The 72,089-nt window shown below is 38.1% G+C and overlaps 2 protein-coding genes across 2 annotated transcripts in view; both read right to left on the bottom strand.

Annotated features, from left to right (window-relative positions):
* The window catches only part of LOC110712100, a 21,588-nt gene extending 11,947 nt beyond the window's left edge, over positions 1-9,641 (bottom strand). Inside the window, exon 1 of the mRNA XM_021890519.1 lies at positions 9,608-9,641. Coding sequence (XP_021746211.1) covers positions 9,608-9,641 — 34 coding nt within the window. The remainder of the gene's footprint in view (positions 1-9,607) is intronic.
* Positions 9,642-33,404: 23,763 nt separating this feature from the next.
* On the bottom strand, positions 33,405-48,162 carry LOC110711865 (uncharacterized protein C57A10.07). The gene is made up of 3 exons (XM_021890307.1): positions 47,052-48,162; positions 36,485-36,606; positions 33,405-33,942 (listed from the first exon to the last, which is right to left on the bottom strand). Exons 1-3 carry the CDS (start codon positions 47,644-47,646, stop codon positions 33,625-33,627), a joined length of 1,035 nt encoding a protein of 344 aa, XP_021745999.1. The 5' UTR covers positions 47,647-48,162; the 3' UTR covers positions 33,405-33,624.
* Positions 48,163-72,089: the final 23,927 nt, after the last annotated feature.

Here is a 72,089-nt window from a genome sequence, read left to right as displayed (position 1 = left end):
ACTTCTACAATAAATTCGAGAACAAAGTGTTTGTTGCTCGTGATGGTGTCTTTTTGGAGAAGGATCACCTTTCCAAAATGACAAGTGGGAGGAAAATCGAACTCGACGAAGTTCGAGAGGACGAGCAACAATGTCAACCTGACAAAACTGACAATCTAGATACTTTGGAAGCATCTGAGAAGATTGGTCAGAGTCAAACAGACAATGTAAATGCTCAACCGATTACCCTACGTAGGTCGCAACGACAAAGATCTCAACCAAACAGATACCTCGGTATCGTCTTAGCTGATGATCAGGACATCCTAGTTATGGATGGTGATGAGCCGGCGACATACAAGCAAGCTATGACGAGCCCCAACTCTGCAAAATGGCAAGAGGCCATGAAATCTGAGATGGACTCCATGTCTGAAAATCAAGTCTGGAACTTAGTGAATTTGCCCGAGGGTTATACACCCATTGGATGCAAATGGATCTTCAAAGTGAAGACAGACAAGGATGGAAATGTATCGATATACAAAGCTAGACTGATGGAAAAAGGTTATAGACAAGTCCACGGGATTGACTATGATGAAACTTTTTCACCAGTTGCAATGCTAAAGTCCATCCAGATTATCCTAGCGATTGCTGCATATTACGATTACGAAATATGGCAAATGGATGTCAAAACCGCGTTCCTTAATGAGATTTTGGAAGAAACTGTGTATATTACACAGCCAGAAGGTTTTGTCGATCCAGGCAACGCTGGAAAGGTTTGCAAGCTGAAGAAGTCCATTTATGGACTAAAGCAAGCCAGCAGGAGTTGGAATCTGCGATTTGATGAAGCCATCAACAAGTTTGGTTTTATCAAGAATCCAGATGAGTCTTGTGTATACAAGAAGGTCAGTGGGAGTGATATTGCATTCCTAGTTCTGTATGTCGATGACATACTGCTCATTGGTAACAGCACAAAATTGTTGGAGTCCGTAAAGGGCTGGTTGGGAAAGTGCTTTTCAATGAAGGACTTAGGAGAGGCACAATACATATTGGGCATCAAGATCTACAGGGATAGATCTAAGAGGATGATTGGATTAAGCCAGAGTACTTACATTGATAAGGTACTGGCTCGATTCAACATGGAAAATGCCAAAAGAGGGCATTTACCCATGTCCTATGGCATAACTCTCAGCAAGAAACAGTGTCCGCAGACACCTGTTGAGCGAGAAAGAATGAATCAGATCCCATATGCTTCGCTAATCGGATTGATCATGTATGCCATGATATGTACAAGGCCGGATGTATCGTATGCCCTGAGTGCAACGAGTCGATACCAATCGAACCCAGGAGAGGCGCATTGGACTGCGGCCAAAAACAACCTTAAGTACCTAAAAAGGAACAAGGATAAATTCCTGGTGTATGGAGGCCACAAAGAACTGGTTGTTGAAGGTTACACCGACGCTAGCTTCCAGATTGACAAAGACGACTTCAAGTCACAGTCAGGGTATATATTCTGTCTGAATGGAAGAGCGTTCAGCTGGAAGAGTGCCAAGCAGAGCACCACTGCAGACTCTACAACTGAAGCCGAGTACTTGGCCGCTTCGGAAGCAGCCAAGGAAGCTATTTGGATTCGCAAGTTCATCAGTGAACTTGGTGTTGTACCCACAATCAAGGGACCGATAGACCTCTATTGTGATAATAATGGAGCTATCGCTCAGGCCAGGGAGCCGAGAGAACACCAGAAGGTCAAACACGTGCAAAGGCGATTTCACATGATAAGGGAATGGAAATCCGAAGGTGAAATCAGAATTTGTAAGATCGGCACGGATGATAATGTAGCCGATCCTTTGACTAAACCTTTGCCTCAAGTGAAACACAACAAACACGTTGAGGCAATGGGAATCAAGCACATAGGAGACTGGCTTTGATATTCCCTGTACAAGTGTTTTAATTAAACAGGGTTGATTTAATGTAAGACACTGTACTAAAACCATTCATTAATGGAGTAATTAATTTTTGTGCAAAATTATCATTCACTCCATTACTATTTAATTGTGGTTTAGAATTAAATAATGAGTCCATTCGATTTACGGAAATATTCAAAACAGGGTATCAAGACCATGTCTTGGATAAAGAAACACCTGTTAAGTGAACATTGAATATTAAATCGAAAAGTATCCCTAATCGAGGTCATCTAACAGATGGACGATTGATGACCGCCATAGATTAGTGTGTAGTATGATTTACAGCACCGTTTCTTATGCTGCAAGGACGTGACAGTCATAAATCATTTGCACAGGTATAATTTAGAACTGTACTGGATAAGACCTATGAGAGTACTTTAAGAAAATTTAAATTTTGTCATAAGTACATTTCTCATTATGGCTATCGGAACTTATTTCCTCAGACCATGAGTACTGTGAAGTTTTCTTGTTTGAGTACTAGGCTCTTTGATGTTTCCAAACGTCTGCCGTAACTGGGGATCATAACGGGAACACTCGGGAGTCTATGTCCTCTTAGTAAGAAGAACTTACAATACAAGACTGGGATTGTCCCCCTACTAACAATAGGGAAAATGTTTTGTTGTTTACAAGGCCGCTCGAAGAGCGAGACTGTGAAAATGCATGGCCGTGCTCAGATGGATTTTAGAAATCATCTGTTTATTGACAGTCAAACTCGGAGATCGAGAAACACTTCTGAACGTAATAAGGATAACAAAGAATCTTACCTTACAGTTCACGAAGAAACATTAAGTGACAAAGGAAATGAGTTATACACAATATGCACACTTGTCCTGAAAGACAAGTGGGAGATTGAAAGGAATGGTGTCCTTCCAACAAGTGTATTATTCCGATAGAGGGTTCAGAATTATTACAGAGCTAATTCTTCAGTAAGGTCAAGTGATCGGAATGCCTAGGTGGAGGCCGCTTCCGATCAGTAATATCGAGGTATAATTGATATTACAGCTTGATCTTAAATGAACCCTTCGGGTCGAACCCAATCGAATCTCCGATCCGAGACGTCGAATTAATCCAAAAGGATTTAATGAGTCGACAGAGTTTTACGAATACAGACGTCAGAAATAGAGCCTAGGGCGTCGATACCGATCGTCGCAAAATCACAAGCAACAAGTATGAGCGTAGTCGTAGCTAGGCTAGGCTAGCTCATAGCAAGCCTAGGCGCGCCATGTATGTGTTAGGCGCACCATGGTGTTCTAGACACCACCACAGCCTAGGCGCACCATGGAAACCCATCGCAAGCTAGCAGGATGCTAGCATGGGTGCCTAGGTGCGCATGGCAGCTATCGTAAGCCACACAGGCACCAGGCAGCCCATAGCAGCTAGCATCATTCTAGCGTGGTGCCTGGGTGCATATGGTGCCCTATCGCAGCGCACAGCCCTTGCTAGGCACCATCGTAAGACCTGGCACCATGCACAAGCACCATCGCAATGCCAAGGGCATGCGTGTGTGTGCCTCGCAGCCTCTCACAGCAGCCGCACTGATGCGTGTGGGCTGGTACGTGTGCGTGGGATGGCTGGCTAGGTTGCTAGGCAGCAGCACCACGCATGCATGTGCGTGTGCGTGTGTGCATGCCTCGCACCAAGCACAAGCAATGCTAGGCACTGGCTAGTGCGAGCATAGGGTGGTGCATGATGCGTGTGGGCTAGCAATGTGTGTGCGTAGGTGCGTGGCGCATGGCTGGTGCGTGATGAATGTGCAACCAGCCAATGCGTGCGATGCGAGGGCCAGCGCCAGCGATGCCCAACTAGCACTGGCTGTGCTAGCGATGCGATGCGAGAGAGTGCTAGGCAGCAGCAGCGCTAGGCTAGCAGCATCAGCGCCCAGCAGCTCGCAGCGTGCTAGGGCTGATGCGTGCTAGGCCAGTGCATGCTAGCACTGCCTGCTAGCATACCAAGCTGGCTGGCTGCCCAGCCTTGGTGCTAGGCGCCAGCTGGCAGCCAAGGCAGGCTGCCAGCCCAGCTGCCATGAGGTGGCAGTTTAGGTGAGGGGTGGGGACCAAGCTTGGGCAAGGCCTTGAGGAGCAAGGCAATGGTCCCCCCCACCCATTCATGGTCCTCACCTAACCTTCTCTCTCTATTTGACACTTGTTGCATTGTGTTTAGTTTTTGTTTAATAATTTATTTTAGAAATAAATTAATTATCAAAAATACATTCTCTCACATTGGTGGAGGATGAAAAATCAAGGGATCATTTCCCTATAAATACCAAGCTTGGTATTGGGATTTGATACAACCTTGAGTGGAATTAAAAAGGCAACTCTAAGAAAAAAGTAAACCTTTGATTCGTAAAACTCATAGTTATTTTGTCCGGGTCCTGACTAACCTTTAAGACTTAGGACGCTCGGGTCGGGTCGAGGGTACGATCCGTCGGAGATCTCGTCTTTTCGGGATTTTGAAGTAAGAGCTCTTTGGGAGCGAAGCACGCGTCAAAGGTATAATTCTTGTTCTTAATCTTGTTTGATTAAGTTTATTATGGTTGTTTAATTGCTTTAATTAAGGGGCGGGTCTTGGTGGGTTTCCTTCCGCGTAGTGTCGGGTCACTACGAAACCCTACAGAAAGGGATAGAGAGAAATAAGTTTGAGGGACCAAAAGAAATCTGGAATCTATGAAGAAGAAGAAGAAGAAGAAGAAGAAGAAGAAGAAGAAGAAGAAGAAGAAAGATTTCCAACTCAGTAAGAGAGGAAGAGGACCAACATTCAGAAGAGAAAGGGCAAAGAAGAAATAAATGCTATTGAGATTTAGGGTGATTAATAAAAAAAGGCGCATAATTTAATGAAAGTGCAGCTAGTACTGAAGAAGGGAGGGTTAGATTGAGTAAGATAACAATTAGTGTCCTTTTAAAATTAATAATTTGAATTATTAACGGCGAACCAGTAGGAAAAAGCAAAACAATTAAAGTAATATAATAAGAACACAAAGATTTACCGAGGTTCAGCTTAACTTAAAGCCTACTTCCTCCCTACCCTAATTACTTTATTAATCTCCTTTGAAAAACAAAAGCAATTACAATTTATTGTTTGTCTACTCGAGTCAAATAATTTCCCACACATAAATCTAGATGTGCAATGTGAACATGATCTCACAAGCAGGCGTACTTGACCTCACAAATTCTATCCAATCACTAATCCCTTAAGGATTCAATTACAAATACACAAGCTCTCTCATAAAGCTAAGGTAAGAGACAATGAAAACCGTAACAATGTGTGCACTACAAGTTTATAAACTAGCGATTTGTTTCCAAAGAGTGTTGAGCTTTTCAAATGAATCTCTAAGCTCAACCTAGAAATGTAATTATGTTAAAAGGGCCTTGGGGGATGAATCATTCTGTGACCAAAAAAGATCATGTATGTCTTAGTCAAAGATAGTTTCCACAATACATCACATACATAAATGAAAACATCTCTATACTATTATATTTCCATAAATAGCAATAGAATATTCATCCCTCTATTTTATTAAATGCATCACTTGAGTTATCACGCTTGTCAAGCATAATTTTGACAATAAATATCTTTAATTAAATATATATTAGTAAAAACTATATTATGAAAGTAGACATTGTAAAAATCCAACAATATATTACATGACCAGGTTTATAAATTATATAGTATTAAAAAAATTAAGTCAAAGGTAACGTATGAATAGTGCAAAATCTAAAGTGATACATTTAAAAAAACGGAGGGAGTATATCCTAAGACATATGCATAATAATTCATCTCTCTAAACATCACAACTACAACTTCCCTTAGTCAGCGAATATTCCCATGCTAAAAATATGTTAAAGGAATAAATGAGACCTTCAGAAATAGTAAACGGATAGCCAACTAACGGACCATATTTATCAAGTAGACTTTTTGTTCAATTTACTGAACTGGTAGTGATGCGGGTGCATGAAACTTGGTGGAGGAAGTTGAAGAAGTGCTTGACACGTTGTGAGGAGAGAAGGGTAGCCCGTCATTGGGGATCCCACTTCCTCTATGCCCATGGCCCTTTAAAAGCCTTGGACATTACACTTTTTAAGGTGTGTTAGGATTTGAATTCATGACTGTTTGGGGGACCTTGAATTAAAAGTGATTGTATCATTACTCTTTTTTATAAGAAACCGATAGAGAATCGCCAATGAGTTTTAGGAAAACTCATAAACCTCCTTCATGCCTTTCACCAAAGTAGAGTTCAAGGGATATTTGGCACGAATCCAAAGTTTGCCCATGCCCGAATTGGTCTACTTGTATGAGAAATGAGTTCGGGAGCGAGGGTACTAAGATAACATTCCCATTAGGGGGGAATCTCCATCCTAGCCCTAGTGCGGCCTCTACTAGCTCTTGCTTTTCACAATTTCATTGCCAAACAATATATGCAACGTGATATCTAAAACTAAGTTAGTTGATTTTATTTACACGCGTCAATCACATAGAGATTTTATTACAATGAATGTCGTTATTCTTATTTAATTCAAATTCATGAAAGAACAATAATAAACAAGATTCGCCTTGGCTTAAGTGATAAAACAGTCAATTAATTTATTCAATTCTAGTCTTATTTAACTAAAGTTCACTATGTCAAAAATGATGAATTAAATATTTATTTAATGTGATAAAGCAACACTAATTAATCGTTTTAGGTGATTTAAGACAAGAAAAGTAGAGTGATTTATCTAAGTGCTTGGGAATTACCACTCTTCCTTGCTAGATCTTCGTTTAGAAAGCAAATGGACACCTTCTTGTCGGGGAACCTCCACCGTAAGAACAAAACAATTAAAAAGGTGATTGTTTAGGGTAAGAGGGTTGATTATTACGTAAGTTCACAAAGATGTTATTGCTGACTTTTAGGCTATTTTTCTGTGTGTTTAGAGCTCGTATTAAACCTCTATTTATAGGGAATGGGTTAGATTACGGTTTCTGAGATTCTGTCGCAGCAGGTGGCGCGCGCAACTGTGAAGGTTGCGCGTGGCTTCCGCACGCAAGTGAAGGAGTTGCGCTGCCTAGAACAACGTGACTTCTAGTCTTGCGAGTAGCTGTATGGTAAGATTCGATTTAGTATCTTTTTAAAATTCTGAATCTTCCGCAAGCGCTTCTCTGAAGGTTGCGCGGGTTGTTGTGCGCGCCAGGCCAGCGCGACTTCATGAGTTGTGCGTGGATTTTCCTGCGGCAGCCCTAGATTTTAACCTAGGCGCTTTAAATCCGTCTGAAATTAGGTTTAGTCTTTGGATAAGGCCTAATTTCTGGTCGGGCTTAGTGTTAATAAGATTTTAGTTCATTTTGTTTTGGTCAAGCTAGCTAGGTTTATGTGTTTAGGCTTTAATCAGTAGTCCATAAGCATTCGCTACACCAATCTAGCACAAAGACAAAATTATTTATCGTCATAGCACTTCCGGTCGAGACAGGGGACCAAAAGTAGATGTCTACACACATAGTCGCTCTAAACTCCTTGGTGGTCACCTCTCGGGGTTGACCATCATCAAACTTGAGTAACTTTTGTTTGCTTAGAATAAAACTCCAAGGATTCCATGTGTTAGCCAAGAAAGAAAACTTATCAATGTATTACTCAACTAATTTAATCAGCTATATCTTCTTTGTCATAAAGAATTTTTAGGTGATTCAAATTAGCGATGAAAGTAGAGTCCAAGAGCTTTCCAACGACAGGTCACATGCCTTATTTGAGCAAGAAATGAAGAAGTTATGAGCGTTTGAAATCGAGTTGTCCAGGCAGAGCCGCTAGAGTGCCGACTATTGGAGCGCCTGCTCCTCTTTTCAGAGCGCTCGTTCCATCCGAAATTGGGATTTTTGACAGAATTTTTGGAGCAACTGCTCCCCTCTATGGAGTGACCCCTCTATTTGAGCGGAGCGACCACTCCAACCTTCTAGAGCGACCGCTCTAGAACCCCTATTTTGTAGCGGCTTTTGTTCTTTCTTTTTGTTTTCTTTGTTTGCTTTTATTCTTGGACTTTCATTTGTTATCCAAGGGTGTAATGTAAGAACTTTAGGTTTTTTTTGGAAAGACTTTAAATAGGGCTAAGCTTGCCTTTTTAGGCTTTGATTAAACCCTTATTGCATCAAAATTGGTGATTGATGTGATAAGAATTTATCTTTGTTATTTGTTCTCTCCAAAATTACATCTTGAATATTGAAGTTTGGATTGAAAATTTGTTTTTGTTGGTTATTTTATATCAATTTGATTCAAGAGCCCAGGTTATTAGCCTAGAAAGATCCTACCTTTTTTAATCTCTCTTTTCCCCTCTCAAAAGATTTCATCTTTTTTCCCCACAAAATTTTAACTCTTCACTCTCAAAAGATACAAACTTTCCTTCTTGAAACATGGATGATATATACTTTATGAAGATGAAGAAAGTCACAATGAGCACTCTAGATTGGATGCTCTAGAAAGGAAGTTTGATAGACTTCTTGAAATCTTGGAGAATAGAAGAAGTCCTAGAAGAAGGAGAAGTCCAAGTGCAGAAGATGGTTCTGACTCTCTTCACCGGAGAAGGGAACACCACCAACGGCACCATGAGGACAACCGTGACGTAGGGAAAACTAGGTCGTTGAGTAATCCTCCCTAAGGGAAAAAAATTATAATCACTTAACAAATCTAAATACAAGTATAGAGCTAAGTTAAGGGTCGAACCACTAGGAACGGTTATGCTCAAGTATCCAATTAACGCCTAAGCTAGGTCAAAGTCAAGAGTGAAGAATTGAGTAACTAATACTAATCAACTACTAAGAATCAAACAAATGGAACACTAGGGAATGGGGATCAACATGTAATCATGAAAATTGCAACAACTTGGGAAGGTTAAGCCAATCAATGGTTGTGAAGAGTAATGGAAAGAGCTATCAATTGCATCAAAGAGCTATCGCCTAGTCGTCAAGCTAGGTCTCCACTATGAATGACAAATTAGGAGAATCACAATTCAAACCAATCAACAACTGCAAATCCTAAATTGAGTGGTCATGTCATTAGGATCTACAATGCAATCTAGCATAGTTCTCAAAGCCTAATCAAACTAAGCACATGCAAACTTCCATTAATCAATTTCATCTCAATAATTAATCAACATAATTCCCAAATTAATCACAATCAATTAATCATACAAGCTTTACCCAAAACCTAGCAAGCAACTACTCGCTAAAATTCATCATCAAATCAAGGCAAGTAAATGAAATCAAGAATCAACAAATATTGTTATTTTTTTGAAGCAAAACGCAATTAATTAAGTACAACGTTCTTAAAATTAAAAAGCACTCTCCAAACGGTTACTTTTTGTTTCTTTTCGACCGAATGATATGTTCCCTTGTAGCTATTACCCAAAATTATAGCATTTATCTGAGGGTTTAAATTTAATTAGATCACACACACACACACACATATATGTATATATATTTATAGCTAGTTTTTCTACCATTTCATTATTAATATGAGGGAATAGTTTTATTTCAACTGCATAGGGCCTTCATAATCATTGGGATGACCCTGATTGAGAAGCAGGAGACTTTTTGCCAAGTTAGAAAAATGTACTTTTATGGTGGATAGCTGTTTTTCTTGGCTATGTGATATCTAATGTAGGGATCTAAATAGACCCTAGTAAGGTGAAAGTCATTCAATCTTGGCTTACTCCTACCACTCTCACCCATATTAGGAGTTTCCATGTCTTAGCTTCTTTCTATCGAAGATTTATGAAGAATTTTAGTGCTATTTTAGCTCCGGTTACCGAATGCATGAAGAAGGGAACTTTTGAGTGGACACCGTGTGCTCAAGAGGCTTTTGAGGCTCTAAAGATGAAATTGTGTGAAGATCCAATCTTGGCTCTTCAAGATTTTGATCAACCCTTTGGGGTTGAATGTGATGCTAGTGGAGTTGGAGTTGGGGCAGTACTTGTTAGGGCTGGCAAAAGCTAACCCGACCCGACAACCCAACCCGAACCTAACCCGGAATAAACGGGTTTTGTGGGAGATTTTCAACCCGTTTATGTTATTGTGTCAACTGAACCTGACCTGAAGTTAAAAGGATCGGGTTTAGGTTAATTGTAAATCCCAACCTGCCTAAACCCGTTTGATTAATTGGGTCAGTTTCAGGTCGGGTCAACCCGAACCCAACCCGCATAAACCTGTTTACCAGCCCTATTTTTACACAGTAATTTTTAAATATGGGCCAAGCCCAAACTATCTAGTGACAAAAATGAAAAACCCTACAACTCTTTCTTACCTAACGCACGACGCTTTCACTCCTTCAACATTCCATTTTCATTTACTCTTTACTCATTCTCTTGATCTCTCCTCTCTCTTCTCTCTTCTTTCTCTTGTTTTCATTTTTTTTCATTAAATTGATGATTGAAGCTCGTGAATCTTAATCTTAACATGAAAGGAATGATGTCCTTCCAACAAGTGTATTATTCTGATAGAGGGTTCAGAATTATCAGAGAGCTAATTCTTCAGTAAGGTCAAGTGATTGGAATGCCTAGGTGGAGGCCGCTTCCGATCAGTAATATTAATGTACAATTAATATTACAACTTAATCTTGACTGAACCCTTCGGGTCGAACCCAATCGAAAAACCGATCCGAGACGACAAATCAATTTGAAAGATTTGATGAGTCGTCGGAGTTTTACGAACAAAGACGTCGGATATCGAGCTTAGAGCGTCGAGATTGAGTGTCGCAAGTCGAGTCGAATTTAGAATTCGAAGAGACGCAAAATCAATCGAGTTACAAGTACGAACCTAGCCGTAGCCTCGCATTGGCCTAGCCATGTGTGTAACACCCCCAAATCTCCCTCTACCGAATATGTAGAAAAAACGTATAAATACTGTAGAGATAGCTTGGGCGTATTACCGCCGCGTGATAACGCAAGGCTTATACTTTAAAATACTTTTGCAGCGGAAATTCTTTATTCTTATTAATAAAACTTTAAATAAAACTTGTTCATAATTTGTGACACAAAAACGACTCCAACTTTTCCTAAGCTAGGTGAAATTCCCGTGGACTCCCATATGCATCAATCAACTTCCACCTGAAACATTCACCTGCTTACCATAAATGGTAAACAGGGCAAAGCCAAAACAAAAGCACGTATTAGCAAATTATGCTAAGTAGATTATGTGTAGAATAAGTAAAACATAATTTAAATCATTTCGATTTAATTCATAAGAATTCCAATGTCGTACTCAAGTAAGAGTTTTTCCAATTCAATTCTTTCAAGACAAATTTAAAAACTCAATCGATTACGTTCCAAAACCAATTTCTTATTAAGTGTGCACACCCCCCAAGTGGTTTACTTTATGAACAAAGGCCAATCTTGAGGAAAGGCTAGGTCATGCAAAGTCCATAGACTTTTCTAATCCATTCCCTAAGTGGGATTCATAACCAGATCGATTGATTGCTTAAAAACACTTTTTAAAATCCGTTATACTTGAACAACAATAAACTTGTAAATCGTTTTTAATCCAATCCTTTTTGATAATTTCAATCATGATTCTAAGTCTCTTTTGTTTTAATCAAAATCATTAATTTCAATCCATCATACAACATAATTTCATAAAACATAATTTCGTAATAACAAAATTTCATACGGAAAATATAATTTCATACGGAACAATATAATATAATTTCATAAAACATAATAAATCATAATTTCATAAGAAATATATATAAACATAATTTCATAGACAACTTTCGAAGGTATCAAACCACATAACGTACCTTAATTCCGAATATCAATCAACACTTCGCACTTTCAAAGTTCAATCACGAATACACCTTGCAATTAACATAACCATACGGTTATCACAACATCTTTAGACATAAACCCAAATCTAATGCGCATGGACTATAAAACACTTTTAATAATAATACTTTAATATAAAATTATAACTGTGAAATAGGTAATTATATTTTAGAAAACCAACCATGAAGAAAATAAAGGAATAGGATTAAAGGAAATTGAATTTGTGTTGGAAAGGATAGGCAGAACTTGCAGAGGTCATAACTCCTTTGATATAACTCCGAATTGGGTGATTCTTGAGCCTAACGTCAAGGATTTTTTGAGAGGAATAATATTTTGTGAAATAGAAAAATCCAAAAACTGAACAAAAATTCCCGAAAATTGGCTCCAAAGATATACGGGCAGATTTTCTTTTAGAAAAGAGGAAAAGAAAAATAGGAAAAGTTTGAGGGAAAAGAAGAGTAAAAGAAAAGAACAGAATTGAGTTTTTGGTGTGAAGAATATGAAAGTTATGAGGGGGTATTTATAGGTGTTTAGGTGATGAGTTTATAGAAATTTAGGGTTGTATAATTTATGGAAATTTTAAAGAATAGAACTTAGGGTTTTAAATGTATGGAAGGATATTAGATTTTATTTGGTCATAAAATATTATTTAGTAGGTTTTGATCTTGGAGTGCAAGTATAGAATAACATCAAGAGATTTTAGATTTAAGAATAGAAATAAGGAATTTTAAAGGATTTTTATTTTTAATAAAATAAATTAAAACCATTTAGAAAGTTCATGAGTAGCCGAAAATATTGAGCTTAATATTGCTCAATATTTTCGGTCCTTCTATGTTAATTTATGGATTTTGTAAAATAATTTATTTACCTAAAATTAATAATCCCATAAAATTTATTTGTGAAAATTAATAATTGAAGAATAAAAATCAAATTTGTATTAACTAATTAGGGTGGCCGAAAATATTGACAAATAAAAATTAATTAAATCAGATTTTTATTGTATAAAATCCGAAAATTAATATATTTCATGAAAATAATTAATTTAGAAAAATATTAAGACAATTTAGATTTTTATTCTATGAAAACCGAAAATACATTTTAATTAATCTACCGAATTAATATAATTTCGGTTTAGCTATTTAAATTTTGAGAAATCAAAAATACTATTTATAACATAAGTATAAAATAGTTTCATTTATTGGATTATCCAATTTAATTAGTTTTGTAAGATAATGATTTAGGCGCCAAAATTTAAATATCATTTTGGCTCCAAAACTAAAATACTCTTTAGAAAATAATTAATTTAGAAAAATACATCAAAATACGAGACTAAAATACCTTTCAAAAATACGGGGTATTACAATGTGAGAGCTAGGCTAGGCGAGATCCATCGCAAGCCTAGCATGCTAGGCGTGCTAGGGCATTGCGTGCTAGCAGGCCATGCGCCCAAGTACCATCGCACTGTCGCACCATCGCAGCATTGCATGTGCGTGTGGATGTGCTAGGCGTTGGCGCTAGGCAAGGCCTAGCACTGCTCATCGCACCATAGCAGCATGTGCGTGTGTGTGTGTGTGTGTTGCTAGCACAGCACCATGCACCATCGCTAGTTGCATGTGCGTCGGCGTGTGCATCGCTACACTACTAGAAATAGGCCGTTTTCCAACGGAATCGTTCCGACGGACCTTTATTCCGTTGGAAAATTTGTCCTTTCTGACGGAATTAGGATCTGTCAGAAAATTCTGTCGGAAAAGGTACGTTACGGCGGAAAATCCATCGGAATACTTGCGACGGAAATTAATTCCCTCGGAAAAATAGGCTTCCAACGGAATATTCCGTCTGAACGTTAAGTTATCGACTGAATTAAATTTCGTCGAAAATTTCCGGCGGAATATTCCCTCGGAAATCCCAATCTTGCCGACGGAATAAAATTCCGTCGGAAAATACCAAGCATACCGACGGATTAAAATTCCGTCGAAAATTTCCGACGAAATTTCCGTCGGAATCTTATTTTAAACAATGAAACCCTAATCTCCTTCCTTGTAAATTCTGCCTGTTTTCTCCTTCCTTCCTTCTTTTTTCCCTTTTTCTTTCTCCCTCCTTATCTCCTTCCTTCCTTCTCTGTCTTTCCCCTTTTCTCTTTCCTGCATCTTCCCCTTCTCCTTCTCTTTCCCTTCTTCTTATCTCCTTTTCTTTCCCGCATCTTCCCCTTTTTCTTTCTCTCTCCTTATCTCCTTCCTTCCTTTTCTTTCCTTTCTCAATAACATCAAGAACAGCGACATCACAACGGCGCAACAACACGGTTGCCACCACATCAACGACATCAACAACATCTTCGTCTTCTTCGACCGACATGAACGACAACCAGCAGCAACGACCGACATCAAGATCTAGGTTTTTTTTTCGGATCTTCATTAATTTCAGAAGATAATTTAAATGTATATATAGTTGTTTTGTTTGATTTCATTTTTTTATTTGTATTTTTTTTGGATCTCAATTTGTATTTTTTTGATTTGTATTTTTCGATTTGTATTTTTCGAATAGATTTGTATGAATCGATTTCAATTTTTAGATTTGTATTTTTCGATTTCATTTTTTCGATTTTTATTTTTCGAATTATTTTTATTAGTTTTTAATTTGGGTTAGGCTGTTGGTGGTGGCTAGACAGGGTGGGTGGGTGGCGTTGGGGAGGTTTGGACTGGTGGATGTGGGAGGTTTGGAAGGGGGTTCTAGGTGGTGTAGGGTCCGTGGGGTGTGGGTGGGGTGGGGTGTCTGGGTGGGGAGATGGGTCTGGGTTTGGTTTGGTGGGTCTGGGTGGGGTGGGGTGTATGGGTGGGGTGGGGTGTCTGGGTGTGGGAAAATGGGTAGTGGGTGGTGTGGGCTGGTGGCGGGGTGGATCTGGGTGGGGAAAGTGGTGGTTTTTTTAAAAAAAAATTATTTACTTTTCCGACGGAAAATTCCGTCGAAACATCTCCCCCACCGACGGAAATTTCCGTCGGAACATATCCTACTCCGACGGAAATTTCCGTCGGAACCTTGCGACGGATTTTCACTTAAAGTCAACAAAAGCGCCGACAGAACATAATCCGTCGGAATAGACCTTTCCAACGGAATATCGCGAAATTCCTACAAAGTGTATTCCGACGACGCTTTATGACGGAATTCCGTCGGAAGAGGGCATTTCCGACGGATTTTTTCCGTCGTTGATTAACTGTTTTCTAGTAGTGCTAGCACAGCATCTAGCAGCAGCGTGCTTATGCGTGTGCCTGGCATTGCAGCGCCCAGCATCCGTGGCTCGCTAGCAGCACACATGCTGGCAGTGGGTGGGATGCTTGCTACCTGGCTGCGCTATGCTGGCTTGCAAGCACAGCCAAGGCGCCAGGCGCCAACAAGGCTGCCTTGGCTGCCAAGGCTAGCTGGCAGCCAGCTGTCCCAGCCACATGGAGGATCCGGTTTTGTGTGGGGACCAAGGGTTGCTCCCCCCTCTTGGAATGGTCCTCACCTAATCACTCTTCCTCCATTTGCACCTTGTAACTCATTGATTGCATTGCAATTTTATTTTGTTTTAATTAAAATAAAATGGGAAAATTGCAAATCTCCCACATTGATCAAGAGTGGGAGTTCAAGGGTTCATTTCCCTATAAATACCAAGGTATTGGCATTTGGGAAGAACACTTGAGTAAAAATCAATGAGGCATCTCCCATTAGGTGAGAAAACCTCTAAGTTCGTTAAACTCCAGTTTTTATTGGTCGGGTCCCGACTAACCTTCGAGACTTGGACCGTTCGGGTCGAGTTCTTGGGTACGAGCTGTTAGAGGCGATCAAGATTGTGACACTCAAGCTTTCGATGTAAGAGCTCGATTTGCGAGCGAAGCACGCTACGAGGGTATAACTTCTTTCTCCCTTTCTCTTAATTATTGCTTAATTATGTTTATGCTTGCTTTAATTGCTTTAATTATTGGGGAGGGTCATGGGCAGGTTTCTCTTCCGCGTAGCGTTGGACGCTACGAAACCCAACAGCGGTATCGGAGCCGCGCTCTTTTTAATTATTGCAATTTGTAATTAATTAAGGTGATTTAAAATGGATTTAAATTTCTGGTTGTGCTTTCTAATTGGATTAGAAGCTCGTTTTAATTAATTTTAAAACTCGTATTTTTCTCGTTTTAACTGTCGAGCCCAGATTTCGACTCAAAAATAGTGATTTTTGGGTGGAATCGATGTTCTAAATCGTTTCTGACCCTTTTAGGATGGTCCAAAAGCCAAAATCCACCCTGAAATATGTTTTTCGAGGGATTTTTTGTTTTTGACGAAAAATTTTAAATCTTTATGCCTTGATTAATTTATGCATTTTAAGGGTAGATTAAATGTATGGTTGCATCCCTAATCTACTGCAATTATAAACCCTTTTAAGCATGGTTATGAAGTCATAATGTGTGCTTAAGCTGATATGTTCAATTTTTCACATAAACTTGTTATTTCACAATCATGCAAATCAATTGCATTAAAGTGTGAATGTTTGTTGTGAATGTGAAATTCAAAGTTCCTTGTATATTAAAGATCCAATCTTTAAGTGTTTAAATGGTTGGAACTTTGATTCTAAATTCCATGGTTGAACTAATTTTGGATTTATTCATTTTGGTTGATTAAAGTCCTTAAAGTTCAAGAACTTGTGATTAAATTTTGATAATCTTCATATTGGAAGATGTAATTTTATTATTTTACAAAAGTTAAAAGTTGAAAAAATTTTCATTGGATGATTGGTTTTATTTTCTAACTCCCTATTTTGTACAAACTCATCATTAATTTACATTTGGGTTAAATTAATTTTGGGTGTAGCCCTTCAATTTTAAAGCATAAAGAAAGACCTAAATTATTTCAAAAGGGTAATTTTGGATGATTTAGGCTTGTGCACCATCAAAATTGAATTTAATTAAGTTGGACTTATTTTAATTTCATTTTGCCCTAAATTGATTCTAAAATAAATTTTTGATTAATTTTATGTCACACGTAAATCGAGATTAAAATCCCGATAAACGGCTCGCAAATCGAGGCAAAAACACCCAAGCGTCACCAAAGCTAGCTGGGCTGCCTAGAAGCCCGCATGTGGCTGCCTTAGGTGCGCACAAGGGGTGCTTAAGCCTCGAGATGCTGCTGAGCAGTGTGGCGAGGTATGTTGTTGCGTACTGCCGTAGGGCTAGGTGCGTGGCTGGGCTGCTGGAGTTGCTTGTGCGTGCTGCTGGGTAGTGACGCAGCAAGCCCCAGCTTGCCTGCCATGCGCTGCCAGGCACCAGCTAGCACTACTAGAAATAGGCTTATTTCCGAGGGAAATGTTCCGACGGAAATTAATTCCGTCGAAAAATTCAATATTTCCGGCGGAAAATGAATCTGTAGGAAAAATCCGTCGGAAAAAGTCTCTACCGATGGAATATTCCGTCGGAAACGTTCCGATGGATTTTATTTCCCTCGGAATATTCCGGTACCGACGGAATATTCTGTCGGTAGAGACCTTTCCGATGGATTTTTCCGTCGGAACAGGAATATTTCGAGGGAATTATTTCCGTCGGAACGCAACAACAATTAAAAAAAAAAAGAAGCCGAGTTTCAGAAACAGAACAGCAAGAAAAACAAAACGTAGAGAGAGAAAGGAGAGCAAGAAAGAGGAAGAGAGAGAAAGGGAGAAGGAGGAAGAGGAAGAGAGAGAGGGAGAAGCAGACCGTCGCCGGACCACCCCTCCGCTGCTGTACCGCCGCCGGTAAGTGAGCTATTTTGGTGTAATTTTTTTTTTCCGGAAAACCCTCCACCATGTCACATAGGGCTTACCGGAGTTGTTACTAAACAACCATCAACCCCCCGCCGGTCTGCAACCACCACGCCCACCAGCCGCCGCTGCCAGCAGGTATTGTTCGGGTTTTGTAATTTTATTTTATTTTGTTTATTTTTTAATATAAGTTCACATTTATCATTTATTCATTATTTTATACAAAATGAAAGCATAAACTTAAAAGCTGAAATTATAAATTTAGTTTATACTTTAATTTTTTGTTTATTTTTTGTTTGGAATTTGAATATTTGTAGGATTTGTAGATTGAATTGGTTCTTTGGCAACAACAACTTCAGATCTACAGGTTAGAGAGTATTTAAAAGCTAAATTTATATATGTAGCTTATACTTGGCATGTTATATCCTAATGGTGTGTATATATATGTTAGTTTATTATTGTTTTTAGTTATTGTATTTACAATTTGTTGTATTTATATTTTAATTTGTTGAAATATTTGAAATGAATGTGTTTGTGTTAAGATATGTTAGATTAGTTTAGTTTATTTAAGTTTAGTTCGTAATTATTGTATTATAACATGTTAGTTTAGTTTGGTTTGGTTTAGGGTAATAATGTATGTTAGTTTAGTCTATTTTAGTTTTGTTTAGTTTAGTTTATTTTAATAAAGTTTAGTTTAGTTAAATTTGGTTTAGTTTAGTTTAATAAAGTGTATGTTAGTGTATTTATTTTAATATTTTTGTTTAATATAATGTTTAATATAATATTTAATAAGCGTGCTTATTTATTTGCTTAGTTTAGTTTAATTATGATATATCTCTGTTTAGTAAAATGCATGTGTTCTTCACTTTATATATATATATAATAAATGAATCATTTGCATAATCATATGCCTAGATACCCGTTCAAGGCATACACATTAGGAGTATGTCTTGAATAGTCCCCGGTTGGGACTGTCCTTGTACGCTTATTCTCACTTAGGTGGTGAATGTAAGCCTTGTTTTTTATTCTAGGGAAAATCCTGCCTTTTCATGCATTTCCCTACCGTGATCTCTGGGTACATATGTAGGTGTGTTTAATCCCCTACATCGTGTACTTGGAGAACTGTAGGGAAATGCTGGTGGATTTTCCATAGAATTGAAAACCTGGGTTACATTCACTAGTGAGAATAAACGTACAAGGTTGGGTTAGGTTGGAGTGATAAGGACCCTTTGGAAGCATTTCAAATCTCATTTGCATTTCCATAATGCTTTGGTGGATAATGACTGTGAAATACGGTTTATGACTAATGTGATTGTACATATGCGTGAGTTGTGTAGAAGTTGTAATCATGAAACGAAGAGAACGTAGCTGGATGTATGAAAGGATGATTGGGCAAAGTATTAATCCAAATTTCGTGAAAGGAGTTGATGAATTCATTCAGTACGTCACAGATCATCCCGAGAGTAGTAACCCGAATGAGGTTAGGTGTCCATGTGTTAGATGTAAGAACAAACGCCTTTGGAATGCAGATACGGTTAAAATTCATCTGTATGGCAAGGGTTTCATACCTAACTACTATAAGTGGATGTGTTACGGGGAAGGGTATCCGGGAGTTCCCGAACGGCTAGTGTTTCATCAGAGGAGGAGCCTAATGCAACAGTTAAGCATTTCCTGGATTTGTTGAAGGCTTCTGAAAGGCCATTATACGAAGGGAGTTATTTGTCTGTGTTAGAGATGGCCGCTAGAATCACTAGTCTAAAGTGTGAGTATAATTTGCCTCACAAATGCGTTGATGGGTTTGCTTCTTTGCTAAGTGAGGCGATCCCGAACAACAGTCATATGGCCGACACTTTCTACGAGGTGAAGAAGATTGTGAAGGGGTTAGAAGTGTCCCATCAAAAGATTCATGCATGCCCGAAAGAGTGTATGTTGTTTTGGAAGGATGATGCTCAGTTGTCTGCATGTAGGGTGTGTGGCAGCGACCGATATAAGCAGACTTCCAAAGGTAGCCTAGTGCCTTTGAATGTTCTGTTTTATTTCCCGATCACACCCAGGTTGCAAAGACTGTTTGCCACCAAGAACATTTCGGAGGAAATGACATGGCATTCGAAAAATCCCCGAGTTCAAGGCACAATGGCACACCCTAGTGACAGTGAAGCTTGGAAACACCTTGATAGTTGGTTTCCAAAGTTTTCTTCCGAGCCTCGTAATGTGAGACTTGGCTTGTGTACATATGGTTTTGCTCCTCATGGTAAGTTTGGGGGACAATATTCTTGTTGACCTGTCATTTTGACCCCTTATAACTTGCCTCCCTCAATGTGTATGAAAAGACAATTCATGTTCCTTTCGTTACTCGTTCCTGGTCCTAAAAACCCTAAGGGAAACTTGGATGTTTACATGCAACCGTTGATAGAGGAGTTGAAACTGTTAAGGGAAGTTGGCGCGGAAACTTATGATATTTCGAAGAAACAGAATTTCAATCTTCGAGCAGCCATCCTATGGACGGTTAGTGACTTCCCGGCTTATGGCATGTTGTCTGCTTGGGCCACAGCTGGTAAGAAATCTTGTCCACATTACATGGAGAAGAGAAAAGCATTTTGGCTCGAACATGGTGGTAACGTTTCTTGGTTTGATTGCCACCGGCAATTCCTTCCGACAGATCACCCTTTTCGGAACAGTAAAACCGCATTCTGTAAAAACAAAGTACAGAAAGGTGCCCCTCCACACATCATGTCAGGAGAGGAGCTGTGGGAATGTGTGAAGGACCTCCCGAAGGCTACAAATAGACCCGATTCAATTAAAAGGCTGAAAAATGAAAAGAAGGGGTGGTTCAAGCAAAGCACCTTGTGGGAGCTCCCATATTGGAAGCATCTCCTCATTCGTCACAACTTAGATGTCATGCACATTGAGAAGAACTTCTTTGATTAGTTAATTCACACTGTAATGGATGTGAAAAAGCATACGTGTGACACGCCATCAGCTCAGAATGACATTGCCAGATATTGTAAATGTCCCCAGATTCATCTTCAAGAGGATGATAAAGGAAAAGAGGTCATGCCAAAGGCTTCATTCGCTCTTGACAAGGCTCAGAGAAAAGTTTTGTGTGAGTGGGTTAAGCAGCTGCGGTTCCCTGATGGTTACGCCTCCAATTTGAGCAGATGCGTAGATTTGCAAGCGTGTAAGCTCCATGGAATGAAAAGCCATGAATGTCACGTGTTCATGGAGAGGATGTTGCCCACAGCTTTAAGGGTATTTCTCCCTGGCCATATTTGGAATTCAATTACAGAGATCAGCCAATTCTTCCGTGACTTGTGTTGCTATACAACATCAATTAGTGATATGGAGCGATTGGAGAAAAACATACCTGAGATCCTCTACAAGCTTGAGAAGATCTTCCCTCCTGCATTCTTTAACTCCATGCAGCATTTTCCTATACATTTTTCGTACGAGGGGAAGTTATGTGGTCCTGTACAATACAGATGGATGTATCCCTTCGAAAGGTGAATTAAATACCCTTATTTCACATCCTTTGTTTTACATCCTAATCACTTGTTCATACAGTTACATAAAAACTGTAATTGTAGGTTCCTCGATCATTTGAAACGGAAAATTAGGAACAAGGCTCGAGTTGAAGGGTCCTTATGTAATGCTTATCTCACTGAAAAGATAGCAAACTTCTGCTCCAATTACTTTCAGTCGACAGTTCACACTAAAACTCAAGATCTTGGTCGAAATGTGAATGCCGACGTTGAGTCCACATTGGACGACGCTGAAATACCAGAGTTGTTCAAAGAGGACAGTGATTGTGTGTCAAATGAGGGTAGAACTCGGTTCTTATATGACAAAGAACTCGAGTGTGCACATTTGTTCGTGTTACGAAACACCGGCATTCTTGGAGAATACGAAAGGTGTATTAGGCCCAAGAATTCAGTGTATTTGTATTTACGATCATTTAAAATGATGACTTTGTAGATTTACATTGTGTGTTTGGCCTCGTAGGAAGTTTGAGGACTACATTCTTATTCCTCGACCTTTCCTGCGTAGAGAAGAAGTCATGGAGAATTTCGAAGCTGAATTCTCTGATTGGTTTCATCACAAGGTGATATACGCGGTGTAACCGTGAAATAATTATGAATTTTACATCTTGCATTTCAATTCATTGAATTCAGGAACCGTGATGGTTATATTCAACCACTTTATAGGTGGTCGAAGAGAAGCCAAATTTAAATGTCCTGTAAGCGTTGTGTATGCGTCTCTTCAGGCGAGTTCGTACTTGGGGCCAGATTTTTGTAGGTGGATTTAATTTCCATACACATGCCCATGGCAAGCACAAATCCACCATGAATTATGGTGTGTGTGTATCAAGTGAGGATGGCGGAGAGTATTTCGGCATTTTAGACGACATAATTGAACTTGTCTACACGGGACCCAAGAGACTGTTGATCGGGGGACAATAGGTCGTTGGTCTACTATCCTAGATCAAGTTTACAATTTATATTCCTAACCTAACTCTATCAAGTTCACACTAGATAGTGGCAAGCTAGGGTCAAACCATAAGGACTAAGTGTATTAATTTGAGGTAATTAGACTAGTAGGAAGGTTTTGGGATAGGGAGAGAAACATCTAAAACACTACTTAAAGCAATTAACAAGATATTAGGAAAAGGGGAATCCAATTACATTAATGAATTCAATAACAAGTTGCAACTAGATGATCATTATCTCAATTAGGAACGTTTAACACACTCAACTCACTCCCGTGCAATTAAGCATGCTACTTATCCTACTAAGCTAATTCACTCCCGCGCAACTAGCCTAGCAAAGGTATGGAAGAATCTATACTCTCAATCAACTCACTTCCGCACAATTGATTGAAAGCACAATTAAGAACCAAGAATCAATTAGCTAAAAAGATTCTAGTCAATTTAAGCATCATCCAAACACAATAATCAAGAATCAATTGCATACTAATCACAACCAATCACTCAATTCATCAATATAATCTTCATCCGTTTCCCTAGAACAAAATTTAAGCAAATATAATGAAGATGAATATGGAAAACAAGATAAAACTAGAATTAAAGAAAGAATCAAACAACCAAACTAATTAACTACTCTAATCAACAATGAAATAAGAAAAAACAAGAATTAAACAAAGCAATAAAGGTGAGAGAAAGTTAGAAAAGCTCATTGAATAGATGAGAAGAGAATCAACAAAGTTGCTTCTTCAACCTCCCAAATCTCCATTGAAATCCAAGCTTTCTCTCTCTAAAACTACTCCTAAACTAGAGAGAGAAAATCCTAATCTAACCCTAATCCTAATTAGAGGAGAGAGAACATGTAAAAATCCCCCCCTAGGAAGTCTAAGAAGTCCTCTATTTATATTACAAGAAGAGAAATAAAGAAATCCGGAAATTAAGCTCGAAAACACCCAGAAACCCACGCCCACAACAGGCATGGCCGCGCCCGCGGTAAGGAATCTCCGAGGCATCTCCAAAAATTGGAAAGTTGGGAAGAACAGAGGGCCGCGCCCACGGCGGCTACGCAGCCTGACAGCTTCTTGTAGATTCAAACAGCCATAACTTCTGTTCTATGACGCCTCTTGGGGTTTGCAACCTATATTTCGAAAGCTCTTCAATTCTAGTTTCCAACGCAATTTGAATCGCCTCAATCCAATGTGTAGATCAAAACTTATGGTTGAAAGAGTGAACAAGACTCGGTTTAAGGCCTTCTACGAGCTTCAAGCTTTCTTGCCTCAAGCTTCTTAGCTTCTTTCTTAGCTTCAAGCTTCTTCTATTGAACTTTTTTGCCTTTTCTCGAGTCATAAGCATTGAAGAAAGCATCAAGAACCTACACAAATAGACCAAGAGAGAAAAGAGTGAAAGAACACATAGAAAAACACGCAAATCAAGCTAGAAACCGAGCAAAAAGCATATTATTCACAACTAAGTCCTAAAACCATAAACTAAGACAAAGATAACTAAAATAAGACTAAAAGGAATAGAAATAACAAAGAAACACCGAAATAAACCTAAAACTAAGGGAGAAAAAGGCCCTAAAATGTGTTATAAATGATACTTATCAACAGTAGAAGACAATTTTGTTTAAGTGCAATTGGATGGATTGTGGTAGGGGAATGAACATACACGAACAATACAAGCTAATCGAAGTAAGTCATACTAATAAATACCCCAAATATGATCCATTTGTCTTTTCTTACCAAGTGGCTCAGGTGTACTACGCATCATACCCTAGCCTGAAACGGGACCGAGTTCAATGGTGGTCTGTGTTTAAAACACAAGCAAGGTCAGTGGTTGATGCTCCGGTGGACTTAAGGTTTCTGCAATCACCATCCCCAACATTACATGCAACGCTTTGCCCACCAAATGACATTCCAGACTACCGCCAGGGATGATGATGATGAAGACGATGACGATGGCTTTGTGATATCAAGCGATGAAGACGATGAATCTAGTATCGGCTCTAGTGATAGTGACGATGATGATGACATTGATGTAGTATTAGATGATAGTAGTGATGACTCTAGTAGTGAAAGTAGTGATGAGAGTACTGAGTATGAGAATATGTTAATCTCCTTTACAAGTATGCTTCTTATTGTAAAATCAAAATATTAATTAGGCTTATGTAAAACTTTTTAGTGTTTGTATAAAATCCATATTACGTTGCACTGCACTTGTTATTTTTAATATCTTGACATTTTACTAACATCTAATTCAGGTAGTCATGGCGGGTGGAAAAAGTGGGCAATCGTCGAAGAAAGTAAAGGGGAAAGAGAAAATGACCGCCCGCGCCCTTTTCAACGACGACCAGGATGAGGAGATGTTCGATGCAAAGGCACACGATTTGGGTGTGGATCAGACGACCCCATCCACTCCTCCAGAAGATGGGCCACGGGATGAGTCACAACTCCCGTTTTTGGACCCTACTACGCTGTGGTACGTACATATCATGATATGGATGATGAGATACAAGGCTTATATTACTACTTTCGAACTTGTTTAACATTGTTGTTTCCCGTTTGTTATAGGTTTGATGATCCTAAGGTTCGGAGTGTGGTATCCGGTACGATTGCTGGATACTACCGAGCCCCTTGGAGGAACTTTGGAGAAGTTCCTGCAGCTACGAAGGAACACTGGTGGAACTTGTTCAGCGTATGATATTTTTGGGTCTTGGTTAATACATGTTTTAGCTATTGTATTGATTTAGTTTTGTGTATAACTTTTGTATTTTATCATTTGCAGGCACAATTCAGATGGGCACCCCAGATGAACGAGCTAGTGAAGCTCACATTTCTTAGCTTGAGATGCAAGGATGAATGGTTCCGCACTATCATGCAAGTGGCCAAAATCTACAAGAGTAAAGTCATCATATTTGACCTTACGCCTGATATTATCAACCCACTTACACTGGAAAATAGCAACCATGAAGTTACAGTACTCAAGCTCCCATATTTCTTGAATTCGACCGTAGTATGACAATTCTTCATCAACCATGAAGTTACAATCCTTAGCACTTGGAAACTCCCTTGATGATGCCACAAGCATTACACCACTGTTTTGGGTCGAGGAAGATTTCAAATCCTAACGGTCAATCCAAAAAGTGTACCCATTTATGTCATATCCCTCAAATGAGCGAACATCATCTCTAGGACCATAAGCAAGCCATCTTACTGTATCAGAGACACTCTCATCCAATCGACCCATCACTCGATCATGAAACCAACTCACAAACCTCTTATTATGCAACTGCATTAGTGCCCTTTCACCTTTTGATGGAAATTCATCACGCAAACTAGCCATGTGCTCGTCTAAATATCGGTGAACATCTGTAACATGGTGCAACACATATAGGTGTGCTTGTAAGAACTTATCTTGGTCAGGTGAGATTCGTTTCGACCCGATTGTGCCATGACCATCAAGTCTCCCTTCATGTTGAGAAGTAGGAAGAGAAATAGGTTCAGCAATGGCTATATAGTCGGCCACAAAATTACCAATCTCCTCACCCACAGTCCCTTGAATCATACTTCCTTCCCGGTGAGTTGGATTCCTTACTTTATATTGCAATGTACCCATGTGTCTTTCAAAAGAATAGCACCACCTCATGAACACTGGACCGCACAACTTAATCTCATGAACCAAATGAAGAATCAGATTCACCATTATGTCAAAAAATGAGGGTGGGAAATACATCTCAAATTTGAACAAAGTCATAACCACATCTGCCTGCAGAGCATTAAGTGTACAAGGATCAAGCACTTTGCTGCATATTGTATTACAAAACGAACAAAGGCTTGTAATAGCTTCCCTCACGTGCTCTGGTAAAATACCACGTATTGCAATCGGTAGGAATACTTGCATCATAATGTGACAATCATGGGATTTCATACTTGTCAACTTCAATTCTCCATTTAAGAATACAAATCTTTTCATGTTAGATGCGTACCCTGATGGAACCTTAATGTCGTATAGACATGCACAAAACATCCGTTTTTCTACCCTAGACAATGTGTAGCAAACCGGAGGTAAATGAGCCTTTTCATCCTTGCTTTTTCCCTCATCTTTCTTCTATGACGCATCTGTGGCCTTTCCCTTTCCCTTTCTCTTCCTCTTTCCTTTTTTCAAAACAATTTCATTTTCCTTTTCCTTTTCATTTCCCTTTCTAACCCTTTCCTCAGCCTACAATTCTGGATAAACCCCCATCTTTTCCAAATCTAATCGTGTACCCTTTTCATCCTTTGTTTTGCCTTGAATATTCATCAGTGTTCCCACAAGAGAATCACCCACATTCTTCTCTATATGCATCACATCAAGACAATTCCTAACGTCATGTTCTTTCCAGTACGGAAGCTTCCAAAAGATTTATTCTTTTTTAAAGAGAGCAGTTGAGTCCACAGCTTTTTCTGTTTTTCCAAATATCGTTCGTATACCCTTAACTCGAGCATAAACCTCCTCACTAGTCAATGGCCTAGGCGCAGTCTCCTCTTCCACTATCCTATCAAAAGCCTTTTTCTGCCTACGGTATGGGTGATCGCACCTGAGCAACCTTCGGGTCAGCACGTACACCTCTTAGTGACAATTATCAAGGTGTATGCTTGGTGTGTCATCAATACAAATGGGGCATGCTTTTTTCCCTTTTTTCTTGTACCTAGGCAAGTTGCCTTATGTAGGAAAATCATTAATAGTCCACATAAGAGCTGCACGCAATGTGAACATCTCATTCTTATGAGCATCAAAAACGGAAATCCCTTCGTCCCACATCTTTCTCAAATCGTCAACAAGTGGTGCAAGATAAACATCTATGTCGTTATCAGGTTGCCTTGGCCCCGTTATTAGCAGTGAAAGCATTACATACTTACGTTTCATGCATAACCAAGGAGGCAAGTTGTAGATCACTAAAAGTAACGGCTATGTGTTGTGTTGGGTACTGAGAGTGCCAAATGGATTCATCCCGTCCGTGCACAACCTAAGCCTTAAATTTCTGACTTCATCACGAAATTTACCAAACTTCATATTAATGTTCTTCCATTGCGGGGAGTCAGCTGGTGCGATATAACTTCGTGCTTTTTACCTCATCTATGCCATTTATTGCTTAGTTTGCATGATTTTACTCATTGTTGCATAATATTATTGTGTTTGCATGCTATTAAAGTGTGTAAACTTTGGCCAAGTACGATTTTGTTGAGTATAAGTATGAATTTGTTAAGTATATATGTGTTAAGAAGCAAGCAATTTACAACAATACAAATCAAAAGTTTTTGAATAATTTTGAGAAATTATGATTCGGGGACAAAACATCTCTTAAGAGGGGTAGATTGTAATCCCCCGTAATTTAAATATTTTATAAATGAAATTTTATTTTATTTATAATATTTATTTGTATTTTTCCAGAATTTAGTTTTAAAATTTTCAAATTATTAATTAGGTCAAAAATTATTTTAGGCTAAATTATTTTATGAACCTATATCCTACAACCCATTATCATAAAAACAAAGCCTAACCCATTTGTTTATTTAATTGGTCGATTATTTTCATGAGTCTCAATTCTACCCAACAATTCTCTCCTATAAATACCCCATGAATCCCCAAATTTTCCCCCACGCAAAAAGGTTAGTCTTTATTTCTTTTCCCTTTATTTTCTTTATTTTATTTTCCCTTCATTTTTCTTTTTTTTTATTATTTTCCTTTTCTTTTTCTTTTTTTTTCTTCTTTCTTTTTCTTTCTTTTTCTTTCCTCCTTTCCTTTTCTTTCTTTTTCTTTCCTCCTTTCCTTCTTCTCTTCTCTTTTTTCCTTCTTCCTTCCTTCTTATTTTTTCCCTAATCCTTCATTGTTTTGATAATTATTTTTATGATATTGTTAATTGATTTTAATGGTTTAATCATGTGATAATTTATCTCAAATTATGAGTTTTATGAATCTTATTATACAATATAAATTTCAGAAATTTTGTTCATAAAAAGGTCTTAAAAATGTTAGTTTTCATGTTTTGGGGTTTTAAAATGTGTTCTACCAGTTATTTAATTAAAGCATGATTATATTGTAATTCTACTGTGATCATGGTGATGTTAATTCAAAAACAAATTTTCAATTTTCCGTAATCAACTTCTAATCTTCGTTCTTAATTTTTTTTTAATCACGTTTTAATCACGTTTAGATTATAACTCGGCCGATTTTTACAATAAAATAGTGTTTTTTCATGTGTAAACAACGTTTTAATCAAAACTCACTTCCTTTGGTAGTGAGCACTACTCTCTTGTGGCCAAATTCAGCCTCTAAATATGGTTTTCATGCAGTTAATGATTTTTAACGAAGGTTTAATGTTTAAAATAAATTTTCAAAAGTTTTAGTCTTGGGTTTAAATTGTATTGATTTCATGTGTTTCAAGTCTCTAATTTCATTCAACAAAGGTTGTGGTTATTTTATGATTATAAAGTTTGGAACTTTAAAGTTTAATTGCAAGAATAATTTTCAGATTTTTGGTTATTGTTTTTGGAGTCTTTAATTACATTGAATTGAGAAATTTTTGGGTTTAAAGTCTACTAACTTTCTATATAATGTATGTAGTGATAAAGATTTCAAGATTTCTTGTGTAAAATAAATTTTCAGATTTTTATAAATCTCTAAACTAGCTGTAAGTTCATGAATAAGTATGTATTTTAAGGTTTTTATGTAGGAAACTTAAAAAACTATATATAAGCTTTTAATTTTAATTAAAGGGAAGGTTTTAAAGTGTTGTTTAATTGAATTTTGAAGGTTTTAAAGTAAGTTAGTATTGCTGTAAATTATATTGCTTGGGTATTGATTGAATTATTATTATTTGGTTTAGGAGAGGACTTTGTAGAAGGCGATTTCTAGTTCCTAAAGTGGCCAACCAACTCGTTTACTCAAGGTACGTACAAGGATACGAAAACCTTGACTTTAGGAGAATGTTTAAGGACTTGTAAGATTTAGAATCATGTTAGGGTAACTTGTAGATTGGTTGAAATTGTATGGTAGTGAGTTTGATTGATGATTAATGTGATGATTGGTTTGATTCATGTATGAGAAATGCGTATTGATTTTTCTTGTAAGTGTTATTTATGCAATAACTTGCAAGATGAGCGAAGAGGCTAAGATGCATAAATATGTGGAATAAATTATCTAAATACTCATTCATGTTTATGAATTGGAATGAGTAAAGAGAGAATTAAAGTCTTGTGAGACGAGATTAATGATTTGAGGTGCCTTATGCACTTAAGGTGTTTATACACCGAGGTAGCTAAAGGATTCAATACTAAATGTTGTTTGTCACTAATAAATCAAGAATTGAATTGGAAATTTTGAATCGTTTGAATGATTGATGTATGGTTGGTTGTGTTGTTTTCCATTTGAGTCATCACGAAGTTTAAACATGTAAATCACGTAAAGTGCAAGATGGATGAGCAATAAAACTCTGGATTTGTGCACATCTAGAGTATTGACAATCAAGGGTTGGGGTTCACGAGGTATTAGCCGTGTACTTTCTAGAGGCCGTCTAATCTACGAGTCTCTTGTTTACAAATGCTTTTTAAAACTATGAGTTAGATGAGATCTCATACTAGCTATGGCCACAGAGTCGCGCCCGTCTGCCATTGGATGTTTATTGATGTTTCCGAAAGGAGGCATGGGGTTTTTTCTTTTATTGATGTTCTGAAATTGATCATGGGGAGACAACCTTGTCTATTGCTTAATCCAATCAATGAATGTAATGAAATGAATTATTGTTAGTAATTAGTGAAGTCTTAGTAATGTTAACAGTTGAGGCATGTGTTTGGGTCAATAATTAAATTGTATGTGCTGATTGATTTTTAGTAACATGCTAGGGATTCTTTGTTTTATTTTGTAGCTTGTATGTACTCTGCGTTGCTGATTGCGTGCTTTTGTGTGTCTTTTTCTTGGTCATGGTCTTCGCCCTTCAATGACCCTGCAATGATCCAATTTTAACACTTGTAATATTGGGGAGCAAATTAATCACAGGTTTTTACATAATCAGAACTTGCATCAAGGTGGTGGGATTTTGAGTGGAGTGTTGGATATTTCCACGGTTTATTTCACTTCATAAGTTTGGATTTATTTAAACTCTAGTTTGATTCATTTACTACTTTTGTTAGGTTTTGAATAAGGGTCTTAATGGTTTCAACTTGTAAGACTAAATTTGGTTTTGATTATTGGTTTTGAAAGTTATTGATAACTGAGTTAGTTTTTCCGCTGCTAAATTCTGAATTTGCCTTAACGTTTGAACACGTGGCGGTAACACGTCAGTAATTCTCTTGCATTTTATTAAAGGTATCTACAGGTTTTGGGGTGTTACAGCTAGAGGCATCAGCAACCTGTTTTTTTTTTTCTTCCCTCTGCATACCACCTCAAGTTTTTAGCGTCTTTTGGTGTTGAGAATAGACGCTTGAACCTTGGAATAATGGGAAGATACCACAACACCTTAGCATGAGGTCCCTTCTTACCAGCATTGCAACTCATGCGCTTGTAGCGCGACTTCTTGCATCGTGAACACTCCTCCAATTGTTCATATTCATTACGATAAAGAATACAATCATTAGGGCATGCATGTATCTTCTTATACACCAAACCAAATGGACATATGAGATTCTTTGCATAATAGTAAGACTTAGGAATTCCCGTCAAGCAACATCTCACTTAACGCGATCAACAAAGAAGTAAAACTAGTGTCCATCCAACCATGCTTCGACTTAATGTTAAAAAGTGTTAGCACGGCTAAGAGTTTGGAGTATTTTTTGCACCAAGGATACAAAGGCTTTGTGGAAGCCTCTGATAATGACTCAAATACATCACCTTTAACACTATGCATCATCTCATCCACCTGTTCATCCTCGACCTCATCCACCTGATCATCCTCGGCCTCATCCTCAACTCCATCCTCACCGTTATCAATAATATATTCATCATTCCTATATTCCTCGTCCACACGAATCTCATCGCTTCTGTCATGCACATCATTCCCATCAACAGCCCCACTGTATACTCCTTTCTCACCGTGCCAAATTCACACATGGTATTTAAGCCTAAACCCACGACAAATTACATGATCTCTAATGATTTCAACACTATTGAACACCTTCACCTTATTACAATCAACAAAAGGACAATAGAGGCAATCGATACCCATTCTACGCTGACAAGATGAAGCCCTCTCACAAAACTCTTGAACCCCATGAAAGAATTCCAATGTATCACATCTACCTTATACATCCAACCAAGATCCTTCTCCATTTAGTAAATCGTCTCTAAACATAGAAACGTATTATGAATAATGTATAATTGCTACATATATTATGTTAATCAAATTTAAGTACACACCATGCATATACCATTCATATAGTGAAAAAATGCATGCTTCCAAAGGATCCTTATCACTTCAACCTAACCTATCCTTGAATGTCTAATCTCACTAGTGAATGTATGTCGACTTTCCAATTTTAAGGAAAATCCGGCAGCATTTCCCCCTAGTTCTCCAAGTACACGATGTAGGTAATTACTTACCCACATATATGTACCTAGAGAACATGGTGAGGAAATGGTAAGCCAAGATGTTCCTTGATATAAAAAATTAAAAATTAAAAAAAAAATAAAAATAAAACATACATTCACCACATTAGTGAACGTTCAAGAACAGTCCCAACCAGGGACTATTCAAGACTTTCTCCTAATGAGAAAGCCTTGAACGGGTATCTAGGCATATGATGATGTAAGAATTCTATAGTTGCATTTATTTGTCATTAAACAATACACAAGTTGTAATAGCATGAAATTTTTTTTATTAAATAGATAAAGAGAAAGAAATATATAGAGCTTAGTAAAATTTATAATTCACACCAATATATTAGGTACAATGAATGTACACTTTCTAACTTCCCACTTGAGCTAGATATGTAGTCTTCAAACTAACTTGGGCTATGTGAATCTATAAAAATAAATAAAAAATTAAAAATTAAAAAAAATACAAAAGTTAATAATTAATTAGTTCCTACATACATTGCTAAACTATAACACACCATCCATCAAGAGAAACCGAAAATAAAAGCATAAAAATTCAAACAATGTAGAAACATATTGCTAATTAGACTACCAAAACTCACAAACTTATCAATTAGTTCATGCATATATTACATATTCAATTATTTTTATTGTAAATTACTTGATTCAATATCAAAAATATTAAAATTATTCCACTACATTATATTTTAAATAATCAATTCAATAAACTAACAAGGTTACTAATAAATAATTTGTTTATTGAATAAAATGAAGATTAATTAAAACAAAAAACTTTCTAAACACATAACATTGACTATTAAAGTAAGAATTAATAGTGGGAAGACTTAATTGAAATAATACAAATTAATTAAATAATTGATAGAAAATAAAGACACAAATTAATTAAACCCTAACTCTATTTTGCTCAAAAGCCCAATTGTTGATAGTGGAAGAGGGAAGTAGTTGAAAATGAACTAACCCTAACTTTAAGGAGGTAAAAAGTGGCGTGCTTGGAGACGGAAATGGAGAATGTGGTTGGAGCCAGGCCACTAGACCGTTGGAGGGGGCGGCTATGGTGAAAGTCTTCTAATTAAATACCACGAAGAAGGGGGCGACTGCGATGGAGATCTTCGTGGTGGCCGTTGGAGGGGGCGGCTGGGATGGTGGATGGGATTTCAGTGCAGTGGCCGGTAGTGGTGGAGGGGATGCGTGCGAGCGGTCGCTGAAGAGGAGAAGAACGAGCGGCGGGTGCAATGGATGCCTTTGTGGTAGCCGGTGGAGGAGGGTGTTGTGGTGGAGGGGGTTCTGATGCAGGTGGCGACAGTGGTGGAGGGGGCTGCTGAGCATTTTCAAAAGAGGGAGATTGAAGAGGAGGGAACAAACAGTGTAGCTCGAAAATGAAAAAAGAAAGGGGAAAGAGAAGGAATAGGGGAAAAAAGGGGCAGGTGTTTTTCTAACAAAAAATTCGCACCGGTTTTTAAGAATCAGTGTGCATTCCTCGGTGTGCATTTGTGTTTTTCTACTAGTAAGCTAATCAAGCTGTTAATTAATTGGTGAATATGGAGTTAACTCTGCACAAAGTAGAAAAGTGATTTTTAATACAGACCCGAGAAATTTTTACGTCGTTTAATGAGTAAATACAAGTGGATTGGCTTGCTCTAAATTTGTTTTTATTTCTATGGAGTAATTTTTGGTTTTTGTTACCAGTTTGCTTTTCATTTGTTTTTTTTTTTGTATGTGGCTTGTTTCTTCCACCAGTTATTTTTCCAGTACACTTTTTTACAACATTCATTTTCCTTGTGGCTTTTCCTTTTTATTTTTATTTTACTTAAAAATACGTTTTCATTATCTTCAATTTCAATTCAAATATTGCTTAAATTATAGATTATATATGGAGTATGAATATTGCATCTCAAATTAACCCATAGGAGAGGTCGAAACCATGGGAAAAAATGCCCCACTATTCCTTGGTAGTTCTTAATCCTTCACGGCAAAGTCGATTAATGCCTGATTAGGAATTTTATCTTCTACATCTGCAACAAATCTGGAATAGAACATTTGGACGCTCATTGTGTGAATGGTCATAAAAAGTACATAGCCACAAAGTATACATTAACCCCATGGAAGAGGGCCTCCGTAAAGTGATGTTCCACAATGTTTGAACAAGCCTTCAATTTCGGGACATCCATTAGGATAAGGTATTGACCGATGAAAAGGATCTCGCCTCAATTTCTTGTGATGGAGCGAACTGAGGCAGCCATATGGGTCTTTTTCAAACTGAGATCTCACTAAGGATTCACCTTTCTTAGCTGCTGCTTCAGAAGTCGCCGATGCAGGTGTGCCCACATAGGAAAACCTTGATGCAGGGAAGCCAATTGCCAACCTGTGAAGTTGTGCAAACCTCTCCTTTTTAAAATCATAACTTACAACCTGATAGTACAAAAAATTAAGCAGGTTCTGTTAGAATAAACTCTCAACTATGACAACCAAAGAACTCAACTGTATCTAGATAGATTCAGAATCTGAGCAATGTAAGTTACAACTATGAGTACTACTACATATTCCAGTTACAGTAAAAAGATGAATCAAATCTCATCTTCTAAGGCTTCAAATAAAAGGATAAGATTTTCTCAAGGCTCAAATGACACATTGTCAGAAGAATGTCGTGACTCAATATGCTTTGCTAGTGTGAAGTTTTATGCCTCAAAGATATATATCCACAGACCACAGTCATCTTATGTTTTTTGAGTCAAAATTCATTGATGTGTATCATGTCCTTGCAAGTTGCAACAAAACATAATTAGCAGGAAAAACAAAATTCAAACATTTTAGAGGAAGTTAAACAAAATGCAATAAATTTACTACGGAGTACTAAGAGAATAGTCCCAATATGTATCTGAGGAAGGTGTAGTATGCTGGAGGATGTTGTGACTTTATATACAGAACTAGAGAGGAACAAATTACGGCCACTAGACAAAGTTCTGATGAATGAAATAAAAATTAAAAAAAAAATAGCTAGGCAAATAATTACACCACAGTTGCCTGACCTCAGTCATCATAGCCATGTCCAGCAAAGCAGCAATAGCGCTTTGATAAGTGCACAGCAAGGTTAGTTTCACGGCCCCAAAGTTTTCCCAACCCTTACCTGTTGCTTTTCCCCTCCCTTCTCTTCTATAAGGTGCCAAGGTCCATCAATCCCAAATAACACCACCAAGTACCAATATATCTGCCCATGGCCATGAATTCTGATTCTCTCTCCTGCCTCCATCAGCAATTCCCCTGGCAAGAAAATGACACATAGGGAGGCTGGGAGGGGTATATTGGAAGCAAACTTTAATTTAGTTATGAGAAGCTTGTGAAGGAAGGTGAGAGTTCAGCATAATTTATGAGAGAATCAAGCCTCGGAAGCTTGTAGATTGTAACAGATTTTTCTGCTCAATCACAGCTTCACCTTACTTGCTAATAAATCAGTGCATAGCAACCTCCTCTTCCCAAGATTATTCTGACTTCAAGACGAGGCTTCCAGTAATCACCCACATTGTCCCTGCAGACTTTATGTCAACCTCAGCATGTAATTACTGTATGATGCGGACTATCATGCATCAGCAGCAGCTCATAGGGGTAGGTTATCAGCGTCTAAGGAAGCATCTTTGCAGGTTACGGAGAGAAGGAATTATGAAAAAAGATCATTGGCTATAGAGAATTTTAATATCCAACTACTTTACCTCTTAGCAGGGTTGTCATCATCAAATCATCAGCAGCGATTATAGAAATTATTTTAATGTCCAATTACTTACTTCACCTCTTATCAGTTATCACTATGAAGCAACATCCATAAATCCTGATGCAACAAAGAGATTGCTGGGGGAGTGCCAAAATGGCAGTTCTACCCCCCCCCCCCCTCCCTCCTCCTTCTCCCGCGGTTTCTTTATTGTGAAACAGATTAAAATCACTCTTAGTTTTAGTCAGATTGGATCATGATCTCATATCTCATATGACAAGTGCAGTGTGTAGCGTTAGATTTCATTTTCCCCATAGTATGAAAAAAAAAAAAAAAAAAATGATCAAAGGCCACAAATTCATCCTCCCATCTTGAACCTAAATTACCCTTCTCATTACACGCATAAACAATTACACATATATGCTATACACCTTAGTATAACAAATCACTGGAATACAATTTACACTTTCCATGTTAGATTCTTTGAAGACATTAATAGCATGTAGCATAAGCATGCCAAATCTTAGGCAGCTCGACTAAAAATAGGCATACCAAAAACCTTGCAGCTCAATTGACAGACAATAAGGTTAAAATATTTATATCCAAAGTATCACTTGGGATGATAGTGAATGGTGATGATAGAAAAGCATATGTTCGGAAAATCGGAATTGGAGTTGCATAATTATAAACATTGGCATGATATTTTCTTACATATTTCAAATAGTGTTAATACCATTACCACAATGCACAAACAGCTAAGCAAAAGAAGCATGAATTTGTGAGTCAAAAAAAAAAAAAAAAAAAAAAAAATCATGAATTTCCAAATTTATATTATTACATTCATGAATGTTTGCAGAGCTTCCAGTATATAAGTATATTAAACACCATTTAGAAATGACTTATTTAAAAAACAATGTAGATGTAAGCTAGGCATACTAATGTAAAACTAATGGGATAACATAATAACAATGCATTTTTAACAAGTTTTAATGTAATCTTAATTTTAACCATAATTGCATGACCATGTGTTTCTAAACATATTTGTATGAGACTAGTTTTTAATTTTCTGTGCATAATGAACATGGAGCACATATTGATATAGAGTAAATCCAAGAGCAGGCTTGTCATATTAAGCATCCTATAGAGAATTAGAGACTCAAGCAATAGTGTAAAAGAACAAGCTTTACACAGTTTGCTTTCATATATATCTTGTATATGTCCTTTTTTATGAACACAAATATAAAAACTTACTGTTATGTTTAGAGGATATGTGCCTGTGAGCTCCCGGAATCGACAAACACTAAAGAGAAGGTTTTCAAAACTGTCCCTTGCATGCTCTTCTGTAAGTGCTCTCTCCCTGACATTTCCTTCCCCTGTACAAATTATAACAGTAACAATAATCAGTGAAGGGCGCCACACAGATACAAGTGAAGAAAATTAATGCAAAAACATTTTGAGCTCTATCCCTTGCTCTATTTGTGAAGTGGTGGGCCTACCCATCCCAACCAGGGTGGTGCCAAATATAATTCATTTGAAGATAAGCCATAAAGGTAATGTAAACATACAGGAAGAGGGAAGAAGCAAGCGAAACAAGTTTTAGATAGGACTTTTCAAAGATTAAGAAGCTTATCATGAAATGTTACTAATCTCAGTTGCTATGACAGAACAGCAGTTTAATGGTAATTCAGATGCTGAAGGTTTTCTTTCTTTCAGATAATTTATGGCCTTTGAGATAAGAAGGAACGCCAAATATTACAAAGTATTAAGATCAGATTCCAAAAATTTATAATAAAAACACAGCAAAAAATCTGAAACTATTAGCCAGCCATTCCTTACATAATATACGTACCACTAGCCCCAACACCTTAAAATACCAACCAATGGCAGGTTGGGAGGGTAAAATTCGTGCAAATATAACCATGCAGCATTGCAGATACAAAAAAGATGTTTGCACCTTAAACATGATCTAAGACATTATGAATTCTTGATCTTCAAAAGGCTAAATTTATTAGGCCCTTGATCTGATAGGCAACTGAGTGTATTAGTAGAAACAGTTCATTGATAACTTTTATTTAGTTGACATATACACTCTAAAATAAATTAACTGGTATTACAGCAACCTATCAGGTCAAAAGATCAGGCAATGACCCATTAGTCCAAGGACCAAGCAATATATTGTCACTGTACAGCCTACTGTTGTGCACTCAAGCATCTTTATACCAAACAAAAAACAATTTCAACTAGCCTGAATGAAGAAATTAACTATGGTCCAAAACGAAATGCTATCTCCAACATTTTAAATATCAAGTATGAAACTATTCAGTCCCTAGATCACAAGATAAGCTGATGATAGAAGTTTTCAAATTCATTTCACTCTTTAGGTTGACAGCAGGTTGAAAAGAAAACATTGGCAAATTCGCATACGATTTAACGCAAAAAGATTTATATCATTATATGAACTATTTCAGTTCCCCTTACTTATGCTAGAAACAAACCAACCGAACTCGATTGCAAAAACCATATTACTCAAACTAAGACTTAATTTGAAACTAAATACAACCAATCCCATGTCCTGAAATAACCCAAAGACGATTAAAACAAATAAGTGTTATATAATTTAATATCCCATATCCAAACGGACATAAATATACGTTGACTGATCAAAAGTGACCAAAAGTGAACATGGGTTAAATTTATATGATATCTTCTTTTATCTCTTCTAATCCTTTGGTCCTTCGCTGAAATGCATTTCCTGAATTTCATAGCTACCACATTAACTTTCTTCTCTCTCTCGCACCATTTCGAAAATATGAAGTCAATCAAGACGTTCATGCTTCCCAATATACTCAACTTCTCTATCTTGGTCCTCTGATTCATACTTAGAAAAGTACCTTCAGCCATACACTGAGCTTCTTTCTGAATTTTGGAATCTCTAGAGGACTGCTTCCTCAATCTTCTTTCCTGTTAGCTTAATTATTAATTAAACTGCTTTCATGATAGTTCATTTTCCCCTGCAAAGTCTCCCTCTAAGGTTGAACTTGATGCCATGGCTCCTCCACTTACTAGCTTCAGATTTCCCCTTTTAGTGATTCGAAGCCTTGTGCTTTGGTATACTGTTTTATATCTTTTTCCTAACTCCTAATCTATAAGCGACTAAGACATTTTTAAGATAACTGGGCAAAGCTCAATACAGATTGTTTGTTTAAATAGGTTTCCAAACAAAGCTTTGATTAATGAGGCATTAAGAAACATCAGTTAAAATTTTAGGACAAAGCTTTGATTAATTGAGCATTTGAGCTATAAGGGAGTCGCAAAGATAGGAAAATAAAATATGGGTCATCAAAGGAAAGTTACTACAGCTTCATCAATATTCATACCCTAAACGCTTCGTCTATATTTATACCCAAAACATGCTCGTCAATTGACTCAATTAGGCCATTTTTCCAAAGAAAACACAAATAAGCTAACCCTAAATTAAGGTTACCCCTAACCTTGATCCTTAAATCTAGATTGATTGTTCTTCAGTGTGCTACTGTATCCATTCCATTAGAGTATAAGACAAGGTCCAACCATACTGTTAGAGCTCTCGCAGCGGAAATGTGGCTTCTACTAGATAATATGAAATGGATACCTCACAAAATTAAATAATATTTTGGGATAAACTAACAACCACTATGAAGGAAATTATATTGTAAGAAAATAAGATTTTTCTTAAACTAAAACTTTTGATGTGAATTTTAATTGATTCGAATTAACAATAACTGCATTACAACCTAAACAATTTATAAGGTCTTACATGCTCTAAAAAGAATGGCTTAGATTCTATTACTAAAGAAAACAACGAAACATTTGCTTCCATCCTACCATTCTGCCATCATTTCCTCTCCTCTTAAATTAATGCTTCCCTACTAATTAGGGAGAATTAATCTCATAACCAATATCACTTATTCTTTAATTCTCCACCTCGTTCATAATTTGAAGACATTCAAAATACTAAAGGAACAAATTGCGTATTTCGTATCCGGTTGCACCATTTTCACAATGACTGCCTACGTACCCTTCACCGGGATCAAACCAATCTTAGTTCCATTTATTTCTCCATGTAATGCCTAACATGGGACAATATTCAGCAAGTCCAAACAATGTTGGAACTTGCTTCCTGAGACAACTTTGGTTAACGTGTCTGAAGGGTTCTCATTTGTATGCACCTTCATTAGAGAAATACTACCTTCCTCTATGACATCCCGTGCAAAATGATATCTCACATCTATATGTTTGGTACGAGCATGATGAACCTGGTTCTTGGCTAAGTGAATACCACTTTGGCTATCACAATTCAGATTCACACAATCCTGCTTCAACCCTAAATCATCCAGAAGTCCCCTCAACCATAATGTTTCCTTAACTCCTTCCGCCATAGCCATATACTCGGCTTCTGTAGTAGATAGAGCCATGTAGCCTGAAACATTGATCACCAACTAACTAGAGCACCATATACTTTAAACACATAACTAGTAGTAGATCTTCTTCTATCTAAATCACCGGCATAATCCGAGACAACAAAGCCACTTATTTGACATGTATCTCCACCTGTGTCAATGGTACCTTTTAAGTACCGTAAAATCCATTTCACCGCTTCCCAATGCGCCTTACCAGGGTTTTCCATGAACCTACTTACAACACTATCTGCTTATGAAATGTTTGGACGTGTGCATACCATAGCGTACATTAAACTGCCTAATGCACTAGCATAAGGTACATTATCCATGTATGCCTTATCTTCCGCTGTAGTGGGAGATTGTTTACCACAAAGCTTGAAATGTGGAGCCAATGGTGTCACCACTGACTTAGCCCTTTTCATCCCAAACCTTTCTATAACCCACTCAATGTAGCCTTTTTGGCTCAAGAACAATTTTCGGTTTGATCTCTCTCTTCTAATCTCCATACCCAGTATTTTTTTTGCAGCACAAGTCTTTAGTTTCGAACTCTTCACCGAGTTGAATTTTTAACCTATTTATCTCCAAGTTGCTTTTAGAAGCAATAAGCATGTCGTCCACATACAATAATAGATAGATATAATCACCTCCATGAAGTTTACGAATGTATACACAACAATCGTAATTACTTCTGGAAAATCCTTGTTTTAACATAAAAGAATCAAATCGCCTGTACCACTGTCGAGGAGATTGTTTCAATCCATAAAGTGATTTCCTTAAGTGACATACCTTAAATCCCTCAAGTTGATACATATAGATTTCCTCGTCCAAGTCACCATGTAAGAAGGTTGTCTTCACATCGAGTTGTTCCAGCTTAAGATCTCCATGAGCTACAAGACTCAACACCACCGGAATAGAATTATGTTTTATTACCGAAGAAAATATCTCATTGTAATCAACACCTTCTATCTGTGTAAATCCCTTGGCCACTAGCCTAGCCTTACACCTTACTTAATCTAGCTTGGAAGGATCCTCTTTCCTTTTGTACACCCACTTACAACCAATGGCAGTCTTTCCCATGGGCAATAGGACTACCTCCCATGTCTTATTTTTAGGAAGAGATTGCATCTCTTCTTCCATAGCAACCAATTCTCACTATTTCTTTCATTGATAACTTGTTTGAAGGTGACCGGCTCATCATCCTCCACCTGAGAGTGCATAATCTACCAAGTTTACGTGCCCATAATGCCTCAGAACATGACTAGAATCTTGTTGGTCTCTAGATTCTATCTCAACCACTTGAGTATTTGTAGTCGTTCCAACAGCACCATCATTAGGCACCATAACTTTAGATAAAGCTACCATAGATCTTTCATCAAAGGTCACATCTGTGATTACAAATTTAGAATCCTCTACACTCCATAGATGATATCCCTGAACCCCTTTTGGATACCCTAAAAAGACTACTTGTTCTTTCATCAAGCTTGTTATCCTTAACATGATAATAAGCCGTGCATCCAAAGACTATAAGCCTCTCGTAATCTGCATGTTCCCTTGACCAAACTTATAAGGTGTGTCTCCATCTAAATACGAATGTGGGGATCGATTTAATATATAACAAGCTGTAACAACCGATTCTGCCCACCATTCTTTGCCTAGCAGGATACACCTTGCCTTCTCAAGTAGTGTACGATTCAGTCTTTCCGCAACTCCATTCTGCTGTGGGGTGTCTCTGAATGTCCACAACGCCTTCCTATCACAAAACTCCTTGAAAGCCCCCTTCGATACCATAATCAGATCGTACATTGCTCTCCACCGCTTGAAAATATCGAATACCTCATTCTTATGCTTAAGAAAATAAATCCAAGCATATCTAGAATAATCATCAACAAATGTAACAAAGTACCTAGAACCTCCCTCGGAAGCAACTTTAACCGGACCCCAAACATCTGTATGCACATAGTCTAACAACCCTATACGCTTGTGCTTGCTTGTAAAGAACTTTACCCTATGTGCCAATGCTCACAAAATTCCATTTGTGGCTTCGTCGTGTTCTTCAACAAACCTTGTCCATTAAGCAATGATAGACCCTTTTCTGACATATGCCCAAGGCGTGCCATATCCTCGTGCATTATGTTTGGTCTTTACTTCCACCGATTCCAACTACTAAATCACCTGTAACAGTTGTCCCCAAAAGAGGATAAAGATTACCGTGACGAATCCCCTTCAACATAACCAAGGAACCACGAACAACTTTTAAAACTCCATTCTCCGAGACTATTTTGCAACCATTTTTCTCTAACAACCCAAGATAAATAAGGTTCTTTTGCAAATCTGGGATGTGTTTCATGCATTATTTTTCTCACATCCTTCAAGGTTATTATTGTTCCATCATGCATCTTGACTCGGATAGTACCTAACCCGATAGTCTTACAAGCATGATCGTTTCCCATCAAAACAGTACCACCATCGAAACTCTGGTGTAAACCACTTCCTGTTTGGGCACATATGGTGTGATGCTCTTGAAAAGCATCCATTTACCGGATATCTTATTGCATGGTTCTGAAATTGAGTAACAATAATCTTCCTCTTCATTTAAGACATAACTCACCTCTTGTTTTTCTTGTTTTCCTCTTAGAGTTGTTGTTGTTCTTCTTCTTGAATATTACCCTCTTATTTGGGCAATTAGCTTTAAAATGACCAAGCTCACCATATTTGAAACATGGTCTTTCCGCAAGAGGTCTAGATTTTGATCTAGACTTTCGTCCCTTGCCTCTTCCTCTTTCATTGCTCCTTCCTCTGAGCTTGTTCGTTGTATTCTCTCCCATTACTAGACATCATTCCACTTGTAGATACCTTTCGAAGGTCATCCACTAAAAGCGATGTTCTAGTCTCATCCATGGTTAGAGTATCACCCAGAAGCATCAATGTTTGAACCAGATTTTCATAGGACTTCGGTAATGAAAGCAATAGGATGAGTGCTTAGTCTTCCTCATCTACCTTCACATCCATATCCTTCGGATTGAGGTGCCTTCTTCCATCTTGCATGTATACAAGTTGAAATTTATATAGATAGTTTTGTTAGAGTTTTCGTCATAAAATTTGAATCTAACGTTGACTACACGCCAGTGGCCGTTGCTTCTTCATTTACCAAGAAAGCAACATCCCTCTCAAGCACAAGATTATGGCCGCTCGTGCTTCAAGATCTAGTTCTACCCAATCGTCATCCTTCATGTCCTCGGGTTTATGTTCTCTTCCCGCCAATGCCTCGTGTAACTTTTGTAAAATTAATAGATTTTTCATCTGCATCCTCCAATAGGAAAAATCATTTTTCCCATTGAATTTTTCAATCTCATATTTCCCACTTTTACCGTTCCACTATTACATCCCATTGTAATTATTTTCAAAATAAAAAATTTAACCACTTAAGATTTTGACGTTGGCTCTTGTACCAATTGTTAGAGCTCTCGCAGCGGAAATGTGGCTTCTACTAGATAATATGAAATGGATACCTCACAAAATTAAATAATATTTTGGGATAAACAAACAACCACTATGAAGAAAATTATAATTGTAAGAAAATAAGATTTTTCTTAAACAAAAACTTATGATGTGAATTTTAATTGATTCGAATTAATAATAACTACATTACAACCTAAACAATTTATAAGGTCTTACATGCTCTAAAAGAATGGCTTAGATTCTATGACTAGAGAAAACAACGAAACATTTGCTTCCATCCTACCATCTGCCATCATTTTCTCTCCTCTTAAATTACTGCTTCCCCCACAAATTAATCTCATAACCAATAACACTTATTCTACACATACTAAAAATAAAAAAAATAAAATAAAAATAAAAAAAAACACACTCTTCTAACTGGTCTTTCATAATTATAGGCCATGTAGTGGATTGTAGTCAAAGAGGTTCAAAATTTTCACATTATTGTCCACAAAAATAATCATGATGTGAGACCATATGTTTTACCCAGCTTTCATGTATGCATAACATATTCCATAATCATCTACACAACACATACGATGACCACTTTCTGATATTAGCTTAAGTGGACCTTTTTCTCCAAGAAGGTTTATCATTTGGAAAGAAATGAAATTAAACAAAAAAAGTTTAGGTACACCGGGTGTACAATACTTCTATTGTACATCAACTAACTTTATGGTAACTTTTTATCAACACCTACTTTGGGGGCATAAAATTAAGAAGTTATCACTTTTAACCTGCTTTGGGGTAAGAAGTATTTTAATGGATATGTTATATAATTTATAAAGGGTGATATGAAGGAGTGATATTTACAAGGTAGGTTTCTTGTAAATGAGTAACTTCATCTATAAAAAAATATGTAACTTTTTTTTACTAGTATATTGGGATCTAGATAACTTTGAAGTATTTTAAGGTAACTTTACATTTGATGTAAATTATTTACTGTAAACCCACTGTATTTACAAGTTTATCTAGAAATAAGACTCTTAAATATTTACTATATAGCAAAAACAAAGTCACACATACTTAACGTATTCTTCTCCAATGTCTTCCGGTAAAAAAACAGCTTCAATCAGAAAAATAAGTTTTGATTGGTTATAATCACTACAATATGATCAACTCTACAAAAAGAAAAATAAACAAAACCTATAGTGCGATTAAGTTCTTTTTGGGGAGTTAGATAAAGGGAAATTCTCTTTGATAACACCCAACTTTACATTATTTTCTTTGGTAAATTGTAAAAATTCTTATTATTATGATAACATTGTAATTTTTGTTACCAAAGATAACTATTTTTAATAAATATCTTTAACCAAGGTTAATTTTTATTTTTTTAATAAAAATCTCCAGGCCGGCGGCGGCCAGCTCCCCGCCGCCACCTCGCCGGTGACCCTCCTAGATCTCCCTCCCCTGCCGACGACCACCCCTCCCTTCCCACACCACCATTCCAAAGGCGTGCAACCCAACACGCTGCACCATAATCTCCTTCCTTACTGGATCTTAGGATAATACTTTTAATGATGCTTAAAATCACGATCACAACCAAAATCCCCTTCCAATCTATCAAAAAACCCCCCAAAAGCCTACACTCATCACCCCGATCCCGCCTCAATTGATACTCAACCCCATCAATCTCACACCTAACCCTATCAAACTGAACAAGTTAAGTAGGAGAATGATGAACAACAGGAGAAATCGGCAAAAACCTAGAACCCGACATCGGCGGAAGCGGTGACGACAGCGGGAGTTGAGATACCCGAAATCGAAGCTGATGATCAGCATCAACATCACATCATCAATATTATGATGATTATGATGATGATAATGATTAGGAGGGATTACCCGAGTTAGAGATCAAAACCCATCTCAATGGTTGTCTTCTAGAATACGGCGGAGGAGAAGGAAAGTGGGGGAGGTAGCGAGGGGAGGAGGATGAGTCGATGAGTTGAGGGTGGTGTTGCTGATCACCGGCAGGGGAGAGAGGGCTAGGCACCGCTGGCCAAGGGAGGGGCTCAGATGGTGGCTGGGTGGCTGGGTGGGGGAGGGGGTTGAATTTTTTAAAATTATTTTATTATTAAAAAACTCTAACTATAGTTAAGAATTTAATAAAAAATGATCATTAATGTTATAACCAACTTAAAATAATAATATAATGTTATTTATGATAATAAGAATTTATACAATTTATCAAAGAGAAAAAGAAAAACTACAATGTTACCAAAGAGAATTTCCTTAAATAAAGCCAAAGAATATGTATATCCAGCTTATTACGTTTTCGCAAAAATAAGACTATGTTCTACTCTTCAAATTACTAAAATTGTTCCAAAAATAATTTATATTCAGCAGATATAAGTTAAATTCGGCACAAAAGAGGTTAATTTAAGCAAAAGTTCAGCAAAACAAAAAAAAAAAAAAAAAAATGCAACAATAATACTTTAATTTTAAGCAAAATATAGTTAATTACAGAACTAAAAAATTTTAAATTAGAAACAAAAGATCGAGAATCTTTTTATTTGCGTTTACACATCGTTACATATCTTTAATTTTGAATTAAAAATATGAAAATTTAATTTTTGGAAAATACACAATAATACGAATCCAATGACATCTCATTTGATAATTTTCTATCTTAAGCATTAGTGTACAAATAATGTCAATCTGGAAATCAGATCTAGTAAAACTTCAGATCATGTGAACTAACATAGCCTAAAACTAGAAATTTATAAAGGGAAACCAACTTACTAAGCAATCTCACCTACAGAATAATATCTCCAAACAAAATTTAGCATCCTATCATGAGAGTATCAAAGAATTTTCTTAGTGAAATCCCCTTAGTCCCTTACTAGCCAGCTTTATTAAAATAGAAGAAAACATACCCCAATTATTCGAAGATTTCAAATGGTATTGGAATCTCTAGTAGATTAAGCTAGACAGCATCTCCCAAGGCTCCAGATAATTCACTAAAATTTAATTATATGAACCAAGCATGGACAATATTATCTACTTGTTTCCCTGCTGGACGGGTCAGCAAAACAACAGGTTGCTCATGAGTGAGTTTCATGCCTAGATCTTGTGAACCATTTTCCTCGGATAAATATGTTGTTGCCTCAAATGGACAACTTTAAGGATCATACTATAATAGCTTGATAGATATGGTGGTATGATTATAGTACACTAATACTACGCATACTCGGAGAATTACATTGCTTCTACTTTCAATAATATACTTTTGGAGAATCATCATTTTTAACACCTTACTCATTTTCAAACTTGCTCTTGCTCAAACAAGCTCAACTTTTTACACACACTTCCATTTGCATTAGCAAGGAGACTAGTATTCTAATTACACAATGGCCATCTCAGCAATATTAATCAAAACTTAGGACTTTGCTTAAAGGAATTCCTCAAATCCTATGGAATGCTTATAATATTACTCAAACTTTAGGACTTTGCTTCAAGGAAATCCTCAATTTCCTATGGAACTTCTCATAATATTACTCAAAACTCAGGACTTTGCTTCACAGAATTTCTCAGTTTCCTATTCAGCCAGTGACTACAACAAAATATTCAGTAATTCGTCAAAGGCCGAAGGAACTCCTAATAATACGAGCAATATAAAACATGCTCAGATACCGACAGTGGTGCATACAACAGAATTTCTGCAAACACATTGTACCATTGTCAGGGTGATTAATATTCAGATACAAATAACGGTGCATACAACAGAATTGAGCAATGAAAAAAAAAAAAAAAAAAAAAAAAAAAAAAAAAGACAACATTTAAATTCAGTTAAAGCATAGCATTAATCATATGTACACATATTCTTTCAAATAGATTAGGAACTGGCAAAAGGCATAGACAAGCAATAAAGATGAACTCACCAAACCACCCTTTCGATTCAGCAACAAGCCAGTAACTCTGGGCTTCACTACGAGGACCGGCATCCTTTCGAGTCTCGCCCCCACTAAACAACAACAAAGCCTGATCATCCTTAGCAGCAACTTCAACACCCTCCTTAATATGTTCCAAAAATGTGGCAGCTTGACCAGGATGCATTTGATAAGATTCCAAAAACCAAGACTTCTCATTATCAACTTTCCCACAATTACTACTAGTATAAACTGAATGCCCAGCTACCATCACAAGATTTGTAAGCTTCGGAAGCGGATAAAAACCCGGTTTCGCATCGAATTGCCTATAATTATACACTAATCGAACACGATTTTCATAAAATATAAGTATGGTTATAATTGCCAATCCAAATGACAAAATTAGTAAAAAGGCTAATACAGGATGTAATTTGTAATAATACTTGACACGATTTGCAACTGATTTAATCATTCTGATCAAATTGGATTTGGAATTTCTAGCTCTTCTAGGGTTTCTAAAACCTAATGATTCAATATCAATTTCGACTCTAGGGTAAGCATCAAATTTCTTTGGAGTACTACCTCCTCCAATTGAGCGACCACTCATCCTACTTAACAAAGAATTGAAATGAAATTACCCAGAAAATATCGATCATTTCCCAGTGAATTGAATCATAAGATCAAAATCAGGAATTTAGGATTTAAATAAAATTACAATTGATAATTGATTTAAAATAGCAATAATAACTATAGATTTGATCAATCAAAACAGATTATGAGATTCTAAACCCTTCAAATTTGGTTGTGAAAGAAAAATTTGAGAGAAGATTTTTACTGAAATAAAAAAAAATTAAAAATTAAAAAGAAAAAGAAAAAAAAAAAGAATTTGTCAAAAATAAGTAAAATTTTGCCGGTCTTCCCAAAATAAGCAAACCTTTTGATTAAGTCAAAGTAAGTTGACCTTTAATACCATTTAACTTTTAATGAGTAATTTTTTAATGTGACCTACAGTACCCGATTTCAAACTGAAGTGGCAATAACTATTGGGTCAAATTGACTTTTCATCCCCAAATTACTTTGTTTTTATAAATTCTCCCCTCCCCTGTCCTCTCTATTTAATTTTCGAAAAAAAAAAAAAAGAAAAAAAAAACCTCTCAATTATCTCTGTTAATAAATTCACGAAGGTGAAATTAACAACAATTAATTGGTTCTGGTTCGTCATCTACTTCAAGAGGGGGCATACTCCATTGAAATGTTGTTGTGGGAGAAATGCGGTGGTCAGGCAGTGAAGAATGGTCCAAATATGGGAAGCAAGTTCTATGGATGTCCCTTATGGCTTGTAAGTTTATTTTTGAACAATTACCTATAATTTGTGAATAATTTGTGGATTTGTTGGTGAAACAAACTAAATTTAGGGTTTGAATTGTACAAGACACTAAGTGCGACACATTTGTGTGGATTTCACCCACTAATGAGGATGCAAATCTTCGATTTCAAATCCTTGAGAGGGACACAAACCTGGCTTAGATGGAGTATGAGAAGAAATAGTTGGAGGAAAAGATTGAGAAACTGTAATTAAAGAAGGAGAATTTGGAGGAAGAAGTGCAAGACATGAAGAATGAAATGGGTCAAATGCGTATTGAACTTATGAAGTGCTCTAGGAATGAGAAGAACTTCTCAATGGCACTAGTGCTTTCTTGGATCTGTTTTGGTTTTTTGGTTTTTTGGTTTTTTTCCTTAAGTAGGAGTTTAACAAATCTGGTGTATGATGTACCTGTTGTTTGTTAAGTGAAGTGAACCCTGTTGTACTGCTAATTATTAATGAATGAAGTTTGATCAATGATATTGCATTTGCAGATTTGATGATAACAATAACTTTGCAATTCCAAATACTAATTATTTACATTACGAGGCACTGAATTTAAGAGTTTGCAAAATAAACACTACCCCATAAAAACAGATTATAGTTGGTGTAAACAAAAGACTTGTGCTTTTATCACAAAAGCAATTGAGTATAACAAAAACCAACATTGTTCAATCACCAGAAGGTACTTATAATAATGTCAAATTTTAAGGCTATTACAAACTTGTGCATAACTTCTAATCCCTTCACTGAGTTGGTTGATGAAGTGTCGAGGTCTGACTTGACTGAGTGAGTTGGCTCAAATTCAACACCTTTTGCCTCTTGCCTCTCCCAGCAACCTACAACACATTAAGAAGCAACTTAGTGACATTGAAAACAATCATTAAAGCTTCATGACAATAAGTATGAAAAGACTTACAGTAGTTAGAGTTGATCCATCACTCCCAAATATAACCCCAACCCCAACTGGCACTTGGTTCCTTCCCCTTCCCCTCCCCCTACCTATTATATTTCTTCCCCTACCCCTACTACCATCATCACAAGATCCTCTGCTAGTTGCTGCAGTACCTCCCCTCCCTGTTGTAGCCCACCTACCTCTTAATCCCCTTCCCCCTAATATCATTCTGCCCCTCCTTCCTAGTTAAGATGGTTGTACAGTTGTTGTATGGTGTACAACAGGGGCAGAACTGACTGTAAAAGGACTTGCAGATGTTGTGAGGTCCTGAGACTGATGTTAGGCAAGTGCAGAGACTTCAAGCCTTGGCCTTCCCCTTGCTCTCTTTGGTGGAGGTTCCTTTGGAATAGCAGAATCTCTATTAGGGCATCTTCTTTTATTATGGCCTTTGATAGAGAAAATGGAGCAGGTCATCTCCATACCGACCCTGTTTAGAGTGCCTGGCTTTTTTGGATCTTTATAAGGATCCTTTATTCTTTTTTTTCTAGGCCTACCAGACCCTATTTTAATGGGGGGTCACTTTACACTCAATTCTAGGCCAATGTCTTTCTCCTAGGCATGGGGGAATTGAGCTAGCATATGCTCTCAAATAAACCTCTTTCTTATAGCATCCATTCACATAAGATTTTGCCTCTTGGTTCAAGAAAAAAATACAAGCAATTGCATGACAGCAAGGGATTCCTAACATATCCCACTTTCTACATGTGCAAGTTTTAGCATTTAGGTTAACTACCACCTGATCTAGAATATATTTCACATTAAAAAGGATACCAGTTGAAGGCAAAACATCACATTTAGCAGCCTTAATCTTTTCTTTCTCTAATCTGAATTCTAGGACACATGACTGAATTAGTTTTTTCCATTTCCTGTCTTTTCAAAACAAGTCTTTTCATGAGTGCCACATTTATGTCTTCAAGCATATGAATCAAGTGTTTAGTTCTAGCATTAATGATATATCCGTTAAAGGTTTCAGCCATATTTTTTGTAATTGCATCTGTTCTCATAGAACTGTTTAAATAAGCTCTACAAAAAAAGGGAGGATTATACCCTTTGAAGGCTGTAGTTGCATCAACATTTTTTCTCAGCTAGTTCATCCAATGCCTCATTAAAAGCAGCCATGTTGTATGTAGGCTTTTGCTATTTTCCAGAACATTAACTTCATCTCATCACCTCTGAACTCTCTATGTTAGAGTGCAAATATGTGTCGAGCGCAATGTCGATGTCCAGCCTTAGGAAGGACCTTGGAAACAACATTCAAAATAGCCTATAACACCAACAATGAACAGAAATTACAAAAGGAAAGCACTGCATTGATAAATGAACAGAAATTACAAGTCATATTTACCTGATGTTCATCAGAAATAATGGCAACACCTTCACCATCATTTAGTTCAAGAGGCTCTTGCAGATTAATGAAGAACCATTCCCATGATAAATTATTCTCTCCCTCAACAGTTGCGCAAGCTATTGGATACATTTATTCATTTCCATCTCTTCCAACAGCTGAGAGAAGTTGTCCCCCTAAAAATGTTTTTATAAAGCAAGCATCAACACGAATGACCCTCCTACAATCCTCTTTCTAGACATCCTGTAACCCTTCAAAGCAAGTAAATAATCTCCTAAACTCAAGTGGTTCATTGGGCTTGCACTGAACAGTTACTAAATCAAGCTTAGTGTTAGGACTACACTCTTTCATAGCCTCTAAATACCTTCCCAACTTGTTGTAATGATCCTTCATGGAGCAATGCAACATTTTATGAGCATGGTACTTCACCTTGTAAGTAAATGGTCTTTGTACAATGACCTTATAAGTCCTCCTCACTGTCTAAATGATCTCCTTCGCAGCCAATGAGGCCTGGACTTAAAAACCTCCAGAAGTTGCTTTGCTAACCAAGGTGACTTGAGCTGCCTGTTTTTCCTCATGTTCCTATGACAGGTATACTGATCTACAACCTTTTTGACAATGAAAGTAGCTGCGCTAGAATGAAAGGAAGTGTACGAATAGAAAGGACACCCCTCTACACACTTTATGCCCAGTTGTTGACCCCTATTACTGTTACTAACAACTACATGAACATCCCTTCCCTGCAAGATGGCATACTTAGCAACAGCTTCTTTAAACCCCTCTTTTGTTGCAAATCTCTGGCCTACTTGCCACCTAAAATGTGAGAAATCACTACCAGGATTTACAAGCTGCCCTCTCTTTCTATCATTATTACCAGCTTCATCATCACTGCCAGGAGGAGTGTGGATATCATCACCACTATCTTTATACTCAGATGCATACCCAGACCGACCCTCATTATTTCTTGGTTATGTTTCTTGCCTTTGTTGGTCAGTGTTCAATTCAGCAGCATCTTTCACAACTTGCTGAACAATCCCCTTCAATTTTGCACTACACTCCCTAACTCTATCTCTAGCAATTATGTACTCTTCATCAGATGTATTAGACTCATCACTTAACAGTTCATCATCATCACCAACTATAGCATCATCATCTAACTCTCCAGCTTCTATTTCCTGCATATCCTCCAAATGTACATCCTCATCAATATCCTCATCATCATAAACCTTCCCAAAGAACTTCACTATCTTACCACCCTTATTACTCTCAAGTACATATAGTGGATCTTCCTCATCAGTGCTTTCAGATTCATAACCAAGCAGCTCATGCAATTATAATGGACTCTCAGGCCTAGGATCCTCCCAATCATAGTCTTCAGCTAAACTAATTGGAGTGCTCTATTGAAAAGGAGAAAAAGGTACTGGTTTCTGCTTCTGAGGTAAGTTATGTTTACTACTAGAGGGTTGAGAGGGTTTTTTAGGGTTAGAAACTGCTTTTCCCTTATCTTTTTTAGTGGGAGAAGGGCTCTTTGTTGGCTGAGATCTAATGTATGTGCTTTTTGTGAAGGGCTAGATATTAAATCTTTTTTCTGTGTTTGTGTCATCAACTCTTGACTCCACAATGTACTTTTTACACCTAGGACTAGATTTAGTTTGCATGGTTGACTTTGTGGGCCCCCTCTTTGGTGTTAATTTTTTGGCAACAAGATTTGTCTTTGGCTCCAATAGTATGACTTTGGGTGGTTCGGTTGGATCAAGTCTTGGTTCCTCCTCATAATGAGTCACATAAACATCCACACTTCTAAACTTCACAGCTAATGTTGTCATCTCCAACACCTCTACATCAGTAAATGCTTTCCTTAAGCCATTTGTTAACTTTCAACCAGGGACCACATAATACACACCAACAACATTGCTATAGCCCCCACAATTTTTAGCCATATCAACTAACTCCCAGTACGACAATAAATCTGGGTTGACATTAAAAGACTTTCCATCCCCACCCAAATAAACTAACTCACCATATTTAACATGTTTAAACTTTCCCCCATGCCATATACGAAGAGAAACAGTATCAGAATTAGCCATTTTAGGAACCTAGCACAATCACATAACAATCAATTCAACTATGCTAAATTAATCAAAAACATGCTTTACTACAACAATATCAGAGTAATTCAAACAACAAAACAAACGCAAAATAAAATTTTCCTTCTTCACAATTCTTCCCCAAACATACGAAATCAAAAAGATATCAACTTTAACATACAAAGTCAAATTCAATTCAGCCAAAATCAACACGAATTAACTGCGGTTTTCGTTACATACCTCCAATTGCAAACAAATCGCAATTCGCCCTTCCTAGCTTGACAAATTTTGCATAAAAAATAACTTCTGATTAAAACCTGCTGATTTAATCGTACTACCCATTTTTGGAAAATAACTTCAACCCACCCTAATTTAACTCAGCCACATTAATTTGAGATAACATTTGTGGTTGGAAGCTTCTATAATGGCGTTCGAAAGAAGGGAGGAGATGAAAGGCATTGTTAGTTGGGGTAGTAAATGCTAAGTGGAGGTAATGGAGGGAAAATAAAGGTTTTTTTTTTTATTTTTTTACTTTTCCTTTTTAGTAAAAAATAAAGACAAAATAAAAATCCAACCCCTTGCCAACTTAATATTACCTGCTTCCTTAGTAATTACCCGGTTGCCAGTTTTTTTACTCATTAAAAGTTAAATGGTATCAAAGGTCAACTTACTCTAGGTTAATCAAAAGGTTTGTTTATTTTGGGAAGACCAGGCAAAGGTTTGCTTATTTTTGACAAATTTTCCAAAAAAGAATGCATTGGTGATTTGATTTTGTCCTGCACTGTGGGGTCGTTGTTACTCTTGTTAGTATTGACTATGAGTCTATGTAATAGAATCCACCTCACTCTTCTTATGTATTTTCCTTTCTTTTTACTTGTATTTTGCTTATGTCTTGTTTTCTAGGCTTTTCTTTAAGTTTTTCTAGGCTTTAAGTAGAATTATTGTGTTACTGTCAATCTAGTGTTCCTTAGATTTTCATTGTAAATTCTATTTAAAGCTTATGTTTTATGGGATTACACATTTTCAAATGTAACTAGACAAATAGGTTTATAATGTTAATGATACCACCAAAAGAGCTAAGACCACCGAGTCGAATCAAACCTACTTGTGGCACTGTCATCTTGGCCACATAAACATCAAACGCATTAAGAAACTTCTTCATGAAGGGATTCTTGATTCATTCACTTAAAGTCGTTTGAAAACAGCGAAGGATGCTTACTTGGCAAGATGATAAAACAACCATTCTCCAAGTTGGGAGAAAGGGCTAGTGACTTATCGGGTCTTATACACACAGATATATGTGGACCAATGAGCACAACCGCAAGAAATGGTTATCGCTATTTTATCACATTCATGGACAACTATAGTAGATATGGCTATGTCTACCTTATGTCGCACAAATTTGAATCCTTTGAGAAATTCAAAGAATTTCAGAGTGAAGTGGAATATCAACTTGGCAAGAAAATCAAAGCCCTTCGATTGGATCGAGGTGTCAAGTATTTGAGCTACAAATTTGACAATCATTTGAAAGAACATGGTATTCTTTCATAATTAACACCTCCTGGAACTCCACAATGGAACGGAGTATCCGAGAGGAGAAATCAAACTCTGTTAGACATGGTTCGATCAATGATGGGTCTTAGTGATCTTCCTATCTCTTTTTGGGGACACGCACTTCTAACCGCAGCACTAACATTGAACCACGCTCCGTTAAAAGTTGTCGAAAAGACTCCATATGAATTATGGACGAATAAACCTCCACGGTTGTGTTTTCTTAAGATTTGGGGTTGCGAAGCATATGTCAAAAGACTCATGTCTGACAAGCTTGCACCAAAAGTTGATAAATGTTTCTTTGTGGGGTATCCAAAAGAAACAAAGGCGTATTAATTTTACAACCAATGTGAGAACAAAGTATTTGTTGCTCGAGATGGTGGCTTTTTAGAAAAAGGAGCATCTTTCCAAGTGACAAGTGGGAAGAAGATAGAACTTGATGAAGTTCGAGAAGACGAGCAACAAAGTCAACATGACAAAACTGGCAATCAGAGTGCTTTGGAAGCAACTGTTGAAAATTGTCAGAGTCAAACCGACAATGGTCAAAGTCAAAATGACAATGCAAGTGCTCAATCTATTACCCTATGTAGATCGCAAAGGCTGAGATCTTGATAGACCGTCGTCGAGCCTACCAAAGATAAATCCTATCTTGGTCTCACTAACTAATAGCAAGGGTAAGAAATGGTCGAACCCAAGAGAGGCGTTGAATCAACCACCGAGATATTACTGTTTAAATAAGCTAAATGAAGTCGAAATTGGTTTGGTTTTAAGTAACTTCTATTAGTTCAAAACAACTAAAAGCTAAGGGGAGATTAACAATATTAAGAGGAATCTAAGGCTCGAGTTATAATACCACTCAACTTCATCACAAATCACAATTAGCATGCAACAATCAAGGTAAATTAAGGGGATAAATTTGGGGAAGTCATCTAAGGCACCAACTACTCTCTAAAGCTAGAGGGATTACTTGAATCATGAATACAACCTACTCTCGAGGTTACAAAGCATAAAACAAGTGTTAAAGCATAATCAAGACGACATAAAAATTCCCTTGACTGGAAATTCCTATTCTCATGGCATTTCAAGTCAATTAAGCATAAGGGAGCTAACTCAAGTTCAACTCTCGATCCTTCGTTGAGAAAGCTTGGATAAATAGTTCTAGCAATGGCCATATACAAGAGCTAAACAATGAAACCACTTAAGCTCAACTAATTAACACCCAATATTACCAAATTAGCACATGCAACAAATTCTTTGTGACTACATTGAGGGTTTTACCCAAACCCTAGAAAATAGACTACTCACAATCCATGGAAAATAAAGCAATTAAAGGGTTTAAGCAATTCATGAACAAATTCAAACTAAGAATTAAAATAATTAACAATCTAAGCATGCAAGAATTAAACAAGTAATTAACAACTAAGATGAGAGAAGATAGAAGAGTAAGGAAAGAGAATGTTACTAGAAGCTTCAAATTTGAACAACAATGGTGGAATCTTGTCTTCTACAATGGTTGAAATTGAGTTTTCCAAGCTAATAATTAAAATCTAACTAATGATTTGAGAGTTTTAATGTTCTAGGATTACAAACTAAGAGAAAGCTCTAAAAACTTCCATCCTTCTACAAGGGGAGCCAAGGGGGTAAATATATCACCCTCAAAACAAAATGGACAGAGAAAACCAGGAAAGAGCCCGGAAACAGGCTTGCACAAACGTGCCAAATTTGGCACGGACGTGCAGAAGTGTGAAAAAGTGGGCAGTAGCTACTGCCATGAATTGAGTAGCTCTGCACGGACGTGCAGATTTTGGCACGGTCATGCAACCTTGCACGGACGTGCCATTTTGTTGCACATCCATGCAGAATTCCCTGCCTAGACAACTTAACTTCGGGAGGCTGTAACTTCTTTGTTTCTTATCGGAAATGAACTTGTGACTAATCGTTGGAAAGCTCTTGAGAATAAATTTAATCTCCAATTTGAATCACTTTAAAAGGTTGAGTAGATCAAAAGTTATGGTCAGTTGAAGTTGACGCTTACGCAAACAACGACCCTTCAAGGCTCTCCAAAGCTTTTCATTTCTCTTTAAGGCACTCCTCCTTCTTCCTCCATGGCTCTATCAACCAAGATTATCCTTGCTCACTCATGCTTGATCACATCCATAGTGCTAAAAATAGCTACATTACATCCAAGTTATAGATGCTAATGAGCCAGCGACATACAAACAAGCTATAACGAGCCCCAACTCTGCAAAATGGCAAGAAGCCATGAAATCCGAGATGGACTCCATGTTTGAAAATCAAGTATGGGACTTGGTTAATTTGCCCAAATTTTACACACCTATCGGTTGCAAATGGATTTTCAAGTTGAAAACCGACAAAGATGGAAATGTATATGTATACAAAGCTAGACTGGTGGCTGGCAAAAGATTATAGGAAAATTCACGGCGTTGATTATGATGAAACCTTTTCACCAGTCGCCATGCTTAAGTTCGTCTGGATTATCCTAGCAATTATCGCATATTATGATTATGAAATATGGCAAATGGATGTCAAAACCGCCTTCCTCAATGGGATTTTGGAAGAAACTGTGTTTATGACACAACCGGAAGATTTTGTAGATCCGAACAATGTTGGGAAGGTATGCAAGCTTGAGAAGTCCATTTATGGATTAAAGTAGGCAAGCAGAAGTTGGAATCTGCGATTCGATGAAGCCATTAGCAAGTTTGGTTTTATCAAGAACCAAGATGAGTCTTGTGTTTACAAGAAGGTCAGTGGGAGTAACATCGCATTCCTTGTCTTATATGTCGATGACATATTGCTCATTGGAAACAGTATTCCAATGCCAGTGTATTGACTTGGCTTGGAAAGTGTTTTTTAATGAAGGACTTGGGAGAGGCACAATACATATTGGGCATTAAGATCTTTAGGGATAGATCTAAGAGGATGATTGGATTAAGCCTAAGTACTTATATCGATAAGGTATTGGCACGATTCAATATGGTGGAAGCCAAGAGAGGCCACGTCCCCATGTCTCATGGCATAACTCTTAGCAAGAAATAATGTCCACAAACACCTGATGAGCGAGAGAAGATGAGTCAGATTCCATATGCTTCTCTTATTAGATCGATCATGTATGTCATGATATGTACCAGGCCAAATGTATCATATGCCTTTAGTGCTACTAGCCGATACCAATCAGATCCAGGAGAGGCGCATTGGGCTGCGACCAAGAATATCTTAAAGTACCTGAAAAGGAACAAGGATAAATTTCTAGTCTATGGTAGGAGTAAGGATTTGGTTATTGAAGGTTATACCGACGCAAGCTTCCAGACTAACTGAGACAACTTCAAGTCGCAATTAGGATACGTGTCTTAACGGAGGAGTGTTCAGGTGGAAGAGTGCTAAGCAAAGCACGATTGCGGATTCTACAACTGAAGCCGAATACTTGGCAGCTTCAGAAGCAGTTAAAGAGGCAGTTTGGACTCGTAAGTTCGTTGGTGAACTTGGTGTTGTACCCTCAATAAAGGGACAAATAGACCTCTATTGTGATAATAATGGGGCTATTGCTCAGGCTAGAGAGCCAAGGGAGCATTAGAAAGTCAAACATGTCATGAGGCGATTTCACATGATAAGGGAATGGAAGTCCAAGGGTGAAATCAGAATTTGCAAGATTGCAACGGACGACAATGTAGCCGATCCACTCACTAAACCTTTGCCTCAAGTGAAACACAACAAGCACGTTGAGGTAATAAGAATCAGGCATATTGGAGATTGGCTTTGATTTCCCTGTTTGTGAGTTTTAATTAAGTTGTGGAGACTTAATGTAAAACACTAAGTTAAACCATTCATTTATGGAGTAATTTAATTTTTCTATAAATTATTATTCCATTTCTATTTAATTGTGATTTAGAATTAAATAATGAGTCCATTCTATTTGAGAATATTCAAAATAGGGCATCAAGAAAATGTCTTGGATAATGTTTTGGATAAAGAAACACCTATTAATTGAACGTTGAATATCATATCGAAATTATCCCTAATCATGGTCATTTGAAAGTTGGACGACTAATGATCATGTGAGATTAGTGTGTAGTATGATTTATAGCACCATTTCTTGTGCTACAAGGACAAGAATGTCATAAATCATTTGCACAGTATTGGTTTGGAACTATACCGGACCTATGAGATTCCTCAACCATGAACATTGTAAGTTCTCTTGTTTGAGTACTAGTCCATTTTGATGTTGTCAAACGTCTTCCATTCAAGGGGATTATAAAGGCAACACTCGGGCAGCTAGGGCCTCTTTGTAAGGGAAGCTAACAATGCAAGACTAGGAATATCCCCCTATTGACAAATAGAGAATTTGTCTTTGTTGTTTACAAGGCCTCTCGAAGAGCGAGACTGTGAAAATGCATGGCCGTGCTCAGATGAATTAAGTGACATAACGATGACGAAGAATCTTACCTTATAGTTCATGAAGAGGCATTAATTGACATAGGAAACAGGCTATACACAAACAGCACATTTGTCTGGAAGGACAAGTAGGAGATTGAAAGAAATGATGTCCTTCGAACAAGTGTATTATTCCGATAGAGGGTTCAGAACTAATTAAGAAAGCTAATTATTTAGTGAGGTCAAGTGATCTGAATGCCTAGCTAGAGGCCGCTTCTGATCAGTAATATTAATGTATAATTAATATTACAGCTTGCTCTTGACTGAACCCTTCGGGTCACACCCAATCGTTTAACCAAACAAAGCGATGAATTAATCCGAAGGATTAAATGAGTCAATAAAGATTTTACGAACTAAGACTTCGGATTTCGAGCTTAGAGAGTCGAAGCCGTGCGTCGAAAGTCGATTTGTATTTAGGAATCGACAAGACAAAATCAGTCAAACAACAAGTCAACTAATGTAAACATCCTAGCCTCGAAATGGCCTAGCCATTCGAAGGCTAGGTGGGTAGCATGGCTAGCCAAAGCCCTTGCCGCAAGGAAAGGCTTGGCCGCAAGCCTAGCATGAATCACATGCATGGCTGGGCATGCTGGTTGAGCAAGCCTTGTGGGTAAGGCAAGGCCAACAGGCCATGTGCACAGCATGGCGCACCAGCAAGGCCAGCAGCTGAGCAAGGCTCGCTAGGCCTCGTTGGCCGGTGTCGTGCCCACCGCAGTAGTCCTCAACAGCACCGAGACATGCTCGCTGGGGTGCGCGTGCGTGTAAGGTAAGGCTGATTGGCCCAACCGAGCACCAGGCCGCCAGCAAGGCATGCCTTGGTTCCCAACGCTAGGCCTTGTTCCCAAAAATTATCATCATCTTTCAATGTTGTATAGTTGGTAAAATGCAAAATGAAAGAATTAATTTAATTCTAAATTAAATTAAAATGGCAAAACAATCATCAAACAATAAGTGTCACAAGGAGAGCAATTCCCTATAAATACCAATCATTGGGTATTGGGATTTTCACTTGAGTTGGTGAACTCTAAGGGATCTTCAAAAGCGAAAAAACCTTAGTTCGTAAACTCTAAGTAATTTTGGTCTAGCCCCGTCTAAGCTACGGGGTAGGGGCCGGTTCCGGTTTGATGATTGAGGGTATGAGCTGTTGGAGGTTTCCACTTGCGGGGCTTGAAGTTTTCCAAGTCCGAGCTCGATAAGTGAGCGAAGCACGCGTCTAGGGTGAGCTTCTTTCTCTCTTCTTCTCTTTATTTGTTTGTGTTTTTGTTTATTTGCATGCTTTTGTTTATGTTGTAATTATTATGCATGCGATCCGATTATCGGGTTTTATTTCGGCACGGTGTTGGACACCGCAAAACCCAACAATTTTCTATAGATTTACTTCATGAGTTTGTTTTTATCCTTTCTATTTCAATAAAATGAGAATTTATTTCCTTGCATATGATCATTGCATTGCATTTAATAAAAAAAAAACCACGATGGGCTAAACACAAGGTATACCAATGATTTGAGACACCCCTTGTTGCCACATCATATCACCTTCACCATTTTCATTACATGACTCCTTCTTAATAAAACACTTTGAGCCTTGTCTAACGATTGACCTTTCTTTCTTCAACCCACATCTACCTAAACTATGGGACGGTGTGCAACTTATGAAATTTTCAAAACCAAGTGCAAAAGCTTGAGTGATTGTTACCAAAATTCCAAAAAAGCAATAAAAGTGTGAAAAAAGGCAAGTTTTCTAATGTCTTTGATATAAACACGTCTCGAATTTCGTCTCTTATCGAGTGCTCGGTACCGTGCCTGAGAAACATGAATGCCAAGTGAGTGATAGACCGCATGATCGGGATTGCCCACACTTATCCAATGGAGATTCAAATACAAATCTCAAACACAAAAAAACAAGTGAAAGCAAGTTCAAAAGTGAGAAACCTCAAGTATACAAATACCAAGATTTAAATGCAAAGTTGCACACCTTGGGGGCTTACTTTGGGTCTTGACCCTTTATCTCTTTTTCTTCAACCTTTAGCCTAACCCCGTTACAACCCTTGAAAGACCTCCTTGAGGTATACACACACTTGTGCGAGGTTCGGCTAGAGCTATGTTCGGCCTGATTCCTAATAGATACGTAGGCAACCTCACATTGGGGTGCGGTCGTAGTAATAATTATTCCTTCCCATTCATGCATGATCATATCAAGGGATCTCTAATGCTTATCCCTATCCATTTAGAGCTAAACTTGGGGGCTTGATCGTTACTTCATTAGCCTACCTAGCCTAAGAGTCATCATCATTTGGCTTTTCTCAAAATACTTTTCCACACCCTTAGCCTTTGCAGCCTAACCTTAGTGTCACTCTCATACACATCACAAATACACAACTAAATAATCCTTCCCTTAGGAACCTTTGTCGTGAAATCCTGATACAACTTTGAAGCATGTCTTGTCATCTTAGAATCATTCATCACTCATAATCATCGCACCACAAAGTATGAGGTACTTAGCCACCGCGCCTAAGTTACCCAAATACTTTCATTATCAAATCATCAATCTTTGCACCATGAGATACAATGAAAATACATACACTTGATTAAGCTTACTCAACATGCACCATCGCTTGATTCATTCTTTTCATCTTGAGGAAGTTCAAAAACTTCGTTTTTCACCAACACTTACACTTATACTTCATCCTTTTTTCACGTCTTTCGTTTCGGGAGAAAGTCGATACCCTACACAAAAATGACGGAAATTTTTTGCTTTTCTGCGTTTTTGAGTCGCACGTGCACAATCACAACACAATGCACACACAGTCATGGACATTGAGTCATGTCATTTCACCATCGTCACATCGAGTCAAATTAAGTATGTTGACTCACATAATAAGTCAAGTACGCCGAGTCTTGGGTCAACCTTAAGCAACCAAGAGCAAAGTCCTATAGTCCAAAACATAGATGCAGGTGCACTATGTTCCTGGTAGACGAGGAACCTTTATAGAAGGTTTGATGAAGAATTAAGCAAGAACGAAGCGACAAAGCAAGAGCAGCAGCAGCGAAAAGAAAGAGTTTATAAGATCTGATCCCAACACAGCGCGACAATATCGAACGTGGCGCAATAAAATTAACGCGTCGCGACAAAGCTATCCCCGCGCTATGAAATCTAACGTGGCCACAAAACGATCTGTCTGATGATAACCATCTCACTCGAGTCTCGTGTGAGCAATTGATTTTTCCTGGAGCCTCGTGATGAGCAATTGATAAACAAGTTATTCTTGAGCAGTTTACCAAAGATATTGATTTAATTAATGATCGATCTGATTACAATCACATTTGATTAGTGATTGGCCTGATTACAATCACCTTTGATTAGAGATCGGCCCGATTACCACATTTGATTTATGATCGGCGTGATGACGACCACATCTTCGACAACACAACCTAAGAATATGGAGGTTGTCCCCCTTAATTTGAGAAGACGGTTCAAAACGTAGCAGTCTTTGACAGCGCTCCCTAAGAATGTGGGGGTTTTCAAGCAACACAAATTTAATTCAACAAGATGTCAACTAGAGACGTGTGCTCGGCAAACCTAGATACGCGTTTCTTAACTCCTTTATTTGTAGAACTGACGCTTTTTGCAGGTATCGGTGTTGAAAAGGATTATTTAGGATCGCAGGACATTCTAAATCATTCTCCGTCCCTATCGACATACTTTGACTTTTGCTTTCAAAACTTACGTTTCTCAAAACTAATTCAAAGTGGGGGTTGCTTTAGACACCTAATTGTGTCTCCCCAAAAACCAAACCCGATGATGAGTACCTTTCACGTCTTTGATTAACAAAACTGGTAAAGAGTTGAAGAGTGTCATGAAATCTCCTTAAGCCTTCACCATACCCTTAACCTTACCTAAAATGTCTATAAACCCAAAATCATTCATTTCATGTCGAAATCATAAAAAAATCTTAACCAGATTATTTTGGTCCATAATCCTAGTACAATTATTGTTTATTTAAATTGGGCTTGAAAAGAGATTTCCAACGATATATTATAATCCCAAATCCGACTTAAAATGGATAAGTCATGGCCAAAATACTAAACCGAGCCCAAACCGAACTTAGGTCCACCTTACCTACGACCCAATGATCATGTGGAGGGTCCAAATACTTTAATCCTAATCCTAAAACAATTAGGATTTGTTAGGAACTTCTAGAATCCTCTAGAAGGTTCTAATTTATCCTTTCCCTAAAAGATAAAGATTAAAGAATTCGAAGCCGAATAAAACATCTCTCTTGTTTAATAATCCTAATCCTGGTCGAATTAAAAGACGTACGGGTGTATTTCATTGACCCAGTTCTATTAGGAATCAAATTTCGTACGGCTTAGCATCTTTAGATCGATCGCCAGAACGACAAGACCATTGCGCCACGATGGAACCTGTTTTATTCCGTTCCAAATTCTGATATTTTCTGATCACTTCGACTCTCTTTTTCCCCTATAAATGGAAGTCGTTTCACCGCGTTTTTAAATCACCAACAATCATCATCATCACCCCTAATATTCTTAATCAACTCTCACTCTTGATCCCATATTCTTAGCCTTAGCCTAAACACATCCATGATATTCTCCCAAATCATCCACAATTCCTCATTCACAAGATTTGAATACTCCTAGCCATCCTCGACGTTGCCTTCGACCTCGACATGAAAAATTGATAGTTCTGAGGGTTTGGTCCCAAATCTATTTTTCAATTTATATTTGATTTATTTACTTTGTTGATTTAATCTTTCTTGAAGTTACTAACGTGTGTATTGTTTTAATAGCAAGAAGTTTCAGGCATCAAAGTGAGTAGTTCAATCACCCTTATTATCGTTCTTTAATTTTGGAGTAGAAATAATGTTTAGAATATTATTTTAATTCCTAGTATCATGTTAGATGTTTATTAAATTATGATTTCTAGTATCATGTTTAAGATAACACTTTGATTTTGTTATTAGTGACATGCTAGGATTTGTTATTAATCCGTATAGTATCGTGCTTAGGATCTTACTATTAATGATGTTTTGATGATGTTATTATGATATTGATTGTTGTGTCAATTATACGTTGCTTGATTATTCATGATTTGTTTCTATTGCTTGATCACGCCCCTTCTTGCATGTTAAAAGGGAATTTGTACTTGAAATCACGCTTAATAAGACAATTAACAATTTGAATTTAGGCTTAATATGATTTTAATTCAAGTGATCACCAATATTAGATTTGATTGTGCATTAATAATCAACCAACGTAGATGAAATAGGTTTAGGGCTAACTTGATGTATGTATGTTGATCGGAAAGCGCACATGAATATCATAAGAATCGAGTATAGGCCTATTTAGGGCGGGTTCATTCTATTTTAGGTTGGATTTGTACCATCATCTCCAAACATCTAGTCATGGCTCCGGACCACTATGGAGTTAGCGACCTCCGTGATCGTGAATGGGGTGTAACCATCACACCCGTGGACGGTTTACAAATTCCTAAAACTTGTTGGAGACTCTTTTATCTCTAGCTTCCTTCCCTTCGAGCCCCGCCATGCCTAAAAGCATGAACATAGTGGGGCTCTAAAGATTGAGTTTGAAAAATTCCCTACACCCGTTCAGAAAACAATCAGGTGGATGTTTTGTCAAAATTGGTATCATCCGCCTTCTGTGATACACCTCGGTCGGTCTTCTAGGATGTGATGGAAAAACAAAGCATCGAATAGGATCTCATTAGTGTACTAGACCAAAGCTCAACCTGGATGGACTGCATCCGTTCCTACCTGCTAGACGGCACTCTGCCTGATACTTATTTAGAAATGGTCGCCATGAAAAAGCGGGTGCCCAACTTTGAAATCCACAAAGGAGAGCTATTCAAAAAGCGTTTTCAAAAACTGTTGTTGAACTGCATCAACCCAGAAAGGGGGCATGAAATTCTGGAAGACTAATGTTCGGGCTGTTGTGCCTCCCACATAGGCGGAAGAGCCCTAGCAGGAAGAGCCACCCGGCAAGGCTACTTTTGGCCGACTATGGAAGCAGACGCCATGGAAATGCTGAAAACGTGTGACAAATGTCAATGGTTTGGCAAGCTTATACACCGTCAGACAATTGGTCTAACAACAATTCATAGCCTAGTACCATTCGCCAAATGGGGCATGGATATCTTGGGTCCTTATACACCTGCGTCAGGCCAAAGTCGGTACATTCTAATGGTCGTTGACTACTTCACCAAATGAGTTGAAGTAGAGGCGGTCAGAGGCATAAAGACAAAGGATGTCATCTCTTTCATATGGAAGAACATCATCACCCGGTATGGAGTTCCTATGTTTATGGTCTTGACAATAGCCCTCAATTTGAGATGCTTACCCTAAAAAATTCGATGGGAGATCAAGGAATTTCCCACTGCTTTACATCAGTCGGCCGACCCAAGAAAACGACCAGGTTGAAGCTTTCAACAAACTTATCTCAGATGGTATTAAGAAGAAAATTGAGAGAGTCGGTGGTTTGTGGGCTAAAGAGTTAATTCATGTGCTTTGTTCCATCTGAACAACGACATAAGGGGCAACCGGCGAAACCCCATTCTTCATGGTATACGGCGCCGAGGCCGTCTTACCCATTGAGCTTTATGAACCGACTCTTCGAGTCATGTTGTATGATGAAGAGGCTAACTGGGAAGTGACAAGCGCTAAATCAGTCGCACAATTTAGGCTCATTCAATCACATTTATAACAAACACCTCACTCAAACAAGTACAATCGTAAGCAAGGGTTCGGTCCACGGAGAACGGGAATCAATTGCTAAATAATCTTAACGCTCAAGCTAAATCGAAATCAAGGTATGAGTGGTGATTAACTAAAAAACTACAACTAAAGGTTGAATTCAAGGGATTAAAACACTAGGGGAATGGGCACTCAACCAATAGCAATTAGGCAAATAGGGAGGAATAAGGATAATGAAATAGCAAAGACCACATGCAAGACCAACATCAAACGATATGAAAACAACTCAAATTACTAAGCTTAGATCCCTCATTAAATTAGCAACAAAAGATACATAATCATATTACAATAGGTAATGAAACATTCAACTCACATTTCCATGTCGAACCAAACATTTCATGCCATCAAGTTCAATAATCTAGGTTAATTACTCCTATCATGAAGAACTAACAAGCAGTCCCATATAATCAAATTTAATCGCAATCCATCATCAAAATCACTCCCAAACTCACATAATCACCAATAGGTTGAGTTTCACCTAACCCCTAGCCAAGAGGACTACTCACAATTCATTGTGAGTAACATGCAAATTCCAAGTTTGGATTATAAGTAATTCTAAAATTTGGGGAAAAGTGATTATCTATGGACAAAGCTAACATGCAACAACAATATATCAAGATTGAGAGAGAATCAAGTGACTTACAATACAAAAATAAAATCAGAAAATAATGAAAGACAAATGAAAGAAGTTACTATTGAAGCTTCAAAATGTTGAAAATCTGAAAATGAATCTTGAAATTTGCTTCATAATGATTAGATTTGAGAGTTTCTAAAACTAAATCAACTAATTTAATGAACTAGGGTGCTAACTAAGAAAGAGTTTTTTTTTTTTTTTTTTTTGCTGAAAACTATTCTAATGTCTGCTGCTCTCTATCTCCTCCTTGTTGTTTTAATCAGATTTTAGGTTACGGATCGCAGCAGATAGGCGCGCCCGCGCTGAACAACAGTGCGCCCGCGCTCTAGATGTTGGCGCGGCCGCTCCAAAATGGGTATCAAGGGATTGTGCCAGCTCAACGCGCGACCGCGCCAGGAAGAGGCGCGCCCGCTCCTAAAGTGGCGCGACCGCTACTGGTGCAATATCTTCGATCCTTGCTCTAGTTCCTTCTTACTTCGAACCACCAGCAATAATCTGCAATTACAAAATAGGAAGGCAAAGCATAATACAACGAAAGAGGGGAGTAAAGACTACCTAAACCATATAAAAACACATTGCACAACACATAGGTAGACTACTTAAATTAGGCAAAACATAACAAAAGCACACTAGAATGAACCAAATTATTGCTAAAACTACTAGAAAAGACTACCCTATGAGTGACATAAATGTCACTCATCAGGAAGCCATGCGGTTGGCATTGGACTTCTTACCAGAACGTCGGGGCAATGCTGCCTTGCATCACGAAATCTACCGTCTGAGAATGACAAGAGCATATAACAAGCGGGTACACAAACGGCCCATGAAGTTGGGAGACTTTGTGTTACACAAGATGGAGGCAACCGGTAGGGCCAATGAGCAAGGTAAATTGACACCCAATTGGGAAAGTCCCTACCGGATCTATGAGGAAGTCAAAGACGGCACCTACCGCCTGAAACACCAGATGGCAGGAAGCTACTCAGAACTTGGAATGAAGATAACTTAAAGAAGTACTACTTCTAAGTCTTGTAAAAATTTTGTAAATAAAAAGCTTGAGTAATGAGATTTGCTTTTTGTTTCAATTTGGCTTTTACTTTATTTGCATTATTAGATACAGCTCCCTATAGGAGAAGTACCGTCTGTGCTATGTACAGACGGAAAATCTAATCCAATTGTCTGCCTTGATAAGGTAAGACACCTTCAGCGACATCCATTTGTGTGACTTCGCTAAAAGAGAGCATCTCCCATACGAGTGGTACATTGCTCTATAATCTAACATCTCAAACGGCTAAGCCAATTGCCTTAATTAGGACAAGTTCATAGGCGTTTGAGATCATAAAATCTAAAGCGTGACAAAGACGACTCAACCAGTCGTCTGCCCTATGGGATATCAGGCGGCAACCGGCCACCAAGTCACTTTAGATTAAATTTTAATCAAGATACACAATTGTTAACTAATAAAATGTCAATAACTGTCCGCGATTGCCACGGGGTAACACAGACAATATCAGAAGCAGCCTGTTCTATGGGAAATCAGGCGTCTATTCCATAAATTGGTTAAATAAGTTCACGACCTAATTACCCAGGTGGCCCTTGGATCGTCAAACCCTCTTGATGAGAGGATGAACCATTTAAAGCCAAGATAGTAGCACAGACGTCTAATAGTAGTTTGTCCTTACTTTCTTAGATAACTTGGCAATGTATTTTGTTAGATAACATAAACGGCAAAGAATGATGTCCTATCTGATGGACTAGGAAATGTCATTAGCCGCCTGGATATCTAAACACATACCGTCTGCTCGATGGACGACTGTCCACTTGGTTTGGGGCAATCATAATAGTGATTGATTGACTTAGGAATTCGTCATACTCCTTAAAGTATCAAAAATTCCTAAGTCAATCAATCTCACTTTTAAACCAACCAAACGCCGTCTAGAGGCAAGGAGACCAGCTGGTACATTAATTTTCGCATGCAATTAAGGACTTGGCAAAAATTTAGGCATATAAATATAGAAAATGCAAAATTGAAACAATTGAGCAAACCGACACATTCAGCAATTTCATAAATTATAGACCGGCCCCATGGTCGGCAAATCAAAATAAATTGTTAAACCGGTTACACAACCAGCCGAAAATGAAGAAGTTGTTATAAACATACAAACATACTCGGCATGCAGGCCGAAAATCAAACGGCATAAGGTCGGGTACATGAACAACAGCTCTAATCTTGCTGAGGTGGGGGCACAGTGGAACCCTGTTCAGGCGGGGGCACAGTGGAGTCAATCGGTGCTTCCTCTACCCGATTCTCTCCTTCTTCTTCTTCTTCCTCTTGCTCCCCTTCAGACGACTCCTCAAAGTTGGCCCATTCGTCGAACGAAGGCGGCGCAACATCCCCTAGTTTTTGGACATTGAATACCAGGTTTGCATACCTATACCGCAAAACAAAGTATCCCTAGTCGGATCCTGGGTGGTAGAGTTCCCATGCAATTTTCATGCGTGTTTTGCAATCCTTCTCATTCTCATCTATGAGCAGGGTTTGCTCTGCCTTAATTGCCTCTTTTTGATTCCTTGCCGCCTGGGCAAACTTGTTTTTTAAATGGTCGCATCTGCTCTAAGCCGGGTGTTTTCAATGTCGGTATCCTGGAGAGCCTTAAGGTCTGACCGGGAGTCTTGAGCTCAAGCTCCAGTTCAGACATTCGTTTCGTAGCCGTCTCTAGTTCTTCACTCAGCCTTTTGATGGCCTCCGCTTGAGAAAGTGACTCTGCCTTATTTTCAATTTCATGAGTCATAATTTGATATTGAGCAGAGTCATGAGCCTCAGCCGCCCGGAATTTGGCGTCCCTTACCTCCTCAGACTTCCTAGCAAACGCCTTAAGCCCGTCAACCCTTAGCATCGCCTACATAAAACAAACGGCAAGTCAAGCACTCAATCGGTTTGAGATGTCAGATAAAACTTAAAAGCCTGAATTAAGCTAAGTAACCTCAGCCAACAAGCTCGTTTGCACCCCATGGATGGTCTTTTTCTCAGACCGGGTGATCGACTTCAGTATTCTCTTGGAGAACTGCTTGACGTCCGGCCATTTGGGGGAGAGATCTGCACCATAAGGAAGATTTTGTGAGAAGGAAGCATAAACGGCTCCAATAAATTGTCGGCTGCTAGAGAAATCTTTAGAATATAAGTAAGACTGATATTTGACCCGCATGGGCCAAGGAAGATCAAGGGAGGCGGTTATACGTTGGGACTTTGATTGCTGACGGCTCACATCGCCTCCAGTTGCTGCAGAACCGGACTCGCCACTCTTTAGCGCCAGTGAGGCGCTCAGTTCCTTGGTAAGGTCAATGCCCAAACCAAAGCCCTTCAGACGTTTTTCGCCTGTGGACGGACAGCCTTCTTGCCAGAGGAGTGGGCAGGGGCCGTCTGGGCAGAAGACACCTTCCTTGATTTGGAGGAACCCTTGGCATCATCACCCGGCTTCCGTTTGATCAATTTCTGAACTGATTTGGGAGGAGGCCTCGTGTTCCTGTCCTAAAAGAAAGGAACTATGTCAATCACAGTCGGCACTTGCCGTCTTAAAAAAAATTAAAAAAAAAAAAATACTTAAGCTTTCCAGATTCTCTTTGCGGATGAGTGCAGCAGACTTGGCAGGTGTCTTGTCTGGAGACAACATTTCCTAGGCAGTTTCTGCATAACAGAACCATCCGTTAGTCAAAGAAAAAAGTGAGAAGCAAAGCAAATAAGCAATACACACGTCATAAAACAACGCCGGATGGCTATCCTACGCACTTCTGTCAAACATGGTACTGAGACCACAGGCGGACAGAAAGCAGTCGTCCTGCAGCCATTCATGCTTAGGTACCCAGTTCTAGGGTACAATAATCTGCTCGTCGTCTAACAACGGCATAGTTGTAACACCAAAAAAGTCTAGCTCCAAGATTTGGTCCTAGCCCTCTTCTAGGACAGGCGGCAGATTAACCTTCTTACCTAGAAGGTAAGGTTTCCAGTTCCACCGACCTAAATCGTGGTTGTCTTTCCAGTGTTCCTATAGTTAACCCACTTGGAGCTCTTGTCAAGCATCATCAGGTATTCCTGATTAGTTGTCAGGGTATACCACACTTTCCAACCGCCTGGGGCATGGCTTAGATAGCGCATCTTCGCAAAAGCCTCCCAGACGGGCTTTATATTCTGCATTTTGCAGGTGGCAACATATCTTAGCTAGGATGTTCACCTAAGAGGTGGGGGTAAGTTTCCATACACCCAAGTTGTACCCTTGCAAAATGGCCTTCACGGCATCATGTAATGGGAGACGTAAGCCGGCATTTATCACATCCTCATAACCGCCGAAATACCCGCCGTCATTGGGCTGCTCGTCATCCTAGATAATCATGCTATTTTCAGGCGGCACCCGGATGTAATACCCCCAGCCTAGGGGACGTTTCAGTCTGTCGGCAGACAAATTTTCTTCCATGGTCGCTCTATTCTTAGCAGACACAAGGATCCATACGGGTCCGTCTGTGCTGGATAGGAGGTCGCCTCATCCTCCTCTTCACTCTCAGCAGTCGCCTGAGGTAAGCTGCTGGCCTCTAAAGAGTCCGATCCTAAGCCGGACTCCTCACCGGTTATTTCACTAGATTCTTCTAAGATCGAGTCACCCGGTGTGCTCGGTTGACTCGGAGGATGGTCAATGACTTCGTCAGTTGGCACTTCCAATGTGTTGTCTTCTCTAAAATCTAGGTCAAGGACCGTCTGTTTCGTCTGAGCCATAGTATCATGTACAGACATAGAGATGTTCGGATTCGTGGAAGAACAAGTTGGGGAGTCCAAGCACTTAGAGACGGCACCCCCAGTCCTAGACTCAGTCGTACCCGATAACCGGCTGAAAATTATTCTAGGATGTGCCATGTGTGTTGGCGAATCCATTTATTTAAAAGCAGGTTGCAAACATAAACGGTAAAAAAGCTAAATTAAAGAGCAGAGAGAGAGACGGATACCTTAAAAGATTTTTGAAATATTAGTGAAAGGCGTTGACTGACTGTATCAAATGGCGATGTCAGACGGTGATCAGTTGTATTCTCTCTCTAGAATCTCTCTACTTCTCTCTCTAGATGTTTTTGGAAAATGTCGAAAATGATGGGGAGTAAAACCTCTATTTATAGAGGAGTAAATTCAGGGGCATCCCTGTAATTTCCCAGAAGGTGAACAGTTAAAAAACTGTCACCAATACATGAGTGACAAGTGTCACAGGCGCTACGTGGCACACCATGTCACCCCTGTGAGGGGCAAATGATTAGGGTAAAAATACCCTAGCCACGTGGATAAATCAGATCGTGACATGTGTCACCTCAAGAGTTGTTCCAATGGGACCACTTAGGGGCTGACACGTGGCACCTCCTATCATTAGGAAAATGGCGACCTTTAAGGGCCCAAATCTCGAGGCGTTGTAAAAATGGCGCAGCCCAATTACCTAGGTTAAATAACCTAGGGTTGGGCACGTACTCCCATGCCCTATAAATAAGGATATTTACTACCTTAGGAGGATATCTACATTCTTACAATCTTTACTCACATATTTATTACACTATTCACTCTCTATAGTGAAATTCCCCACATCTTGGGATCCGAGAAGATCTACTCTACTTGCTTTTCGCATTTGTTAGACTCCACCCGGTACTAACTTGAGCGTTGGAGGTAGAAATCCAAACAACCGGAGCTTCCGTTTATTGCAGGTACAGGCGTACGAGGATCCAGTCTTGGTGACGTAACCCTCCGCTATGATACATCAAAAGACCCCAAAACACTAAATGCTTCACCACATATGAGGGGGTTTATGTCTCTGATCAAAGATCCTCATATGATGAAGGCTCTTTGAGATCATCG

Source organism: Chenopodium quinoa, unplaced genomic scaffold (assembly GCF_001683475.1).
Source record: "Chenopodium quinoa cultivar QQ74 unplaced genomic scaffold, ASM168347v1, whole genome shotgun sequence".
In the NCBI taxonomy this organism is placed as follows: Eukaryota; Viridiplantae; Streptophyta; class Magnoliopsida; order Caryophyllales; family Amaranthaceae; genus Chenopodium; species Chenopodium quinoa.
This window is presented reverse-complemented; position numbering and strand designations above follow the sequence as displayed.

Excerpts from the sequence above, each read along its gene's own strand:
- LOC110711865 (XM_021890307.1), bottom strand. The coding sequence starts at position 47,646 with ATGAGTGGTCGCTCAATTGGAGGAGGTAGTACTCCAAAGAAATTTGAT. Across the intron at positions 36,607-47,051 it reads TGAATCGAAAGGGTGGTTTG|GGGAAGGAAATGTCAGGGAG; the intron begins GTGAGTTCATCT and ends TAATTTGTACAG. Across the intron at positions 33,943-36,484 it reads CATATCCTCTAAACATAACA|GTTGTAAGTTATGATTTTAA; the intron begins GTAAGTTTTTAT and ends TTGTACTATCAG.